At 36.5% G+C, this 72,089-nt stretch overlaps 3 protein-coding genes and 1 long non-coding RNA gene across 15 annotated transcripts; 2 read left to right on the forward strand and 2 right to left on the reverse strand.

Moving 5' to 3' along the window:
• Positions 1 to 8,180: 8,180 nt before the first annotated feature.
• LOC131619674 (uncharacterized) lies at positions 8,181 to 17,079 on the reverse strand. Its single transcript, XM_058890746.1, has 5 exons — positions 16,132 to 17,079; positions 14,925 to 16,080; positions 14,452 to 14,798; positions 14,062 to 14,220; positions 8,181 to 8,228 (listed from the first exon to the last, which is right to left on the reverse strand). Exons 1-5 carry the CDS (start codon positions 17,077 to 17,079, stop codon positions 8,181 to 8,183), a joined length of 2,658 nt encoding a protein of 885 aa, XP_058746729.1.
• Positions 17,080 to 17,409: 330 nt separating this feature from the next.
• LOC131615789 (uncharacterized) lies at positions 17,410 to 23,370 on the reverse strand. The gene is made up of 3 exons (XM_058886949.1): positions 22,954 to 23,370; positions 21,143 to 21,208; positions 17,410 to 19,140 (listed from the first exon to the last, which is right to left on the reverse strand). Exon 3 carries the CDS (start codon positions 19,109 to 19,111, stop codon positions 17,549 to 17,551), a length of 1,563 nt encoding a protein of 520 aa, XP_058742932.1. The 5' UTR covers positions 19,112 to 19,140; positions 21,143 to 21,208; positions 22,954 to 23,370; the 3' UTR covers positions 17,410 to 17,548.
• Positions 23,371 to 25,817: 2,447 nt separating this feature from the next.
• LOC131615790 (GDP-L-galactose phosphorylase 1-like) lies at positions 25,818 to 28,812 on the forward strand. The gene is made up of 7 exons (XM_058886950.1): positions 25,818 to 26,587; positions 26,688 to 26,809; positions 26,896 to 26,955; positions 27,172 to 27,414; positions 27,511 to 27,696; positions 27,850 to 28,098; positions 28,200 to 28,812. The coding sequence occupies exons 1-7, from the start codon at positions 26,464 to 26,466 to the stop codon at positions 28,536 to 28,538; spliced, it is 1,323 nt and encodes a 440-aa protein (XP_058742933.1). The 5' UTR covers positions 25,818 to 26,463; the 3' UTR covers positions 28,539 to 28,812.
• A 27,315-nt stretch (positions 28,813 to 56,127) lies between these two features.
• LOC131615791 (uncharacterized) lies at positions 56,128 to 60,420 on the forward strand. 12 transcript variants are annotated; one of them, XR_009287942.1, is made up of 8 exons: positions 56,128 to 56,224; positions 56,433 to 56,586; positions 56,820 to 56,909; positions 57,301 to 57,479; positions 57,593 to 57,686; positions 57,814 to 57,929; positions 58,457 to 60,112; positions 60,208 to 60,420. It is a non-coding gene; the product is annotated as an uncharacterized LOC131615791 (long non-coding RNA). The 12 variants fall into 12 exon arrangements; XR_009287945.1 differs by having other exon boundaries at positions 56,184 to 56,317; XR_009287941.1 differs by lacking the exon at positions 56,128 to 56,224 and adding an exon at positions 57,054 to 57,153 and having other exon boundaries at positions 56,231 to 56,586.
• Positions 60,421 to 72,089: the final 11,669 nt, after the last annotated feature.

The following is a 72,089-nucleotide window of genomic DNA, read 5'->3' on the forward strand; positions in this document are numbered from 1 at the left end:
ACATTCACGTCATAATCATAAACATACAAAATGCAACTCAATATGCGACTTGACTTTATGCACATGCATGCGGTACCGTTGGAGTAACACTCCCGTCTCAAACATTGCCACTTGGGCCATCGTCGTTGCCATTTTCAAGCTAATAGTCGTTGCCATCTTTCAGGCTAATAGTCGTTGCCATCTTTCAGGCTAAAAGACACTTATGCAATGGAGCGACTCAATGATGCACATCCACAAATACCACATCAACAATACGTCACAACATCGTCTAAATCACCATCGAACATTATCAATATAATGTCGAACTTCAACAACAACAAAATCATCATCATTCATAAGAATACATCACTTCACAATCACGTCGCTATGTCATATCATCATACAACATTTATTCACTTTACAATACATCACAATACAACTTATCAACATTAACCATAGTGTCTATAACAACAACGACAAATTCATCATGTTACAGCAACAACAACAACTCAACATATTGCAACAACAACAACAAACATCAACATGTTACAACAACAACAATTTTATCATGTTACAACAACAACAACAAATTTATCATGTTACAACAACAACAATTCAACATATTGCAGAAACAACAACAAACATTAACATGTTACAACAACAACAATTAAACATATTACAACAATTATCATATATTCATTCACACTCATTATGAATATCATGTCACATATCATGCCAACAATATCATTATCAATCAACACCAATTCACATATTACATAGGTACGATTCAAGTAGCATGTTATCACTCAAATATAGTCATACTCATAGTATTCACCAATTCAACATCTTATTATACATGTAGTAAACAATTGTCAATACATTTGTGCACATCCTCGTCAATTCATTACGGTATATAATATGAATAAATTACAACGTATCATATCAACACATGTTATTCACATTTCATCAAGCCATAACACATATTCTTATACATACATGTTATTAAAACAACCTCATCATAATTAAGTTATCAAGTAATCATTATCCACAAGAACATTCAAATAACACATGTTAACAACAAACATCACATTACACAATTCAAGTAACGACATAACACAGTTAATTCAACTTCTTAATGAAAGCATATTCATTGTTAATTCATTACAAAGAATCATTATTTCATCATAAGGAAAGTACATATCATCATCTCAATAGCATTGTATCGTTATAAGAAAAACATACATCAAGTTATACCATAATATGGTTATGTCAATTCATAGCAAAGAGCATACTTCATATGTTAACACAACATAGTTCATCACTTAATACTAATAAACATAATAGGAGACTATATCCTATAATTCATTTCATTGCATTATGGTATAGTTCATTGCGTTATCTTTACAACGCTTCGAACGGCGCATAAAACGGAGTTACGGATCAAAAGTTATGGTCTTCACAAAATCTGTCCAAAAAAAGGATCTTCAGGTCGACGCAAGGAATCTTCAAGTCGATGCATAAACGTTTCTGTCCCCCTCGGGTTTGCTCAGGTCGACCCTGCCTGCTGTATAGGTCGACCTATGCTGCATAAAAACCCAAAAATCACTATTTTCCTTCCCCAATCTCCCCATACAACAACCACTAACCCTCATACAATTTATACAGCAATTGAAAGCAATTTAGCACACATGTAAGGTTCCTAAACATGTTTCTAACCATGGGTTCATACACAAACATCAACAACATGATTAATGGCACAATTTCATGGATTCTATCATAAACCCTAACAATTTCAAACTCACACATCCATGGAGAATAACATACAATCTAACCCACCATAAACATCATCATGTCAACCCTTAGAGAGTAAGAACCCCACCCTTACCTTAGCAAAATCTTCACCTTTTTCATTGGAGTTCTTCCTCTTCATGCCATAGCTTTCCTCTTTCTTCTCTTCTTTCTCTTCTTTCCTCAAATGAGTTATGAGACTAAATCTCTAAAACCCTAACCTTTACTATCTCACTAATGGGCTTAACCCATAACCCATCCATTGTGTTATATTTCTTCCACTTAGGCCTAATTCATAACATTCCTCTATTAACTCAATTAAGCCAAATAACACACATAAATAAATAATCACATAACATAACGAATATTATTCCCAATAATATTCCACAACTACAATTGCTCCATAACTTAATTAATACCAACTCGCGATTTGTATTTCTCCGACTAATCCGACTAATTAATTCGACCATAAACTTAACTGCTCAAATCAACACATTAATCCAATTACGCCTTAGAATAATACCGATAAATCTCGACTTCTACTAATTCCAACGAATAAATCCTTGATTTAATTTAATTAAATAATTAATTAAATTCAGAGCGTTACAGTTCTTCTATTGAGAATAAAAGAAAAAAGAAAAACTAGAGGTGCCAAAATGATGGCTAAATTAACAAATATTTGTAACAAAAGTTTTAAGTTATCGATCGAGTTTTCCCATAAAGCTAGTACTTGTTATGGTAATAATGCTTCTCTATTTAGGAGTTATGTGGCAGATCATGATTGTAGCAGAGCGAGTATTTTAATAGATGATTGGGGCCAGATACTAGATGATTTGAAAGGAAGTATATGGAGATATCTTAATGTATTGATTTTAATTTACATGATTTGGTAATATCTTTTTTTGTTAAATACTAATACCTATTTGTTAATGTAACTATAGTTAATTTTTGAGTTTTAAGTAATTAGTAATAAGTTAAAGAATATGTGGAATTTTTTATGGTGGTGAGTGTCGCTACCGCGAAAATTAACAGAGTCGCCACTAACATATTTATCCTGAAAAGGAAGGGAATGCCAGCAAACCACAAAACAAAACAACGGTCTCACGACCAGAGAAAAAGGGTAAGGGAGTCGGTTACGCGAGGGGAAGGTGCTAGCACCCCTCGCGCCCATCGTACTCGATGGTATCCACGCCTGTGTCTAAATCTATGGGTGTGTAACAAATCTACGCTAATCTGGACTAAAATGAATGCAGAATGTAGGGAAAAGAAAGGATTATGCTCGCACGGGCCCTACCCCGCTGCCTACGTATCTGTTTTGCAGAATCAGAGCTACCGTAGCTCGGCTAACTAATTTCTGTTTGTTTTGTGTTTTTTAGGTGAACGAGTTACATTCACACTCCGCTGCTCGACCTTTGGAGACTTATGCTTGGGAATGGAGCGGAAATAACAAGCTCTTAAGAAAAGAAAATCAAAGAGTGTGGTTTGTGTTTTAAAGAATGCATGAGGAAGACCTAAGCTAAGGGGAAAGCTTGCTACCTAATGTTATCATACAAAGGGTACAAGTCTAAACTAAACTAAACAACCTACGGGGGAAAAGCGAATGCAAACAATATAGCACACAAACGAGCATCCGCTCGTAAAGCAAACAAAACCAACGGTACTGACCGAATGGTAGAAAGGCGGTCCCGCCATAGCCAAGGGGAGCAGCTCAACCCAAGTCAACCAAGCATCAGACCTCGCGAAAATGATCGGGCCATAGACAAGAAGGCGGACCCCTCTCAGCAACCAAGCCGTCACGGATCGTAAAGGAAAACGGTGCGTGCGTACACCGAGCATCAACGTCGAGCGACGCGAGCTATAAGAAAGGCGGGGGTCCGATTGCATGAACCCTTTACCTGACATACTCGATAACAAGATCTTTTGCACGTTCAAAAGCAAGCGACGCGAGGCGTGCGCATAATGAACAGACTCGATGAGACTAGGCGGGGGTTGATTACGAACCCTTGACCGCATGCCTTCCATGAGGACTTAACGGAGTGCCATATAGGACTTATTACACCGTGACTCCCTGCCGCAAAGCACAAATATAAACACACCAACAAAAACAGAGCCTCTTTCGAGGGCTTGGCCAGATGCATGTCTAAGTCCTACTTCTCATGTTAAAGGATGATGCGAGAAAGCGGTAAAGTGCGGGAAAAGTAAAATGAAACGGAATCAATACCAAACGGATGATGATCCGTAAACTAAGGAGAAACGAAGCGAAGAAACTAAGTATCCCGCGAGCGAGCTAGCAAAGCAAAAGCAAATAGTCAGCACACCGATTCAGCACACCGATTAGCCATAAAGCACACAAATGTCGACTCGTATGTCGAGCACAATCACAATACACCTGCAAGAGGAACAAGCAAACCAAACAAGCAGGTATAAAGTAATATGGGATCGTGTCTCCAGGATGAGAGCACGACACGAGTAAATGAGATAAAATTGTATTCCGCAAGCGAAGCGGAACGCTCAAGCAATGAGTATCAATCAGTGACCGTCCAAATGCCTTGCACACTAGCACACAGGTTAGAGATAACAAACATCGCAATCGGAATTGCGTTATTATCATAAAGCGAAAAGAGGCGGACAAAATGCGTAAATGTAAAATAAACGATCAACATGAAAAGGAAAAAAACAAACATGTAGAACTTAACAAACAATCAATATCAATCATCTCATGAGATAGCACGTTTCACAAGCTTTCCAACGATATAAAGAACGCACAAATCGGAGTAACGAGTGAAAAGATATGCAAGTTTGAAGTTAGAAAATAAAACACAAAAATTGCACTCAGGAACCGGTTCCTGCCTAGGGACAACCCGGTTCCTGGTACAAAAAACCAGAGAAGCAACAATTTTAGCAAGCTGGGAACCGGTTCCCACCTAGGGACAACCCGGTTCCCCATACAAAAATACAGAGAGCAAAAATTGCAGGAAGCCAGGAACCGGTTCCCACCTAGGGACAACCCGGTTCCCCATACAAAAACACAGAGAACACAAATTTCAGAAAGCTGGGAACCGGTTCCCACCTAGGGACAACCCGGTTCCTGGTACAAAAAACCAGAGAAGCAACAATTTTAGCAAGCTGGGAACCGGTTCCCGCCTGGGACAACCCGGTTCCCCATACAAAAATACAGAGAGCAAAAATTGCAGGAAGCCAGGAACCGGTTCCCACCTAGGGACAACCCGGTTCCCCATACAAAAACACAGAGAACACAAATTGCAGGAAGCCAGGAACCGGTTCCCACCTAGGGACAACCCGGTTCCCCATACAAAAACACAGAGAACACAAATTTCAGAAAGCTGGGAACCGGTTCCCACCTAGGGACAACCCGGTTCCTGGCACACAAACCAGGGGGTAAAAACAACGCAGGAACCGGTTCCCACCTAGGGACAACCCGGTTCCTGGTGCAAAAACACAGAAAATCAGCAATTTTGGATTGAGTGGGAACCGGTTCCCGCCTGGGACAACCCGGTTCCTGGCGTGTAAAAACAGAATTTTATGCATTTTAAAGGCCTTGGAGCCATTCGCACTCAATCCAAAACGTACCAATTAAGCACAAACAAACATCAACATCATAATATACATGCATCCACACATCAAATGATCCTCATGTTAACAATTATGCTAAGTGCGACTCGTCAAATAGAGCAAATATCAAGCAACATTGCATCACATGCATTTATACAAACACGTGGAGTACATCACAAGCAACACAAACTATCAACAACAATTATGCACACAAAGTCAACAACAAATCACGGATCCGAACACGAACAACACAATTCATCATCAACGGATATCAATCATATTCAATCAACATCAAATCCGATCACAATTTACATGAACACGATCAATTCGGACAAAAATACGCAAATTCACCGATCAATCATTATCAATCATCCATTAATCAAGAACAAAGAGTAGATCTAGATTTGAATTCACATATAATCAACAAATAAGCAATTAATTCAATGGTTCAAGGCTTACCGAATGAAGATCTAACCGAAGCACGAACGCGAACACACGAACACGACACGAACGCGATACGAACTCGAAAGCGAATCCGGAGGGAGAAGGAGAGGGGGGCGCGCAAGATCAAGGAGAGGAAGGAGGAGAATTCGAACTTCGGATTTTGATTTCTTCAATCCATGTTCTTGATCTTGATGAAATTTGATGAGAATTGATGAAAGTTTTATGTAATTTGTGGTTTTGATTCAAGAGAATTGAGAGAGAATTGAGAGAATGTGTTTGTGAAGAATTGGTGAGTTGAAATTATGAGAGTCTCCTCCTTTGATTTGTGAAGAGCAAGAGTTTATATATCGTCAACGCGAAATGTCCAAATTGCCCTCGGTTCGTCTCATTTTGGCTCGCTTTTAAGGAAACTCGGTTCGGCTCTGAATCTCGGAACGAAACCAACGTCCACTTGAAAATGACTAAAATTGTGACCCGCCGCCGCGAGAATCACCTCAATCCGATAAGCGAAGAAGAATGTACGCCGGTTTGAATGACGAGAAACGTCGATTCATCTGGCGCGACTATGCGAAATTTTGTGAGTACCGCTCAAAGAACTCGATAAAACCTTATCTTCGGCTCAAAATCTGAACAGGCATGTGTGACGAAGAAACGAAGCTAACGAAATTTCTGAGAGAATGCCGCCGGAATGGACTTCATACGATAAAAATCGAAGAAGTTATGAATTTTCGAACTCGGCGCGACATACTCGAAAACACACTTTTTACCGAAACAACACGACGATCCTTAAAATTCTGGGAATTTTCTATGCATAATCGGCCTTCGGTCCGAACATATGAAATCTTGGTAATGATGCCACGGAGCTCCAGTTAAATTTTCAAGCGAATCCGGCGAGCGGATTAGGAGATATGAATTTTCCGAGGCACAAAACCCTACATTCAGCACTATTTTTCACCATGAAACCTCAAGTAACTTGCCAATTTGAAGACCTTCCTTAAAGAATTGGCTCCCGAGCCGAACACGAAAGTTGTAGATCTTGTCGAAACAATGGGGACAACGCGGGAATTTAACTCATATCACCTTCCAGATAGTATTTATGAATTTTCTCGTACTTTCACCGTTTAAACCATTCTTTCACACTTTAACCTCTTAAACCCATGAAACTCTTTATTATTTTCCTTCCAATTTTGGATGACGAAATAAACGTCATTATTAACTTATAGCTCAAATAAAGAGGGCAAATTTTGGGGTGCAACAGCTGCCCCTATTCAAACTTCTTGAACCTGACGAGTGAGAAACGAAAGTTTCGAACCGTTGAGGTGGAAGGAGATTGAATACCAGGATGAACTCGAAAATTTGCGCTCTTGATCAATAGAAGATTCCATCTCGTAGTAAGAAGGAATGTACCACCTCGCAGGCGAGGAGAAAAAACTTCAATTGATCTGGATAATAAATATGCTCCAACTTGTGAAAAAGGAGGAACGGGCACCCACAGGTAGGGGAAACACTTCAAATGATCTGGGCATCAAGAGAAGGAACATCTCGACTGATCTGGGTATCAGACGTAGCAAATGTCTCCGAACTTGCATCGGGATAGATGTCTTAAGTCGATCTGGGAATCGAAGGAGATACGCCGGTTGATCTGGACATCAACGGGTAATAGTTATCTCTGATCTGGGAATCTGGGCAGACATCTCTTCTGATGCAATTAAATCATCAGGTAGATATTCCAACTAATCTGGGAATTAGCGGCTAGCTCCTTCGTAAGACCACGGGGATCCGGAGGCGGTTCCTTCAACTGAACGGGAAATCAGGATAGGAACAATATCTCTTCCGAACTGTGTACGCCGGGGAAAGAATGCCTTTAAACTGATCTAGACATGATGCTAGAAAATAAGTAGGACAATCTTCTTCTGAAAGACAAAGTCAATCAGGCAAACATCTCCATCTGATCTAATGATATCAGTGGCTTGCTCCTTCGTAAGACCTTGGGAGATCCGGAGGCGGTTCCTTCAACTAATCTGAAACTGGATATTAGGATAGGAACAGATGTTTCTTCCGAACTGTGTACGCCGGGTAAAGAAAACGTCCTCAACTGATAGTAAGGTATCAGGACTGGGCAAACGAGTTTCTTCTTCTGAACGAATTAAATCGTCAGGGAGTAGATATTTCCAACTGATCTGATGTATCAGAGGGCTTGCTCCTTCGGAAGATCTTGGGAAATCCGGAGGCGGTTCCTTCAACTGAGCTGGATATCAGGATAGGAACAAATATCTTCCACCGATCTAGGGGCATCGGGAATAGGAATGTCTTTGAACTGATCTGAGCTATGCCAGAAAATAAGTAGAACAATCCTCTTCTGCATGACAAAGCATCAGGATAAGCGCCTGTAACGACTAGGCGAATATTGCTCTCCGGGGAGCATTTGTATCTTCATAACTTTCCTGCAGAAAGAAACGGATATGATATGATTTATGCATGATGTATGTATGAATGTGTTATGGAGTAGCATTCCGAGAATGGAAATGCTACACGCCTAGAGAATGCAATGCGAATGATGCATGATTCAGACGCTGCTTGGGGAAACAACGGAGGAGCACTGAATTGCTGAAGAAGTCTTGGAGAGAGCATGGAACTCTGTGGGGAGAACAAGATGAGTGACCAGAAGTCACAAACTGCGAGCTGGCAAAGATGGATCAGAAATCTGCTGGAGACGATCAAATCTGGATGCGAGCTCTGCTTGGGGAATGAATCCTGCTTGAGGATAAGAGCATCCCACTGAACTTGGGGAATATTCTGGCGAACCTTGCTGGAGAAGCCAATCTTCAACACACTGGGGATGTGGAGATAAGAGCAAGCCATGAAGATAACTCTGGTGAGGAGTGACAGACTTGCTAGGGGATAAAGTATTCCGCTGGGGAAATCCTCGAAGGATGCAGATTCTGCTGAGGATGCATGCAAACCTCTGCTGAAGAGAGAACTCAGTGGGGAGACGAACACTTCTGCAACGCAAGCTGCTGAGGATATGAGAGATCCACTGGGAATAAGGAACTTGACATAAGAACCTCTGTTAAGACCATTCCACTGGGGAATAAGATGACTCTCTTGGGGAAAACAGGTCAATCTGTTGGGGAGAGACAAACCTCTATTGGGGAAAATGAGGCATTCAGGCAAGGAACTTCATTAAGAGCTTGTTGGGGAATCAGATACCATCCAATCATGATTCAACTGGGGAGAATACATTCCACCGGGAATACGGCTTCTGGAGCATAGAGAATGCGTTAAGCTGTGCTTTGCTGAGGATATAAGAATCTTGGCACAAAGAAAGTCTCTTCTGAATGTACTCCGTTGGGGAGTGAGAATCTCTCCTGGTTAGATCCTTCGACACGCGGATGCGAAGCGTTTGCAAGGACACACCTGCGAGACAAACACATGAAAACACCCCAGGATATAGCATAGCATCTTGGCCTGCCAACCTGGTTACACAAGACCTCGAAGTAGATCCGAAGGCTATATCATTTCTAATCATGTATTGTAAAAGCAATGCAGTTTTCAAATGCAAAGTTTAACACAAACTCAGGACGTTTTATGCAAACAAAACAGTAAAAGAAAACAGCTTTTGAGATGAAAAGAAGTTTATTAAACATGCCCGAAAGAGGGCGAATACATTTCTGAAGCAGTTCCTAGTAAGAGGTAACCACAATTTATTGAGTACAAGAGAAATGGCAATGTGAAACGGATATCCATTGGTTTCGATCCCGCTATCACTTTTATAACTCCGACGTTCTCATCTCCTTGCTTTGGAAGACCGTACTCATTAGGATTGATCACTGCCCGATTTACAACTGATTGGTGACGTTACTGAACTTGTGGACCCGACAGGGTTTGAGAGTGCCTTTAGGGATTTGAGCTGCTAGGTGCAAACTCAAGAACACGGAGTCTTGCTTATCCCTCGGTCGGGAGCCCTAAACAAAGTGATTGGATGTTGCGCATGCTTTAGGGATTTGAGTTGCCAGGTGCAAACTCAAGAACACGGAGTCTTGCTTATCCCTCGGTCGGGAGCCCTAAGCATGTATGAAGAGTGATTGCCACGGTGGCATGCGAGATGTAGTCGTTCGCTTTTGTCCCTTTTTGCCTAAGCCGCCCTTTCGGGTTTTCAACTTAGCGGGTATATTTGTTTCTTTTTCATTCTTTTGCCTGATTCATTTTCTTCTTTTTTTTTCTTTCTTCTTTTTTTTTTCTTTCTTTTTTTCTTTTTTTTTCTTTTTCTTCTTTTTTTTTTATCAGGTCTATGCGAAGTATTTTTTGACTACATCTGCGTTCACAGGGTGCGGAAAGTTCTCGCCATCCATTGTTGCAAGCATCATGGCACCGCCAGAGAACACTTTCTGCACAACAAAGGGGCCTTCATACGTCGGAGTCCACTTGCCTCGTGGATCACCTTGAGGGAGAATGATTCTTTTGAGTACCAGATCACCTGGTTTGTAGCTTTGGGGTCGCACTCGCTTGTCAAAAGCTTTTCTCATCTTCTTTTGGTACACTTGACCATGACCAATAGCCGCTAAACGCTTTTCATCAATGAGATTCAACTGATCCAAACGATTCTGTACCCATTCTGACTCGTCAAGCTCGACGTCTTTCATAATCCTCAGGGAAGGAATCTCAACTTCAACAGGCAATACCGCTTCCATACCATAAACAAGTGAGAAAGGAGTTGCCCCAGTCGATGTACGCACAGAGGTGCGATAACCATGCAAAGCGAAAGGGAGCATCTCATGCCAATCTCGGTAGGTCACTACCATCTTCTGCACAATCTTCTTAATGTTTTTATTGGCCGCTTCAACAGCGCCATTCATCTTTGGACGATACGGAGAAGAATTGTGATGCTTGATCTTGAAGGACTCACAAAGCTCCTTCATCAACTTGTTATTGAGATTTGATCCATTATCAGTAATGATCTTCTCAGGAATCCCATAACGGCATATTATGTTGTGCTTGATAAAACGAGTAATCACTTGCTTGGTGACATTCGCATAAGATGCGGCTTCAACCCACTTGGTGAAGTAATCGATGGCAACCAAAATGAAGCGATGTCCATTAGAAGCAGTAGGCTTAATCTCTCCAATCATATCAATGCCCCACATTGCAAAAGGCCACGGAGAAGTCAAAACATTCAAAGGCACAGGCGGCACGTGCACTTTGTCAGCATAAATCTGGCACTTGTGACAAATTCTGACATGGTTATGACAATCAGTTTCCATAGTGGACCAATAGTAACCAGCCCTCAAGATCTTCTTAGCCATTGTATGCCCACTTGAATGGGTACCAAACTCACCTTCGTGCATTTCCTCTATGATTTTCGAAGCTTCTTCCTTCACAACACATCGGAGCAACACACCGTCATGATGCCTCTTGTACAACACCCCACCGTTGAGGTAAAACTTAGCTGCAAACCTTCTCAGAAACTTTTTATCAGTCACCGATGCTTCGGGAGGATACTCTTGAGTTTCGAGGAACTTTTTTATATCATGATACCAGGGATTTCCATCCAGTTCAACATCAGCCTCAAAGCAGAATGCCGGCTCATCCAACCTATTGATGGTGATGTTAGGCGCTTCATTGGCCCATTTCACTTTGAACATGGAAGCCAAAGTAGCGAGAGCATCAGCAAGATTGTTCTCTTCTCTAGAAATATGCTCGAATGTGATCTCATCAAAATACGGAATGAGTCTCACCACATGCTCTCTGTATGGAATCAAATTCTGATGGCGAGTTTCCCAATCTCCATTGATCTGACTAATGACAAGATTGGAATCCCCATAAACCTTCAAGTACTTGATTCGCAAATCGATCGCAGCTTCGATGCCATAGATGCAAGCTTCATACTCAGCCATGTTATTAGTGCAATCAAAACAGATTCTGGCTGTAAACGGAATATGAAAACCTGATGGAGAAGTAATTACAGCTCCCACACCATTCCCGAGTGCATTAGAGGCACCATCGAACACGAGCGTCCATCGCGATCCTGGTTCGGGTCCTTCCTCCGGTCCGGGAATGTTACAATCTCTGATGTACAGAACATCCTCATCGGGGAATTCAAACTTCATTGGTTCATAATCTTCGACTGGCTGATGCGCAAGATAATCTGCCAACACACTACCTTTGATGGCTTTCTGAGTAGTATATTGGATGTCATATTCAGTCAAGATCATTTGCCACCTGGCTACTCTTCCGGAAAGAGCGGGCTTCTCAAAAACATACTTGATAGGATCCATCTTGGAAATCAACAAGGTGGTGTGAACCAACATATACTGCCTCAGCCGGCGAGCAGCCCACACCAAAGCACAGCAAGTTTTCTCGAGCAGTGAGTATCGGGATTCACAGTCGGTAAACTTTTTGCTAAGGTAGTATATTGCATGCTCTTTTCGGCCAGACTCGTCATGTTGACCCAGCACACATCCCATTGAATTTTCAAGAACTGTGAGGTACATAATCAAAGGCCTTCCTGGAACTGGAGGCATTAGTATCGGAGGTTCCTGCAGATACTCTTTCACTTTTTCAAATGCTCTTTGACAATCATTATTCCACCTGGCCGTCTGATCTTTTCTTAGTAACTTGAAAATTGGTTCACAAGTGGCCGTAAGATGAGAGATGAATCTAGCAATGTAGTTCAATCTCCCTAAGAAACCACGAACCTCTTTTTCTGTCTTCGGCTCAGGCATCTCTTGTATAGCTTTTATTTTTGCAGGGTCGACCTCAATACCTTTTCCGCTAACAACAAAACCCAACAACTTTCCGGATCGCACTCCGAAAGTGCATTTGTTTGGATTCAACCTCAGTCTGAATTCCCGAAGCCTTTCAAACAACTTCTGCAAATGGACCAAGTGCTCTTCTTCAGTGTGAGACTTTGCAATCATGTCGTCAACATACACTTCAATCTCTTTGTGAATCATGTCGTGAAAAAGAGTCACCATGGCGCGCTGATACGTTGCCCCTGCGTTTTTCAACCCAAAAGGCATAACTTTATAGCAGAAAGTTCCCCACGGTGTGATAAACGTTGTTTTCTCCATGTCTTCTGGTGCCATCTTGATCTGATTGTACCCAGAGAAGCCATCCATGAAGGAAAACACTTTGAAAGGAGCAGTGTTATCCACCAACACATCAATATGGGGAAGAGGGAAATCATCTTTCGGACTCGCCCTATTCAGATCTCTGTAATCAACACACATCCTGACCTTTCCGTCCTTCTTAGGTACAGGAACAATATTCGCAACCCACGGCGGGTAATTCACAACTTGCAGAAAGCCAGCATCAAACTGTTTCTCAACCTCTTTCTTAATTTTCTCAGACATATCTGGGCGAGTCCTTCGAAGCTTCTGCTTGACAGGAGGACTATCTTCCTTGAGAGGCAGGCGGTGTACCACAATATCTGTATCAAGACCAGGCATATCCTCATAGGACCAAGCAAAGATGTCCGCATACTCTTTCAACATAACAATAAGCCTCTGCTTCACACTATTCTCAAGCGCAGCCCCTATCTTGACTTCTCGGACCTGCTCTTTAGTGCCAACATTTACCATCTCAATTACCTCCTGATGCGGCTGAATCGCTTTCTTTTCCTGTTTCAATAATCTGGCCAACTCATCGGGAAGGTCACAATCTTCATAAGCTTCCTCCTCGGCTCGGTAGATCGGATTGTCGAAATCATAATGAGCAATAGCGGAATTGTTACCAATGAAATCCGTGGTAGTGGAACATCTGCATGATTGATGTTTTTATTTTAGTTTTATTTTTTATTAAGCTATGTGTAAGTGTGTGCGAAAACATTGCCATTTAAAAGGAAAAAAATTAAAAAGAAAGACAAAGAGCAAAACATTTGAATGCAAAAACGTCCTTATTTTATGATTAACTTTGAAAATGCGAACTGCATGGCCCTACAAATGATTCACTACGCCTTGGGCAGAGCGTAGGAATTATTGCATGATAAGAAAAGTAAAAACAAGGAATTTACTCCTGAGCTTGTGTAACTTGGATGACATCTTCAATTGTCCAGTTGCAAGGCATCTCTCCAGGAATACTTGGACGGATCCAGCTATCAAAGTCACAATCACTATCCACCTCTTCGCCATTGACAATGGCATTAACCTGACCGTTTTGAATGACACCCCCACTCACGAACTTGATCGGGCTGAGTACACCAGACTTGGGCGATGCGTTCTGCTTTCCAGGATTGAAACCGAGACCATTCTTGTCAAATTTGGGACGCACGTCAATTACTTGCCCCCAGCCTTCCACTCTCCCAGTCTCAACGACAACCTGAGCATCTTTCAAAGAGGACATAATCGTTTCTGGCTTCGTTATCTCATAAGGAGGAGTTCTCACAGCATTCACAGCCTCAAACGCTTGAAACGGAGTCTCATGTATTTCACCTTCGATCTCCACATATCGGAAAGAGGACAAGTGACTCACGATGTAATCCTCTTCACCACAAACCGTCACCACTTTACCGTCAACCGGATACTTCAACTTCTGATGAAGAGTGGATGTCACAGCGCCAGCCTTGTGAATCCACGGTCGTCCCAACAAACAACAGTAAGCAGGTTGAATATCCATCACATAAAAGGTTGTAGTAAAGATCTGAGGACCAATCTGGATTGGTAGATCTACCTCTCCGAACACAGACCTCCTCGAACCGTCAAAGGCGCGCACTATCAACTCACTTGGCCTCAACTCAACACCAGCATAGTCAATTCTCATAAGGGCCGATTTGGGAAGCACATTCAAGGAAGAACCAGTATCAACCAACACACGAGACAAAGTCGTCCCCTTACACTCCATTGAAATATGCAACGCCTTGTTGTGGTTTCTCCCCTCAGGAGGAAGATCACGATCCGTAAATCCCAAACCGTTCCCAGCGGAGATATTATTGGCTACCGCCTCTAACTGATTCACAGATATTTCTTGTGGCACGTAGGCACCATTCAAAATCCTCAAGAGAGCATCCCTATGACCTTCTGAACACATCAACAGTTGCAAGATGGAAATCTTTGACTGGGTCTGACCCAACTGCTCAACAACCTTGTAATCAGACCTCCTGATGATTCTCAATAATTCCTCCACATCCTTGGAAGACACAGCACTATCAGGTGCCCCACTTTGGGTCGGAGAATTCTGGACATCAGGCACTACTTGTTTTCCTTTGGCCTTAGCCAAAGCATCTGCATTGTTTTGAACAAGCTGAGGAGAGAACACCCTACCACTGCGAGTAATTCTACCAGTACCGGCAAAATTATCAGTGTTTGCAACTGAGGCCTCAACAAGCTTCTCTTTAGATGGCTCTCCTTCTTCCTTCGTGCCATAGTAATATACATCTGAACCATAATGCCAAGGGATGGCCTTCTCACTCTCATATGGAATAGGCCCTGGTACAGTAATCATCAACGCCGCTGGTTGTTCCTCATACGGGATACTGACAGGCATCTGAATAGGCACTTGGATACATATTGGAGCAACCGGCTCATAAGGAATTGAGATCACAGACACTTCACCATCCTTACTCTTCGCACCTCTCAACCTTCGATAGAACTGAAGAGGACCCTCATCAATCAGCTTTTGTACCATACCTTTCAAATCAGCGCAACCTTCGGGTTGACTTTTGCAATTCTCACAATCAACACCACAGCCCGGGAAAATACCGCTATTAATCAGATGTTGCTTCACAGATACAAGAGGAAAGGTCACACAGCCCACATCAGATATAACCCTTATCTCTTCACTCTCGATGGCGTTCACACCCGAACCTCCGTGAGCAGGCATCGGATTATTGACAATATTGGGTGTAGGAGTGAACTGAATTATCTTTTGATCCAACAAGTCCTGGACTTTGTTCTTCAATGCAATACACCTCTCTGTATCATGACCAGCGGCACCTGAGTGGAAAGCACATCGTGCGTTTGCATTGTAATTCGGAGATTGTGTGTCCGGAGCATTCGGAGCATCTCTCAAAGTAATCTTCTCAATCTTAAGCAAATGTTGCAGCACCTGAGCATAGGTCATAGGAATCGGATCAATCTTTCTGTGAGGCCTAGTCCTGGGAGGATAACGATCATTACCGGAACGTTGTCCATGCTGATGTTGTTGTTGTTGCTGCGGCACTGGGATCATGACAGCATTAACCTGTGAATTGCTTCTCCCCGAACCCCTCCTTCCATATATGGCATCCGCATTACCTTCCTTCCTTCTGGCATAACCCTCAGCTTGCTTCTTACCACTAGGAGAATTAGAAGAAGCTCCCAACTGAATTTTCCCCATCTTTAGACCCATCTCAACACGTTCGCCATATCTCACCATTTCAGAAAAGTTGGCTGAAGCACTACAGGCCAAGTAATAGTGTCCAGACAAAGTACTGGTGAACATGTCAATCATCTCACGCTCAGTCATCGGTGGCTGAACTCTTGCGGCTAACTCGCGCCATTTCTGCGCGTACTCTTTGAAAGATTCTTTAGATCCTTGAACCAAACTCTGCAACTGAGTTCGATTAGGCGCCATGTCAACATTGTACTGATAGTGCTTAATGAAGGCCTCCACAAGATCTCTCCAAGAATGAATATGAGTGCGTTCGAGTTGAACATACCACTCCAAGGAAGCCCCAGCCAAGCTATCCTGGAAGAAATGCATTAGAAAACCCTCATCCTCCGAATAAACTGACATCTTGCGATAGTATGCTTTGACATGAGTCATGGGACAAGTCGCTCCATTGTACTTGTCAAAAGATGGCACTTTGAATTTCGGTGGAATCCTCACACCAGGAACCAGTCCCAAGTCATTGATATCCAGGCCTAACACCCCTTTGCCTTCAACGGCTCTGAGACGTTCTTCAATCAGACGATACCTTTCAGCTTCTTCAAGTGCACCATCAGCACTATGCCTTGATACCTGATCAAAGTTTTCAACATTGAAATCCAAATTATCACGGTTATGATTATCTCTCCTTCCCAACAGACGAGACGGAGGTGGAGGTGGAAACCCATGATTCTGATTGAAAGGATTATAGTGCCCTCCCAAGCGGTCAAACTCATTCGGATCATGATGATCATCAATCCTGCCAGACACATCGTCAAACAGCCTCGAATGTCCTCCATTCTCAACCCTTCTGGAATTCTCGACGAGAACTCGCAAGTCATCCTGCCCCTTGGTCACATTAGTCAATGCTTCCATAAACTGCGCCATCTGCGCATTCATCTGCTCTGTCAATTGAGCTCTCATCTCAGCCATCTGTTCCTGAATCTGTTCCATCTGTCTTCTCTGATTGCTCCTAGTCGGATACGAGTGATTAGCCGTCTTAGAACTCCTTCTGATAACAAAACAGTGAGACATAAGATATAAGCCCTGCAAAAATCTGCAAATATATGACATGTATGATATATGAATGATATGCATGAAATGTTTGTCAACTTTCAGGTATCCAAGAGTTCATCCCACTTTCAGATAGGACATAGCAACCCTGATACCGAATATATTTGAACAGCAATCCATACACGAGGAATAATTCATCAATCTGAGCATACTTCATTCAAACATAACAGAGAATTTGAGTTCATACAAACATGGCACATAACCGTCACGAAGTGCTCATAAGGCATACAAAAGAAATCCAGAACATCAAAATGCGACCCCATCCAACAATCCTGGACATGGGCGACAAACATCAGGAATACACATCAAATCAAAACCCTAGATCAAACAAATCCAAACCACAGCAGTATTAGGATCGTCTGACAACAGAATGAGCTCCTCCATCTCCTCTCCGCTGGGACCGGAGGGTTGCAAGCTCTTCTTCAAGTCGAGCTGACTTGGCTTTCTCTTCCATCAATTGTTTTTCTGAGTCCTGCATCCTTCTCTTGCTATTGCTTTCGGACCTTCGCAACTTCGCACATTCCTGCTGTTTTCGGTACAAGCTTTCTTCCATCAAGTCATGAGATCGCCTTTGGGCACGCGTCATGCTTGAACCTTCACCTTGCGTATGCTTGAGCTTACGAGCCAATTCCGCCTTTTCGCGATCTTGAAAATACCTCTCCAAGCCAACCTCATTGTCCTTTGCTCTTAGTTTGATGTTGTCTGCTTCAGTTTGCATATAGAGTTCAGCCGCAACGGTATCAGATAAAACCACGGGAGGTTGCTCATACAATGGACATGACCTCGCAAATGGCAACAACAGATTTGCCACTCTTGCTTCAACCCACTTTCGGTAAGGACCCATGGCAATAGGAACTTTCTTGCTCAAAGTATTCTGATCTCTTTTGTGAACTTTGGTCCAAGCATACGCTATCTTCTCTAGCTCCAGGGGATCTTCACCATCAGCAAAGTACACTGATTCAAATGCTTCTACATCATCCTGAGCCCTTTCCATTGCATATCCCAATTGACGATAAGCGAGTGTGGGGTTGTAACTAATGCAACCTCTGGTTCCCATGAGAGGAACGTTGGGATATCGACCGCAACTAGTGATAATGTTCCAAATCTTCCCCACACAATAGTTCCACCTGATGTCATAAGATGTGAGGTTAACAATCCTATCTGACCACTTAAAAGAACTCTTCTTGAGCACAAAAGGTCCTCTCACCGGCAAATGCAACATGAACCACTGATACAACAACGGAAGACAAGAACCAACAACATATCCTCCCTTCTTACCTCTCGAATGGATCGAAAAATAAGCGTCCGCAAGCAACGTTGGCACGGGGTTTTTGTTCATAAAGACACAAATCGCCGCCAAACTCACAAAGTTTTCTCTTGAAGGGAATAAAACAATACCATAAATCATGATAGCAAGCAAACGACTAAAATCAACCCATTGCTCCTTCTTCGCCGCACCCTCAGCCCTACTGATCAAAAAGCAAAGGTAGAAACCAGAAACACCGCCCGATGACTTCCAATTTCTTTCCACCTCCTTTATACCCATGTGAAGAGCTTCAGCTATTTTTTCAAATCTCACAACCTCGGGAACTCGAATGAAAGGTACATCATCAGTGATTCGGATGTTGAGTATGTAAGAAAACTCCTCGAGTGTTGGCACCAGTTGATAGTCCTGAAACGTAAAACACCTCAACTGTGGATCATAGAACTGAAACAGGGTGATCAAAGCCATTGGATCGAAAGATATCTTGAGGATGGAGAGCAAATTGCCATAGTCATGATTGAAGTCACGAAGAACCTCCCCTTCCAACCGAGAACTCAAACCAATCAACCCCGAAACATCAATATCCGGAATCTTATAAGCTCTGGTGTGCCTTGTACGCTCTTTGACAGTATCAGTGGGAATGTCCATCTTCAACTTGGGTGAACTCCTGAATATCCCTGAAAATATGACATGCAAATGCTTATTATTATACATTTTTTTTGCGTTTCTTTTGGAAATAAATATGCTATGATGCAAAGTGGTGGAACTTGTTGCCGCCCACCAGGCATTCTGGACTGCTGGTAACACACATAATACAGAGCCAAAGGTTCGGCCCCCAAATGGTATACCATACGGTACATAGAATGTCAACCCACGGAACCAACATCCATAGAACATTGATCATCACTCGAACAAGAACCATAGTACCCCACGAACAGGAACCAATAGAACACTCGAACGAGAACAGCGGTAACCCTCGAACAAGAACAGCGGTAACCCACGAACAAGATCCAAAGTCACCATCAATGTACCTGTTAAGCAATGATTGATTCCCGCCCCACTCACGGGTAAATCTAGGCCAAGGTAGGTCGAAAAGCCAACAGAGGATCGAATGTAGGCGCTATCATACGATATTGCCTCATTCCACCAAGCTCTGCCCGTGGATACGTGATCAGATCAATCAGGCATACGCCCTCTGTCCGTCACGGCCACTCTAGTCCTAGTTCCTATGGTATCACTCATAGCCTGGGTATTGGGCCTTTTACCTCTTGAAACACCCACCCACAGATAGAAATCCAGACAGTCCAGAATATGATGCAGAAAAGTAAAAGCGCACATAGAATGCAATGCAAACAGATAAATATGCAAAGCGATAAAACACCCAATGATAAACACACAAGCGCTAGGATCGACTCGCTAGGTCCGGACCAGCAACAGGTCGAGACGTCCCCAGCAGAGTCGCCAGCTGTCGCTACCGCGAAAATTAACAGAGTCGCCACTAACATATTTATCCTGAAAAGGAAGGGAATGCCAGCAAACCACAAAACAAAACAACGGTCTCACGACCAGAGAAAAAGGGTAAGGGAGTCGGTTACGCGAGGGGAAGGTGCTAGCACCCCTCGCGCCCATCGTACTCGATGGTATCCACGCCTGTGTCTAAATCTATGGGTGTGTAACAAATCTACGCTAATCTGGACTAAAATGAATGCAGAATGTAGGGAAAAGAAAGGATTATGCTCGCACGGGCCCTACCCCGCTGCCTACGTATCTGTTTTGCAGAATCAGAGCTACCGTAGCTCGGCTAACTAATTTCTGTTTGTTTTGTGTTTTTTAGGTGAACGAGTTACATTCACACTCCGCTGCTCGACCTTTGGAGACTTATGCTTGGGAATGGAGCGGAAATAACAAGCTCTTAAGAAAAGAAAATCAAAGAGTGTGGTTTGTGTTTTAAAGAATGCATGAGGAAGACCTAAGCTAAGGGGAAAGCTTGCTACCTAATGTTATCATACAAAGGGTACAAGTCTAAACTAAACTAAACAACCTACGGGGGAAAAGCGAATGCAAACAATATAGCACACAAACGAGCATCCGCTCGTAAAGCAAACAAAACCAACGGTACTGACCGAATGGTAGAAAGGCGGTCCCGCCATAGCCAAGGGGAGCAGCTCAACCCAAGTCAACCAAGCATCAGACCTCGCGAAAATGATCGGGCCATAGACAAGAAGGCGGACCCCTCTCAGCAACCAAGCCGTCACGGATCGTAAAGGAAAACGGTGCGTGCGTACACCGAGCATCAACGTCGAGCGACGCGAGCTATAAGAAAGGCGGGGGTCCGATTGCATGAACCCTTTACCTGACATACTCGATAACAAGATCTTTTGCACGTTCAAAAGCAAGCGACGCGAGGCGTGCGCATAATGAACAGACTCGATGAGACTAGGCGGGGGTTGATTACGAACCCTTGACCGCATGCCTTCCATGAGGACTTAACGGAGTGCCATATAGGACTTATTACACCGTGACTCCCTGCCGCAAAGCACAAATATAAACACACCAACAAAAACAGAGCCTCTTTCGAGGGCTTGGCCAGATGCATGTCTAAGTCCTACTTCTCATGTTAAAGGATGATGCGAGAAAGCGGTAAAGTGCGGGAAAAGTAAAATGAAACGGAATCAATACCAAACGGATGATGATCCGTAAACTAAGGAGAAACGAAGCGAAGAAACTAAGTATCCCGCGAGCGAGCTAGCAAAGCAAAAGCAAATAGTCAGCACACCGATTCAGCACACCGATTAGCCATAAAGCACACAAATGTCGACTCGTATGTCGAGCACAATCACAATACACCTGCAAGAGGAACAAGCAAACCAAACAAGCAGGTATAAAGTAATATGGGATCGTGTCTCCAGGATGAGAGCACGACACGAGTAAATGAGATAAAATTGTATTCCGCAAGCGAAGCGGAACGCTCAAGCAATGAGTATCAATCAGTGACCGTCCAAATGCCTTGCACACTAGCACACAGGTTAGAGATAACAAACATCGCAATCGGAATTGCGTTATTATCATAAAGCGAAAAGAGGCGGACAAAATGCGTAAATGTAAAATAAACGATCAACATGAAAAGGAAAAAAACAAACATGTAGAACTTAACAAACAATCAATATCAATCATCTCATGAGATAGCACGTTTCACAAGCTTTCCAACGATATAAAGAACGCACAAATCGGAGTAACGAGTGAAAAGATATGCAAGTTTGAAGTTAGAAAATAAAACACAAAAATTGCACTCAGGAACCGGTTCCTGCCTAGGGACAACCCGGTTCCTGGTACAAAAAACCAGAGAAGCAACAATTTTAGCAAGCTGGGAACCGGTTCCCACCTAGGGACAACCCGGTTCCCCATACAAAAATACAGAGAGCAAAAATTGCAGGAAGCCAGGAACCGGTTCCCACCTAGGGACAACCCGGTTCCCCATACAAAAACACAGAGAACACAAATTTCAGAAAGCTGGGAACCGGTTCCCACCTAGGGACAACCCGGTTCCTGGTACAAAAAACCAGAGAAGCAACAATTTTAGCAAGCTGGGAACCGGTTCCCGCCTGGGACAACCCGGTTCCCCATACAAAAATACAGAGAGCAAAAATTGCAGGAAGCCAGGAACCGGTTCCCACCTAGGGACAACCCGGTTCCCCATACAAAAACACAGAGAACACAAATTGCAGGAAGCCAGGAACCGGTTCCCACCTAGGGACAACCCGGTTCCCCATACAAAAACACAGAGAACACAAATTTCAGAAAGCTGGGAACCGGTTCCCACCTAGGGACAACCCGGTTCCTGGCACACAAACCAGGGGGTAAAAACAACGCAGGAACCGGTTCCCACCTAGGGACAACCCGGTTCCTGGTGCAAAAACACAGAAAATCAGCAATTTTGGATTGAGTGGGAACCGGTTCCCGCCTGGGACAACCCGGTTCCTGGCGTGTAAAAACAGAATTTTATGCATTTTAAAGGCCTTGGAGCCATTCGCACTCAATCCAAAACGTACCAATTAAGCACAAACAAACATCAACATCATAATATACATGCATCCACACATCAAATGATCCTCATGTTAACAATTATGCTAAGTGCGACTCGTCAAATAGAGCAAATATCAAGCAACATTGCATCACATGCATTTATACAAACACGTGGAGTACATCACAAGCAACACAAACTATCAACAACAATTATGCACACAAAGTCAACAACAAATCACGGATCCGAACACGAACAACACAATTCATCATCAACGGATATCAATCATATTCAATCAACATCAAATCCGATCACAATTTACATGAACACGATCAATTCGGACAAAAATACGCAAATTCACCGATCAATCATTATCAATCATCCATTAATCAAGAACAAAGAGTAGATCTAGATTTGAATTCACATATAATCAACAAATAAGCAATTAATTCAATGGTTCAAGGCTTACCGAATGAAGATCTAACCGAAGCACGAACGCGAACACACGAACACGACACGAACGCGATACGAACTCGAAAGCGAATCCGGAGGGAGAAGGAGAGGGGGGCGCGCAAGATCAAGGAGAGGAAGGAGGAGAATTCGAACTTCGGATTTTGATTTCTTCAATCCATGTTCTTGATCTTGATGAAATTTGATGAGAATTGATGAAAGTTTTATGTAATTTGTGGTTTTGATTCAAGAGAATTGAGAGAGAATTGAGAGAATGTGTTTGTGAAGAATTGGTGAGTTGAAATTATGAGAGTCTCCTCCTTTGATTTGTGAAGAGCAAGAGTTTATATATCGTCAACGCGAAATGTCCAAATTGCCCTCGGTTCGTCTCATTTTGGCTCGCTTTTAAGGAAACTCGGTTCGGCTCTGAATCTCGGAACGAAACCAACGTCCACTTGAAAATGACTAAAATTGTGACCCGCCGCCGCGAGAATCACCTCAATCCGATAAGCGAAGAAGAATGTACGCCGGTTTGAATGACGAGAAACGTCGATTCATCTGGCGCGACTATGCGAAATTTTGTGAGTACCGCTCAAAGAACTCGATAAAACCTTATCTTCGGCTCAAAATCTGAACAGGCATGTGTGACGAAGAAACGAAGCTAACGAAATTTCTGAGAGAATGCCGCCGGAATGGACTTCATACGATAAAAATCGAAGAAGTTATGAATTTTCGAACTCGGCGCGACATACTCGAAAACACACTTTTTACCGAAACAACACGACGATCCTTAAAATTCTGGGAATTTTCTATGCATAATCGGCCTTCGGTCCGAACATATGAAATCTTGGTAATGATGCCACGGAGCTCCAGTTAAATTTTCAAGCGAATCCGGCGAGCGGATTAGGAGATATGAATTTTCCGAGGCACAAAACCCTACATTCAGCACTATTTTTCACCATGAAACCTCAAGTAACTTGCCAATTTGAAGACCTTCCTTAAAGAATTGGCTCCCGAGCCGAACACGAAAGTTGTAGATCTTGTCGAAACAATGGGGACAACGCGGGAATTTAACTCATATCACCTTCCAGATAGTATTTATGAATTTTCTCGTACTTTCACCGTTTAAACCATTCTTTCACACTTTAACCTCTTAAACCCATGAAACTCTTTATTATTTTCCTTCCAATTTTGGATGACGAAATAAACGTCATTATTAACTTATAGCTCAAATAAAGAGGGCAAATTTTGGGGTGCAACAGTGAGCATTGGAGGGCTTTAAGTCACAACTCACACATGATTACATTACAAAGCCCATGTCTGATCTTGAGCATCCAGCTGTAAAATACAATTTTATTGATAAGTACAATTGAGATAATTTTATCGAGTCTCGTAGTTTTACTACATTATTGGTTAGTAGTACTTTTATTTTGGGAAGAATAATCTTATTTTGTGTTATATTGATGATTTTTAGATACAACTTCCATTATGTTTATAATAGGCTAAAGGTCAAACAGGAAAGTAAAATAAGGCTAAAAATATATATCTCTATAGATTGTCTCATAGGGGATATAAAAAATTGGAGGAAAAAATTATTAATGAAAAAGACAACACCTGGGAGATATGGAAGAGGGCCCAACAAAGACTAGGTTAAAAGTTCACATCAAAGGCTACACATGTAGTTGCTAAGAAGATTGTAAGTAGATTCTTTTGTCAAGAATATTAATTGTAGGTTAATTCATTTTGCTAATGAAATTTTATTTGTGTTGTAGGATTTATTGGTTGAAATGGTAAGTGAAGGTTCCTTTGTTCCACAAGTATGATATGATATATTAGTAGAAACAATTAGAACTAAGGAGCATTGTTGGCGTGTAAGTGGTGTTGGACAGGCCATCGCCATAAAAATATATTCCATATCATCGAGAAAGAGTGAAGAATTATGCAATAAAAAGATGGACGAGCTCGTTGATAAGAAGTTGGAAAAAAAATTAGCGCATGAGTGAGAATCACACAAGAAATAGATGGACGAGCTCTACGATAAAAAGTTACAAGAAAAGTTAGCACATGAGCGGGAATTGTGCAAAGAAAAGTTAGATGTGCTCTATGCCCTATGTATAAGTTTTGTTTTATTGTTTGTCACCTTAAAATAATGTCTTATGTGTTGCATCTTTTTGTTGTCTTATAACATTATGTGTTTTGTAAATTTGCTTTTCGCAAAAATTATGATAGTGCTAAAAGACCGAAAAAACCCTTTCGAGAGTTGTGTTATAATTAATACTATGATTAAACTTTTTTATTAAAGAGTGTGATTCTCTCGTGAGTTGTATTTGTCAATCGCTATCAAGTCCTTCTTTTCAGGAATAGTTAGGAGCTAAGAGTAGCCCCAATTGTTGTGTCTCTATTTTTTTTTCCAGACATGATAATGCCAATATTTTTTTTATAAGGTTAAGGTGATGCTTCTCATTTGATCGAAAAAACAAATTCAACTCCCAAAGTTTACTAAATTCTTAGAATATTCACTGGATTTAAATAAAAAGTAATATTTTTCATTTTATTTATATATTGCACTAGTCAAACCTAACCACTAAAATATGGCCCATATAAGCTTTTCAATTACTTTTATATTAATAATATTTCATTATAGAAAAAAATACTGATTTATTAATTTAATTAGTCTTCATTCAAGTGAATTTAGACAGAAAAAATAATTTATTCTATTTCATTTCATTCTAGAAAAAGTACATTAGGAAAATTGATAAAGAGCAATAATATTAATAATCATCCACCAAAATTGTCCATCAATGAGAGAAGCAGCAGCCTCAAAGAAATAACAATAGAGTCAAATCTTCAAACAGAAAAGTAGAAGAAACAGACACACAAAACAACAACAACAACACAAACCTGTTTTTCCTTTCTCTTGTCTTTTTCTTTCTCTCCAATACTCACACTTCCTCGTGCTTCATTCTAGTACAAGTATACCCAAACTCAATCACAACCACATTTTCTTCATCTCTTCTTATCTATATAACCATTTACAATCTCCATCACTTTTTCATCATCATCATCATCGAAAAAAATCTTCAATCTTTCTTCCATTTCAGAACTTGGGTGGGTCATCAGTTTATTCATCAAAATTTGAATGTTTGGGTATTCACCCTGTGTTGACGCGTTGTAGACATCACGGCTTTTCTTAGAGTTTATCGCTCTCTTTCTCATGCCCGCACTTGTCGACGTAAGGGTTCTTCTTTAACTCCTACTAACCCTTCGCCGCACGGTGGTCGTGGTGCTCTGCCTTCTGAAGGTGGTAGCCCCTCCGATCTCCTCTTCCTTGCTGGTGGTGGTGCTTTCCTTGCTTCCATCTCTTCTCCCTCTTTCTTCTAATTTCTCTCTTTAGCTTTTAACTTTCTTTCTCTTAGATTCTTATTTGTAAGATTTCCTTGAAGGTACCTCTTTTTCCTCTCGTTGTTGTTGTTGTTGAATCTTAAAAGACAAAAAAAAAGTTTTTTTTTTTTGTGTTTGTTTGGTGAAAATGATGCTGAAAATCAAAAGGGTTCCTACGGTTGTTTCGAATTATCAAAAAGAGGAGGGTTCTGAGGCTCCTCGTACTGTCGGAGGTTGTGGTCGGAATTGCCTCAAAGCTTGTTGTATTCAAGGTATTTTGTTTTTTTTTGACAAGTGATATTGTGTGTTTTTTTTTTTTTTGTTATCACCATGCATGTAGTTTATTTTTTGAGGTTTTGGTTTTGTTGATAGATGCAAAGCTTCCTTTGTATGCTTTTAAGAAGATTAACAAAGTTGGTGGAAAGGATTTGGTGGTTGAGAAGTGCCAAGAGGAGCTTCCTTTGGCCTTTTTGGACTCACTTGTTCTTGGAGAGGTGATTGTTGAATTTTGATTATGGAGAATGAATGATTCTGAAGTTTTGAATTTTTGTTTTAATGGTCTTTTATTCTGTTATTTCAGTGGGAAGATCGCGTGCAAAGAGGACTTTTTCGTTATGATGTTACCGCCTGTGAAACCAAGGTTTGATACTTTGAATCTTTCATTGTTTTTGTGTGTATTGTATTGTGCTTTTTGGAGATTCATGAATATAGTTGATTCTTTGTTCTTTGTGTTGTGCTTTTTGGAGATGCATGAATATACTTTGATTCTTTGTTCTTTGTGCTGTGCTATTTGGGGATGAAAAGATTTGGTATATGAGCTTAGTTTTGATGTGTTTTTGTGGTAAATTTGGTATAGGTGATTCCGGGTGAGTGTGGTTTCATTGCTCAGCTCAACGAGGGTCGTCACCTCAAGAAGAGACCAACCGAGTTTAGAGTCGATAAGGTTCTTCAGCCTTTTGACGGAAACAAGTTCAACTTCACTAAAGTTGGACAAGAGGAGGTTCTGTTTCAATTTGAAGCTAGTGAAGACGGTGAAGTCCAGTTCCATCCAAATGCTCCGGTTGATGTTGAGAATTCTCCAAGTTTCGTTGCCATCAACGTAAGATTCTTAGCCTTTGTTCATATTTTATCCTTGTATATGATTCATTAACGCTAAAATAGATGTTTTATACGATGTTTGTTTTTATGATAACAGGTTAGTCCTATTGAGTATGGGCATGTTTTGCTGATTCCTCGCATTTTCGAGTGTTTGCCTCAAAGGATTGACCATGAAAGCTTACTGCTTGCGCTTCACATGGCAGCTGAAGCTGCTAATCCATATTTCCGTTTGGGTTACAACAGCCTCGGTGCGTTTGCAACTATTAACCATCTTCACTTCCAGGTACTGGACACTATAGCTAATTCTGTTGCGTTTCTGTCACGAATATCCCGAGATAACTACTTCCTTAATGCTCTTTGTTGATAATTCCGTCGCGTGTCATTGTTCTATGTCATTAATCAATTGGAAATCGGTTTTTTTGTTCGACATATGCAGGCTTATTATTTGGCTATGCCGTTTCCTATCGAAAAAGCTCCCACTAAGAAAATTGCAACTTTGAACGGCGGAGTGAAGATGTCTGAATTGCTGAAATATCCGGTTCGAGGTCTTGTCTTCGAGGGCGGCGACACACTTGAAGATTTATCAAAAGTTGTTTCAGATGCCTGTATCTCCCTACAAAACAACAACATACCTTACAATGTTCTGATTTCTGACTGCGGAACACAAGTGTTTCTCTTACCACAGGTAAAGCAAATCTCAAACTCAAACTAAGTTCCTACATGTAAGCACTTATCATATAAGTGCTTATTCATAAACACTATTTCTAACAAATAGTTGTGAAACAGTGTTATGCAGAGAAACAAGCTCTAGGAGAAGTGAATGCTGAGCTTCTCGACACACAAGTGAACCCTGCGGTATGGGAGATTAGCGGCCACATGGTTTTGAAGCGGAAAAAGGATTTCGACGAGGCGTCTGAAGCCAACGCTTGGAGGCTTCTTGCTGAGGTTTCACTCTCCGAAGCGAGGTTTCATGAAGTCAACGCTCTCATCTTTGAAGCAATTGCCTTAACTGAAGAATCAGATGACAACAACCTTCAGTGTCTCCCTAAAGACGACGCAGTCGACGACACAAGCACATACCCTACCGTGGTGGCTGGTTCAAAAGAATGTGTTGTTTTACAGTAACAACAACAATGTTCTAAGTGAATAAATTCAGCAATTGTGTGGTGAAAATTTGCTGAATTATGTCTAGTTGAAATAAGTACCTTCAATGGTAACACTTGTGATGTTCTTGAACTATGTTATGCCTAATGTTTGTGTTTTGTATAATAAGTTAATAACTATTGTACTTTATGTTATGGCTTTCATCTTTCACCTTGCTAGAAATAACAACTTCATGTAACTCCATTGCATCGTATTTCTAGATGCGTATTTGTAATAAATGAATATTTACTTATAATTCTGTTCAAATAGATATAAGTATTTACTTGTGATTCTGTTGGTGAAGTTTGACATGAAAGTGTGTTTCTTTCAAAATGACAAGTTTAAATTTGGTTAAATGCTAATAATGTTTGAATTTGGTTAAATACTAATAATTTTTATGTTGGATTAATCCATACAAATTTTACTTTAATTTTAAAAAGTTATCGCTAGTGGATAATTAGATTAGTCTCAAAAGATTCAAAAAATAAAAAAATAAAGAAAACTTTAATTACTGATTTTTTGTATAAAAACTTAGAAATTTACACCAGAAAAACGAATGCAAAATTATGGTATGGATTCAGGATATTATCTTGATTAAAGATTAAGTTTGTTAAGTGTCACAAAATGGCACTGGTCCATACAATCAGATACAATAATGAAAAAGAACCTACCAGTACCAGCATTTTAGGAAGGGGTTGTTTTACCAGCATTTTAGGAAGGGTTGTTTTTTCCACCGTTACGGGTCCATTTCACACCTTTGAAAATTCAAAAATGTTTTCTAAATATTTGGAAATGTATTCATGAATGCATTCAAAATACTCTATTCTTAGATTCACCCTATTTTGAAGAAAATATGGCTCGGAGATGCATCTCTGTATGTTATTTAGGGGTTTCGGAAGATGCATCTCCAAAAATTATCCTGAAGTCTCTTAAAAGTTATTGGAAGCGTGTAATTGCAAGGGGAAATTTTTCGGAGATGCATCTCCAAAAACCTCCTAGATCATTTCAGCAAAGCATATTGTCCCAACATTGTAATTTTTTGAGCTCAAACTTATGTTGAAGTAAAATCAAAATAAAATCAAAGTAATATCAAGTTTTAAAGTAAAAAGTCGTACATTAATTCAAAAAGTCAACACCATAAATATTTGTCTGAAAAATACAAAAAATTAATACATCCAAACATAAACTATTGGGTATGTCAAACCCATGCCTTCTCCTCCTCCGCCTATATTACACGACATTTCGTAACTCGACAACCATGTTCGCCACGAGGGCCAACTGGGGGCTGCCATCCTCAAAGAGTCTTCCCTCTATGGCTGCTATACCCATCTTTACAACACGTCGACAGACCGCTGTCACCTCCTGGTCTGGTCATCCAGACTAGGGATGGCAAAACGGACCGTGGCCCGTCGGGTCAGCCCGTGCACCCGTAAAAAATGGCGGGTTGGGTTGGAATTTTGTGTCCGCCGCCCGCCAAAGATCGTCCCACCAAAACCCGCCGCCCGCCAAAGTTCGTCGCGCCTATTCGTTTAACTCGTCCCACCTTAAACTCACATTTCTTAAAGTTAATTATAGTAATTCTAATTTTTATGGTTTTATTTTATACATTTATTTGTGAATATAGGTAATATTTTTTAAGTAAAATTTATTAATGATGATGGGTAAAAAAATTATAAAGTCCGGGCAAAAATTTAAAGACTACAAAATCGTAAAGTTCCAAACAAGAAAGAAGGATTTGGTTCAAAACAACAAAGAAATAGATTGTTCTGTCTACCAGTATTTCTAAGTCCCCCCTATTACATTGAAAAAGTATAGCTTTAGAAACAGAAAAAACAAACCAAAACCCAACTCCTCATAGCCACTACAACAATTTCAAATTAAAGTAACATCAAACAATCACAACATAGTTACAGAGTCTGCGGCAGTGAAGCTCTCGCGGTGAATATTTCGCCGCGTCAACAACAAAAACATAAAGGAACAACAAGTAAAACAGTAGTGGTTTCATCAAGTATTGGAGTTGTTGGAGTATTGATTCCTGCAGTTGTTGTTTTGGTTGTTAATCAAGTTCATAAAAAAAAGGTTTCGAAAACACCTTCGATGGCTACTTTGGAGCATGTTATTATTAGCCAAATACAAAATGAAGATAGAGTGAGAACTGCTTCAAGGTCTATAGTAGAGCACATCATCAGAAATGTTCCTGATAAAAATGTGATGAAAACACTAACAAGTTTCATAAAGGAACATATTGCGAGCTTACTTGGTAACAGACGCGACGAGATTGCATTGGATTATTCTAAACCATGGGATGAAAATCAATTCCCTTTCATTGATGTTGGAGAGATCAACATCAACAAAATCTTCCTATGGAAGAATCACAGAAGCTCGAGTTCAATCCATATCTCAAAAGCAATGAACTAGATGTAATTTCAGCTACTTTCAACACATAATAGAACATGTTTCATCAGTAAACACTGTAAAACTACCCATCGGTAAACATTTATCTCTATCACTTTCTTACTTTTTAATTTTTGCATTTTATACACATTTCAAAAAAATAAGTAACACCATGTTATGGTTCTAAATAACAACAACAATAAAATAGTGAAGGAATGGAAATCAAGCTCAATTTATTGATGATGATGATTACTCTAAAGAACAAGTATCATTAGAGAATAATTATTGATGATGATGATTACTCTAAAGAACAAGTATCATTATAGGGCAATTATTGATGATGATGATGATTACTCTAAAGAACAAGTATCATTAGAGAACATTATAGGATCCACTACCACCTACTCATGTGGAATAACCAACTTTGTCATTTTCTGAATTTTTATTTCTAGATGGTGCCATTTGTTATACTATTTTTCCCATTAAGTTAACCTTATCCTCAAAGTTAAGAGAAGAAGAATCTGCAGATAAATGTTTTGATTCTATTCTATCAAGTAAAAAACTAAGATAAAGGAAGAAGAATCTCGGTTCAGAACTTTTACCAAACACTTGGTGGGTATAGCAAGAAACGACAAATTCGGCATCAATTCTCCATCAATTCTTCAACCACAACCTGCAACAACAACACATAACAACACAACAACAATGTTGTATGTTAAGTGTCAAAATGTAGTTATTTTGTGTTTGTAAATAGTGGCACTTATCGATACTTTTTGTTAATACCGTTCGAATAATACCCCGTTTTGTGTATAAATACATATACTTTGTGAATAGATGTATTTTCATATACTTTTATACTTTTTGATAGTTTTCTATTCATTTTGTAGGTATTGAGGCGTATTTGGAGCATGAGCAATAACATGTCGAAGACACGACTTCAAACGCGCGTTTTTGAGCGACGAAACCAACTCGTCAACGAATAAAGCTCAAAATCAAAGAATTATAAATCACCAATTTGGTTGATATGTTGTCATTGTTAGATAGGAAATTGAATAAGCTTTCCAACGCTTCGAACCGGGCACAAATCGGAGTTACGGTTCTCAAGTTACGTCATTTTTACTAAAAGCTATTTTTTCAAGTCCGCGTGTTGGGCGCGATGCGCGCTGGACAGAACTCAAAATTGTATAAATAGGCGAAAATCAGATTTTTTAGGTTATGTTTTGGGTATTTTTGAACCCCAACTCATCCAAGGTCATTTTTGGGTAGATTTAGCTTGGAAACACCATTGGAGCTTGTAATCGGATGATCGGAGGTCGAATTTCTCATCGATTGGTGTTGACAAACCAAGAAATGTTTGGTTCCTCTTCTTCTCTTCTCTTTGTATTTCTCTTTTGGTGAGTTTGTATGTAAATACTCTAAACCCATGGATGTTTGTTGCTCTTTCTACTAGTTGTATAAAGTTTGCTTTACAAATCTTAATCGGTGTTTTTCTGATCTTTTTGCTTAAATGCTTTTGGATTTGTATTGTTGTAGAAATAGACATCACAAATCTTGATTAGGGGGATATCTATTAGCTTTTGATTCTAGACATAGGGTTGGGGTTAACATCCACATAATATCTAAGTTTAATGCCTCTGTGTTGTTCGATCGGTTGAGACATCGACGAAAGAGCAATATGGTTGAAATCTGTCGGTGTTACAGAAATGGACATTGATGTGAGGGATATGTGGTGATTCTGACGAGTATTGTAGATTAAGTACGGCGGAGTGATAAATCTAAGTTTGTGAAGAGTAGTTTAGATTCAAACCAGATAAGCTATTCTCTATCAAGAATGAATTCTTTTGTGTTCATAAGTTAAATTTCCGCATTTACCGTCTAAACCCATTTTAACCCAAACTCATAACTAAGAATCCGTCGAACGGCAATTCAGTAGCACTAATCTCTGTGGACACGATAATTTCCCCGATAAATACTTCCAAATCTTTTGTTGCTTGCCGCTTTACCGCTCCAACAAAATGGCGCCGTTGCCGGGGATTGGTGTTTTTTATTGAATTCACATTGCGATAGTTTCTTTGTTTTTGAGTTTTGTGAATATCGTATATTTGTGAATTTCCTTATACTTGTATACTTTTGTATAGTGGATTGTATAGTTACATGTTCTAATTTTGTTTGATGGACTTATTAAACAAGTTGAACTCGGATAGTTCTTTAATTTCAAATCTTCACTTTTCAACTTGTTTAGTTAATTTCACTAAACTTTTGTAAAAATTGTGTTTTTACTTATCGTTACGTGTTTGTTAATACGTGTTGTTTACGTATTGTTGTATATTCTCTTTTTTCGTAATGTTTGTTCGTGTGTGGTTAGGATACTTTCTTTAGGTTTGCGTTGGGTGAAAGCGTTCACGTGTCGTGGAGAAAGCTACTACCCGAGCACAATAAAGGCGTCAAGCTTACGACGTAAAACAAGCGCTTGTTGGGAGACACCCCAACGGTTTTGACTTTTATAAATTCTGTTAGTTGTGTAAAATGAGATGTGTAGGTGTTAAGTGGAGGTTGCTCGTGGTTTGCGTTTTGCTGCACTGGTTTTTCTTTTTCTGGTGTAGCGCGCTTAGCGCGCAAAAAGGGCGCGTCACGCGGCCTGGGAGCTGAAGAGCTTGGTTTGGCAGAAATTTGCGCGCGTCGCGCGGTCTTGAAGGCGCGTCGCGCACCCTATAACTTTTGGCCAGTGAATTCTTTTTAATGGTTCACTTGCCTAGCCTTTTTCTCACTTACACCAAGGCTTTATAGTATAGTATTTTATAGTTTTATTTTCAATTCTTTTGTTTGTGTTTAGATTTAAATTTTGGCCCGGTCGCTTGGAGTCTCATTTGGTAATTCTCCAATTATGATAGATTCAACGTGCCGGTTGTGCGGTAATGATTGTTCAAATTTGTACGTAGCAAGGTACTTCGTTTATCGCTTTCTATAGCATAACATGTTTATGAGACTTTTCATTTGTACAAATTTCATATTACTCATTCTTTTTGCATAACTTGCTCATGACTTGAATCACAATTAGTTTCCCATTTTTACCATAAATGTGAGGTGGCTTTCCATTGTATATATATATGCGAGAGACCGACAATTCTTGTTTTAACTGGATATTATTATGTTTAATCTTTCGTTTGTATTGTTTTTGTGAATGCACGAAAGTGATCAAGGCACTTGTTTGATTTTGAGCATAACTACCATAGCCAAATATTCAATTCACCTTGTGAGTTTGTGATCATTAGTATCCCTTTTGAGCCTTTTTGTCAATGTCCATGTTGTTTTTGCTAAATGCTTGTCTATGAGTGTTTGGTTCTCATTTTTGTATGGATGTTGATTCTTTGTTTTCTTGAACCCTCAACCATGATTTTTGGTTTGAATTTTTACCTTGCCTTAGAAAGTAGGGAGTATTCACACTTTGATAATATGGTTGAATTCAAGTTGGGGAGAGAATGTTTACTTACTTTTTGGTTGATTGATTATGAGGTTGTGAAAAGAAAAGGAAAAAAATGTGAAAAAGAAAGAAAAGAAAAAAAGAGAAAAAATTTGAAAAAGAAAATAACAAAAAGAGTTTGGAATAAGATTTGTGTTAATAAGTTTTTTGTTTGGTGTGAAACATGTGATGAAGAAGAAGTTTGATTGGAATTTTCATTGTTTGAAACTTTGTGGAAGTAATTACTCCCTTAGGTTTAGGCAAGTTTTTGTTTCGATTAGCTTTAGGACTTATCACTTGTTTGTTAAACGAGTCACATTACAACCTTGAAAGCCCTTTGTGATTCGTTTCGTTGCATTTTCAATACTATTTTTGGATGAATGCATAATTTTGTCTTTTGTTTGCAAGTTTGTCGGGTGTGTGTCAAAGTCCCCACCTTTCGGTGTTTTTCATCTACCGATGAATTTTTGCTAGGCGTGATTCGTGATTGAGCTTGTTAAGTTTTAGAATGTTTTGTATGATTTTTGTACTTAGGATTCGTTTCATTTTCATGTTCGTTGTAGGATTGTGGTAAGTGTTTACTTTGTTTGTGCGTTTTTGGTTTGAACTGTTGAAAGTATTTTTGGGTAAATATTTTCGGTAATATATCGTATCCACAGGGATTGGTTAATATCACTGCCGTTCTATAGTTGTTTATTTTGAGTTAGGAAATTTGGTTTGGTTTGTTTTATACTAATAATAATATCAAAAGCAAATAATAAAATAAAAGCAAGTAAAAGACTTTGTGTTAACAATTAAAGAAAGATGTTGAGTCTTTAGGGTTCATCAACCTAATCCTATACAATTATCAATTAATTCTCAATAGAACAATCCTTTGAATCATTATCTTCACTTATCCTCAAATAAGATTCCATGTCTGCAAATCAAATTAGATAACTTTTACCGGTATGAGATTCGATCTCTCCAAATCACAATAACGATAATAGTAATTAAGAACGATAATTATGAAAACCCAATTACAATTCCATCTCTGCAAATTGCAATTGAATCAATATAGTAACCTAGGGCAAAAGTTAAATCCTTTCTTTCGATCAAAGATTCAACAATGATGTAAATTAAAAGCAAGGTTTCTTATTGATAATAAATTCAAACAATTGTTCACAGGAATTAATCAATGGTAATGTATATTCATAGGTTAACTACTACCTTAGACTCAACAAGAGGGATTTAGCTCTCCATAGACATGAAGAACACACAAAGATTAATGGAAGAATTCATCTTCATCAAAGGAATGTCTTCGCTTGATAGAGAATGGGTCTTCAATTGATGATTGTGGCTGCACCTTTAGATTACTCTCCTAATTTCGCTCTTCACAAAAGTCCTTTTTCTCTTGGAAGCTAGGGCTTTTAAATAGAAGTTTTGGGCTTTTAACGCCGAGTCCGCGGCGCGGCAACGGGCTGGCGCGGCGCGCCCCTCAAACAGAAGTATTTTCGCGGCGCGCCTAGGAACTCTCGCGGCGCGCCCTTTGTACTTTCCATCTTTTTCTTCAGCCTTTGAGACTTCCAGCTTTCTTTCCTCCTCATGTTCTTCTTAAGTTCTTATTCAGCTCACAACCTGCAACAATAACACCCACAAGTGATTCGATTTGCTTTACGCACGAACTAAACTTATTCAGTTCAATTCTTAATAAAAACCTATGGATTCATCACATTTTTGCATTGGTCTAGAGAAGAAATCACTTATATTAACACATGAATTTACCATTAATTTACTCCTAACAAACTCTCCCCAACTTAGAGTTTTGTTTGTCCCTAAACAAAATTACTTACCTCCAGCAAAGTTTACCGACAATCAAGCAACGAGTTTTTCAAAAAGTTTTTCTCAAGTGGTTCAATCCAGTAACTAAGTCAAATACTCCTCTTCTACCTGCAAACTCAGACTATACACATGAAACAAACGTTGAAAGCAAATTACCTCCAGAAGTTCAAAACACTACACAATTGTAATTGAATCAGCACTAATCACTCTCATCAAAAAGTATGATGAATAAAAGAGGGGTTAAACACTCATCCAAACAATTAAATCAACAAAGATCCATATCATACGTTCACCAAATTGCTCGCATCAAGTCTTGTGGAATCTGAGAATCAGAAGGTCTTTCTATGGTTGTAATGTGGTTTAGATTCAAAGAAAAGAAGATAATCAAGGGTTGTTCCTAATATAGGGAAGCATCCAATTCATAACTTATTTCTTTTTCTCTAAAACTCTACTTCCTTTACCTGTCCATCTTTTTTCATTCGTAGCTTGGTTTTTCTTTTTCACTTTTTTTTTCAGCAACCGTTATATTCTAACGTTGTTACTTCTCTTTTTTTTTTTTCAAGCTACGACTTCTTTTATCTTTCACCGATTACCATAAGTACTTACTCTTCTTTTGAATGTGACTCTCCCCAACTTGGAGATCAACCTGTATTCAGATTATATGAATGCTCCCCTACTTTCTAAAAAGGTCAAAGAGAAAACACATCACCAAATTTTATGGTTGATGGTCCAAAACAAAACTTTTTATTGAGATCAAACTCACCAGGTATTTCCTTGGTGCATATTATGATACTTACCTTGACCTCAGGCTCAAAGAATGGTTAGCAAAGGATCACACTCTCACAGAAGAAGATAATTTTTACGGTGGAGTCGGCTCAAAGAACTCTCAAATTCAAACAATTGCCTAAATCACTTCCATAGATTTCCACAGACGATGCAACAACCGGTTTAGCATGATACGAACAAGTCAAAATAATTGATGGTCTCCTGCATATAGTAAACAATGGAAAGCTTTCCTCACAATGGTTAAGGCTAAGCCGATCCAACAAACAATGTACCATAAAGAACTTCTGACAGTATTTACTAACACCTTAAGTTTCATTGCACACATTAAGAGTTTGAGTTCAAAAATTCATACCTGCTTTGTTACTTATTGAAAAAGAAAGTGAAAGTGAAAAATTTTTTGAACATTCACTTCCTACCACTTTTCATATATGTTGCTTCCTTGTTGATACTTCGCTTGAGGTTCTCGCTTTGTTACGGGACTACTTACTCTAACTGGGAGTACATAACAGACATAAAAGCATAAAAAAAACAAAGAGTAAATCCACCCCCAAACCTGAACTAAACATTGACCTCAATGTTTCAGAACAAGCCCGGGATGGTTGACTCACAGAGGGTATTGCAATATCAATTACTTCTTCCTAGCTCTCACCAGAAAGGTTCCCTTATTATTTCCTGAAATAAAATAGATAAAAATAAAACATTAGAAGTGTGGGTTACCTCCCACAAAGTGCTTCGTTTAACGTCGCATGGCTCGACGGTCCATTACCCCTTGTTTTATGGAGGGTATTTCCTTTTCCAACACTCGCTACTTTGTACTTCCATACCCACAAACTCATGAAGATAAAAAGCCTGGATAGCTTTTCTCTTCACTTTATCTTCCCCATTCTTATCACTCTCCTTAGCCCTCTTAGGACTTTTGACATCATCAAAATTTGGTCTCATTGGAGAAGATATGTTAGAGACTTTTTCTTGGAGGTTTTTGAGCTTTTTGCTTTCTTGTGCATCTTCCGGTATACCAGTTGAATTTTTCTCATTTACCCCTGACCTATGTTTCTTGACTCCTAACATCTTCAAGGTTACTTCTTCATCAAATGATTTTAGCGTTAGCGTCCCCTTTTCAATGTCAAAATTACAGCGTCCTGTCGACAAAAAGGGTCTCCCTAGAAGGATCGGAGTTTCTTCATCTTCCGGAATGTCCATGATGTGGAAGTCAACAGGAAAAACAAACTTATCAACTTCTACTAGTACATCTTCCGCTATTCCATAAGATTTCTTAGTAGTGTGATCGGCGAACCGTAATTGCGACTTACTTTCACTAATCTTGTCTAATTCAAGCCTTTTGAAAATGGATAAAGGCATTAAACTCACACTAGAGCCAGAGTCGAGAAGTACCTTTTTAAATGATATATTCTTGATAGTGCATGGTATTGCCACCGCCCCAGGGTCTTTTCTCTTAATTGGGATCTTTCTTGCTGCAGCGACTATACTACACTTCTCGATTGCAATTTTTGGTTCTCTTTCTAGTGGTCTTTTTTCCGCCGACACCTCTTTCATAAATTTCTTATACACAGGCACGTGCTCCAGTGCTGCAAAGAAAGATAAATTCACTTCTAACTTTTTGAACAAGGACGTAAACTTCCGAATGTCTTTCTCTTTTGAATCCTTCTTTGTCAGTCGCAAAGGGAGGGGTGGTTTAATCACTTGTTCAACATCTTTCTTATTTTTTTCTTCAACTGGTTTCATTGGTAGTGTTACAACCTCTGGCTCTTTTAGGTTCTCTCTTATTTCCAGATCTACCTCCATCGCTATAGGGTCACCTAGCTCCTCTTTCTCTTTTTCCGATTCTAAACCCTTTTGACTCCTTGTTGTAACGGCATTAATTTTCTCTTGGTCTTGCGGTTTTTTCACGGTTGAGTTTGGCAAGGCTCCTTGTGTCTGTAGAGTAAGCTGATGTGTTATTTGCCCCACTTGAGTTTGCAGATTTTTAATTGCAGCTTCCTGGTTCTTCTGATTTATTACTGATGTTTGAATGAACTGATTCACTGTCTCCTCTAACTTGGATTGTCCTCCTTGCTGTTGTTGTGGTGGTTGAGTGTATGGCTGGAATGCTTGTTGTTGATACCCTTGATTCGGTGGCCTTTGTTGGTACCCTTGATTGTTATATCTTGGTGGATAACCTTGTTGGTATGGCTGGTTCTGATATTGATTCTGCCTTTGTCCTTGGTTATTGTTCATGTAGTTCACTTCTTCTTCTTGCACTGGTGGACAGAATCCTGTTTGATGATCTCCCTTGCACAATTCGCATTTAGCGACTTGATATGAATTAGATACCCAGTTCAGCTCCTTGATCTGTTGTGGTAATTTAGACATTTGTTGTGTCAAAAGTTCCACTTGTGAAGTTAGCAATTTGTTCTGAGCAAGTAGAGCATCACTGTTGTTCAACTCTAACATTCCGGGTTTCTTATCTCTTACCGTTCGATCATGATTGCCTTGACGATCATTTAGAGCCATTCGCTCTATTATCTGAGTAGCTTCTTCAGGTGTTTTGGACATGAGAGAACCACCAGCTGTGGCGTCCAAAAGTGTCTTGTTTGTAGCTGTGAGACCGTTACGGAACATATGGATTTGGTCAACGTCTGAAAAACCGTGTCCTTTGCACTTTCTCAACATAGCTTTATACCTTTCCCATGCTTCATTCAACGATTCATTACTACCTTGAGAAAATACTGCTATTGCTGTTTTTGCTTCGAAGAACCGGTTTTGAGAGTAAAACCTTTCCAGAAATTTTTCTTCCAATGTGTTCCAATTTGTCATCACTACCTCGGGTTGATCCAGATACCAATCCTTTGCCTTAGATAGCAAAGAGTGTGGGAACAACCTCTTAAATAATGCTTCCTCATCAGCTTGAGCGACACCCGTAGTACCCGCTAACTCATAGAATCGAGTAAGATGCGTGTACGGGTCTTCATGGTCCAATCCGGCGAAAGGACTTGCACAAATCAATTGTATGATACCGGTCTTCAGTTCTGTCGGTCGCCCGTTGGCGGCAGTTCTCGCGAACTGAGGATTGAGTCTTGGACTATTAGCACATGGACCATTAGCAGCCATGTTGCCAACAGTAGGTTGTATAAAAACTTCCGGTTCTTCCTCCGTGAATAGTTCGTGAAAGAAGAATCCTTCTTGCGACTCGTCAATGGTTTCAAGTTGTTGTTGTGACGATGTCGCGGTTGCGTTGTCTCTTGCTTTTGCTATGTTCGCTCTTTTTTGTGCTTTGCTATTTAACCTCCTAGCGGTCCTTTCGATCTCGGGATCAAAAAGAAGTTGATCGCTAGAAACTTTGCTGCGCATACACAATCTTCTGCAAAACTAGCAAACACGTGAAACAACCAAATAGAGAAAATAAAAATTAAAACTCAAAATAAGAACTATTGCAATGCATGCAATATTGACACCAATCCCCGGCAACGGCGCCAATTTGTTGAAAGTATTTTTGGGTAAATATTTTCGGTAATATATCGTATCCACAGGGATTGGTTAATATCACTGCCGTTCTATAGTTGTTTATTTTGAGTTAGGAAATTTGGTTTGGTTTGTTTTATACTAATAATAATATCAAAAGCAAATAATAAAATAAAAGCAAGTAAAAGACTTTGTGTTAACAATTAAAGAAAGATGTTGAGTCTTTAGGGTTCATCAACCTAATCCTATACAATTATCAATTAATTCTCAATAGAACAATCCTTTGAATCATTATCTTCACTTATCCTCAAATAAGATTCCATGTCTGCAAATCAAATTAGATAACTTTTACCGGTATGAGATTCGATCTCTCCAAATCACAATAACGATAATAGTAATTAAGAACGATAATTATGAAAACCCAATTACAATTCCATCTCTGCAAATTGCAATTGAATCAATATAGTAACCTAGGGCAAAAGTTAAATCCTTTCTTTCGATCAAAGATTCAACAATGATGTAAATTAAAAGCAAGGTTTCTTATTGATAATAAATTCAAACAATTGTTCACAGGAATTAATCAATGGTAATGTATATTCATAGGTTAACTACTACCTTAGACTCAACAAGAGGGATTTAGCTCTCCATAGACATGAAGAACACACAAAGATTAATGGAAGAATTCATCTTCATCAAAGGAATGTCTTCGCTTGATAGAGAATGGGTCTTCAATTGATGATTGTGGCTGCACCTTTAGATTACTCTCCTAATTTCGCTCTTCACAAAAGTCCTTTTTCTCTTGGAAGCTAGGGCTTTTAAATAGAAGTTTTGGGCTTTTAACGCCGAGTCCGCGGCGCGGCAACGGGCTGGCGCGGCGCGCCCCTCAAACAGAAGTATTTTCGCGGCGCGCCTAGGAACTCTCGCGGCGCGCCCTTTGTACTTTCCATCTTTTTCTTCAGCCTTTGAGACTTCCAGCTTTCTTTCCTCCTCATGTTCTTCTTAAGTTCTTATTCAGCTCACAACCTGCAACAATAACACCCACAAGTGATTCGATTTGCTTTACGCACGAACTAAACTTATTCAGTTCAATTCTTAATAAAAACCTATGGATTCATCACATTTTTGCATTGGTCTAGAGAAGAAATCACTTATATTAACACATGAATTTACCATTAATTTACTCCTAACAACTGTGCACTTGTTTCGTTTTCTAAACTGTGTTGATTCTTGATTCTTTGGATTTTTACTTTTGATTCTTTGAGTGTTTGGCCTTGTTTGAGGACAAACAAATTCAAGTTGGGGAGAGTTGTTAAGTGCCAAAATGTACTTATTTTGTGTTTGTAAATAGTGGCACTTATCGATACTTTTTGTTAAGCATGGAAGGCGGAGCCTGGGCAGCTGCCCTACCTGGCCGGGTGTTGGCTCCGCCACTGCACGAGGTGACATCCTGCGATGCTAGAAAACTTACCAAATCAAATTGAATGTATGAGTTATAAGATGATGAAAATAAGAAGTTATAGATCCAATGGTAGAAGTTTGCTACGGAAAGAAGGTTGAATGAGACAGAGAGCTCAAAATCATGAGAGGAGGAAGAAAACATTTTTTTGTGTGCAGAAAATGAACAAGAAGGAAGTGAGAAAGGTAGTTTGGCACGAGATATGAAAATAAAATGTTCGGAGATGTATCTCTGGACCATCCTCAACAGTTTGAATAAATGATATATTCGAAGATCCATTTTCGAACACACTTTCACATACAAAGATACATCTCCAAATTAATTTTTAACACAATAAAAATGCCTTTTCAATTTGGTCTGAAAATAGCTAAAATAAATATATTCAAAAATGCATATCGAATGCAGATACAATCAAGATTTTTTAGAGTGGTGTGAGATAACGGAAATAACATACCTTTTAAAAATATACTATGTTTAGTTTAATATTAACAAGAGCCGAAAGGTACATTGATCTCATCTCATGAATATTTTGGAATGCATAATTCTTTTATAGAAAATTTAGGGGTCAGTACAAAACTAAGTACGTAATTAATGCTTAAACTATCGTATCATATTTAATATAATCATTTTAATGTAAAAATATAACATAAACATCAAATTTAAGTTAGGAAGACTTAAAAAAAAGTAACGTTTATTTAAAAGTCTATTTAATTAAAGAGACAATAATAAGAGCCGAAAAAATATTTTTTAAATATACAATACTAAACTATTTAAGTAAATATTCACAATTTTTTTTAGTAAATTACATTCACTCGTTAAAATATATACACCTTCGTTTTAAATATATTAAAAAGTCACACTTCCCATCTAAGTAAAAATTTAAGAGCACCACCAAATCGTGAAATATATAGAGCTGGTGAATCCCCATTTATTTAAGAGTAGATAATTATGCTCTCCAAATGCATGAGGCATCTATCACCGTGTGATTAGATTCAACAACCACTCTTACAATCTGTCTTACCTCACGCAAATGATTTTAACTGCTCTTACTATATAAAGGAAAAAACCCTCCATTTTAGATATTCAAATTCATTCTCGCTCTCATATTACTTTTAATTCATTCATTGACTAAGAAAGTGGAGTGCTAATCTTGCAGGTCAATCATCTCTCCGTCGCATCGTAAGCTTGCTATGTCCATAACAGAAGAATAAAGTCGCAGCGTATGTAGGAATGACATATGATTCTCGCAAATTTCCGCATATAGGTTTCTTTTGTTCCAAGAATTTAGATATCTTTTTCTAAAAGGTTCAATCTCCATTTTTTGATCTTCTTTCTTGAAGTTTCAACTTCATTCTTTACTAGATCCATCCTCATATCTTTCAAGCATGACGACATCCATGGCCATCGTTCAAAAGCATGCTGCTGCAGAAGGCATTAAAGATGTTAAAGTTCCAACTCTTTCTCCTCCTTAAGTAGAATATAGTCCAACTCTAATGGAAACTCCTTATTACCCTATGCAACTACAAATTCACCAAATCGAACCATCACATGAACGTCTTTCACTACCCGTTGTACCTGGACAGGAAATGCTCTCATGCCTTTAACTATTACAGGCCAACCTTGGACTTCAAGGAGCCACCAACTTGCTGAACAATGTCTATAATATGGTGCACCAACATAGTTTAGAATTCATAGCAGAGAGTTTATTCAAAATTAAAGAGAGTCTACAACATGTTACAACAAGGAATAATAGTGAGCGAGAGGCACTATCCTAGGGCAATCGAGCCGTTGTACCTGAACTGGTCTCCATCAAGATAAATGTCTGCATTATGAAAAACAACATGGAGTGTTCAATCTGTTTTGGTGCATAAGGGACACATGTGAGACACGTTGTTCCAGCATGTGTGCAACATCTAGCCCTTGTTCAGCAGACCAATGTGGTTACATTTTTGGAGCGAAACTTTGGTTGAGATTCAATCAGATTTGTTGCTATACTTTAGCAATGCGTTTGTGAGATTTGTTTGACTGCTATTGAAGATCAAATCAATTTAAATGGAGATTCAAATTTGAATTAAAAATAAATCATGTCTTGTGTTGGAGACTTTTGTGGAGAAAATAAAATCTAATTGTATCAACTATAATTATGGAAGAAATCAAATCAAATATCCTTTGGAAAAAATCCCAAAAGAAGCATTGTTATTTAAGAAGACTCAAACCTCACGTTTGAGGGGTACATGTATTGAAGACTCTTTGTGTTAAGGTTTCTATTTTTGAGCCTTTTGTTTGAGTTATTGTTGTGTGCTACTCTAGTGATGTCGCATGGGCAATGTCGTGTTAGGCGAGGACCTTGGCGTCACCCCTGTTTGTGACTCTCACAAATATAACACTATATTGTCCCTCACACATGAGGGTTTGCAAAAGGCAAAGTGTTTTGAGGCTTATTTCGGGTTCATTTGCGCAGTCGAGGGAGAGCCTTTAATAATAGACAGGTCTAATATTTTAGGATGTAACCCCTTTAGATGGGATGCGAGTCCCTCATGTAACATTCCGATTTTTATTATTATTTAAATAATTATTTTATTATTAGTTTAATTATTTAATTATTAGGTGGTAAGATAATTATGTAATTGTGTGTTAGTATGTTAATTGGGTTATTTAAATTATTAGTAGAATAATGAATTAATAGCTATTTGGCCTAATTATTAGAAATAGAAGTAATGGGGGGTGTGTGTGATTAAGCCCATTTAATTAAGAAAGATAGTAAGAATGAGATTAGGTTAGTCTCATAACTTTCATTTGGGAGAAGAGAAGAGAAAGAACAAGAGGAGATGAGAAAGAGAGAGAAGAGAAAGAGGCAACCCTAGGATTGAAGATTCTACAAGAGGTAAGGGGGAGAATCCATGTTATTATGGGTGTGTATGCTTTGCTATGAGTAGATTGTATGTTAGTTATTCTTAATTTCACTATTTCATAACTTTCTATGTTAGGGTTTACGTAGAAATCCATGAATTTGTGTGAATAATCATGTTCTTGTTGATTGTATGGATGACCAATGATAGAACCATGATTAGGAACCCTTATATGTATGATTATTAGCTGTTTGGTTGGTTTTGTTTGGTCTAAAACGAGTTTTGGAGAGTGCTGTCAAATATGGTTTTTTTCCAAAAATCGTAGAGGGCGCATCGCGCCGAAACAGCACGCGTAGCGTGCAAGGTTCTGAGTGAGCGCACATAGCGCGGCCTGTTTCGGAAATTTGTGATTTTGATTCTTTGCTTTGGGATCCTGTATGCTTATGATTTAAGGGGGATTTCCATGTATTTTAATAATTTATTCAACGATGTTTGGATAGTTTTTTAAATCGAATTTGTATGTGTACATGATACTTGATTTTGGTATATGTATATGATGTTTTGGGTGATTGTTGAAGGTAACATCGATTGACTTACATGTTATATGTTATATGTGATTGATAAATGTTATGTGTATGCTTTATTAATGATGAATGTGTGTTGTGCAACGTTTTGGTGGATAATTTGAATTATGTGAATTATTGTGATATGCTTGGATAATTAAGGTTGTGTGATAATCTTAATTGCATATATTGCGAGTCTTGTTGCACATGCATTCATGGGGAGATAATACTCCGGTTTGGTAGCTTTGCTCGCAGAGAGACTAGTAGCCCCCAAAAGGCTTCATCATCAAGGTAAGGAAAAGTAAAGCCAAGGAACCAACTCCCAATTTGTCCAGTGTGAAGGTCCGAAGTTTGGAAGAGATCTCTTTTATGACTGGTGATATCGTTCCACTTCTGCCCATTTCAGGGAAGGCAAGCGTTTAGATGCCGCATGAAGGCGAGGTTCCACCACCTCTTCCTATTTTATGGAGTGATATCGACTTTGATTCCCTCCGATTCAAGACTTATCATCTGCCTTTCTCCAAGGAGTTTCCTAGTGATTACCAGGCCCTTCGATCTATGTAAACTCCTAAAACCGTAAGCATGAAGGATAACATTCAGTTGAATGCGTTGATGCTGGAGGATGTCGATCAGGAGAGGAGAGATCAGACCGAGAAGGAGATGGAGGCGAAGCTCAAGAAGTATATGGATATTGATACTAAGATCCAAATGTTGCTGAAGGCTCTGGAGGAAGATAAGGAGACCTGGGAGAAGAAGTTGGAAAATATGAATGCCAAGGTTGTAGAGATCTTTTCTAAGGAGAAATCCTTGTAGGAATCCTTAGATACCGCCCTTCTTTCCAAGAAGGAGTTGGAGGGAGAGGTGTCAAAGCTTACGGACGAGTTGGTGTCAACCTCTGACTTTTACTTTGACGGGAAAAAGAGTAGGTTTCCTTCTTCTATCTTAAGCTGGATCTGAGAAAATTGGATTTCGTCAAAGTTTTCCATGATGACCAACTTGTGGATGAAGAGGCGGTTGCCCCTATAGAGCCTAAAGATTCTATTCCCGCAAAGGATACCAAGGAAGAGGGTGGGGAAACAAAAGGAGGTGAATCTAGAGCCCCCAGTTAGAGGATATTGTCAGGGAAAAGGCGATTCATAAAGAGAGTTTATGGCTTAGGTTTTCTTTGTAGTGTTTCTTGGGCTCTGGTGTCCTCTTTTTATATTTCTTTGCCCCTTTAGGGGATTTTTGTAATTGTTAAGACAATAGCGCCCCTGGGGGTATTTGTTAATATCATACTTTTACGAGGCAGAGCTTATGCTTATCGCTTCCCTTGCAAGGGGGAATAATAAGGATCACTTATGAGAGTTCACTGATTTGATTGATTCTAAGGACTGCAAGGATTTCTCTTAGGGATCCTGCATTTTTATTGCCTTTGAGGGAGGAAAGGATCACTCTTAGGGAATCTAGCATTTTGGTCGCCTCATAGGGCGGCAAGGACCCGCCTTAGGGATCCAACATTTTGATCACCTCATAGACAAGTATCCCACTTAGGGACCTAGAGTTTTGATCGACTCATAGAGCCGCAGGGATCCCACTTAGGGATCCAGAGTTTTGATCTCCTTATAGGACGACAAGGATCCCAGTTAGGGATCTAGCATTTGGGTCACCTCATAGGGCGATCTTCTCTCGAGCTTTTAGGTTTCTTGCAAAAAGGGAATAGCTAGAAATCGATACAAGTTGCTAAACAGCTTACTATACCATACAAAGGCATATCCGGCTGTTATAGAATCCCCTGCTATTGAATATTAGTAACTATCTGATTCCATAATAGAAAGAGATGGGACTAGTTGGTTTTATTCCTTCACTTAAATTAAGGTTCTTAGATCTTGCCGCTGTGATCTTTTCTCTTGTTTCAGAAGTTGGGATTGGGACGACTTTCCTTTCTTAACCAGGCTCAAGGGAAGTTATAAGTCAAAGAAGCCTTGGTGCCTAGCAAAAGCGAGTTTTTCTTTCTTTTCTTGCTCGAAGGGTAAGCGGGTCTGAGTAAATTCGATCTTTTCGGCACTTTCGAATGATTGTGTTTAACACCCTAACGATTCTATGAAAGGGGATTCATATTACTGTTGAGCTGACTAAAATCAGTTGTCGGTTAGCGGGTGCAGGTCAAACGAGGAAAGAAAGAAGAGTTATGGTACAACCAGACGAAATATCACTGATCATCCAGGCATAGAAACTAAACCAACTGTAGATGCAATCTTAATGCATTCTGGGATGAAGGAATAACCGACCTTCCCCACCTCGATTCTCACTCAACCGGTGGAACAGCTCCCCGAAACAACGAGAGAAGCCAGAAAAGTGAAACTCGGGGAGCCCTCAAAACCTCAACTGGTTTCGTCAAAAGACAAAGGAAAAGCACCTATCCGAGAGGAAGAGGAGGCCGAGTAAGAAGAGAAGAGGAAGGTCAATCTATCTTCATTCACATGTTTTATTTTCTCTGTTTGACTCAGAAGGAGGAGAAGACGAAAAATAAGCTACAAAAGAAGAGGAAGCCGAAGATACAGAAAGAACCGTCTCCAGCGCCCCAATGGGAAACGGGGCCCCCGAAAGGATTCTGATCATAGTCGTTCAGCGCGTCAAGTTGACACTATAGCTACATGCAAGTGTTTAAGGTCGTGATTTATCATTCAATGGCCTCACAATTTTCATTCCCATGTACAATGCGACTTCGGGGATTTCACCCGCAGGCTATACTGTCAAGCAAGGAAGGTGACTGGCGGCTAATTCGCGTGACGAAAAGCTAGGCTAGGTTTTATTCCATCTCTACTTTCATCGGATCATTCATAGATGACATGCTTCTAAAGACTACTGCTCAACGGCGTATGGCTAACGACAACGCAAGGTCGTGCACCGAAAAGCTGCCACCCAGTATAATGTACCAACGCCTGCCTTAATTTGACGGACGCAACGACAATAGGTACGAAATGTGCCGAGCCTATGTCCTTCCCCATCTAAGGGACAGTGTAGAGCGAACTTACCAGATTCTTCGCGAATCTTTTCAGACAAGGAGGGAACAACATCTCGGTCCGATGTTGGTTTTCCAACCCGACAGGACAGTCTTCTCAAGCGCCTGACTCAACGAGAATATAGCCTCATAGCTGGCACGGCAAAGCGTATCGTCCTTTATCTTTATAGCACCCCGGACACCCAATTGATCGATATATAATAAATGTTTGTGAGATCTTTTTGATTTTTTAGTGCGAGTAAATTATAGAAATGGAGTACCCTCGAGTATGACATTTAATACAACTACATATATGTTGTAAATTGTTTTACCTATTATAGATTTATATATACTTTCTCAAATTGATATTTTTCCGCCTTAGAGAAATTGTTTATTTAGATAAAGCCAAATATGAGCATTGTAATGCGTAAATAAACCAACAACCGTGTTGTGTAAAAAACATTTTCTAGTTCATAATAACATGACATACAATTTTTTAAATAGTTACCATCTTAAAAGAAAGACATTGTAATTTTCATGTGAATTATTATTTATTCAAGATTTATAACCTATGTTGTAAGTTTCCTTATTTTGAGGTTTGATAATTACTTCAATATTAAGCTACTAAACAAATTCACCATGCAATAAATGTCTATGTTTGTGTGTATTTTAAGTTTTAACACAATAACCAAAAGTGCCAAGTCAGGTTTTATTCAAAAGTTCAAAATTCAATTTTGTATTCTAGTGTGTTCAAGATTTTGTTGTTTAATCATACGTTTACGAAAGTTATTTTCAAATACAGGCACAAATATTCTTAATTTCTTTTTGAGATTATAGTTTCGTCTTTGTGTAAACTTGTTCTAAAAATGATTTTGATTAACTTTAAAGAAAGCCATTTTTTAATACAAGAAATTTATTTTTAATAAAAAATAATAAAAAAAGATTTATAATGTTTATGTTTTTTCCAATAATATTATTGTCATTAATTTTTGTTAAGATCTTAATTTTTCCAATAATTTTTCTGTAAACTTTACAAAGCGCCAATTGCAGTTATTTTGAACTTGAAAGATTAATTTATACAATTATGCGATATAATGATATCTTATTCATATTAAAAATGTAAAAATTATATAATTTTTTTATTAGCATACGTATTTTTAGAATGTTTTATTAATCATATTTAATTTTTTAATTTTTTTAAAGAATAATCTTTATATTATCTATATCAAAGTAATTATTTTAAAAAATTTAAACAATCAAGTGATCTATTGATATTATAAAATTAATTAATTAAACATAATTTAAATATAAAATAATTTATATTTAAATATTTTAATGTAAAATTAAATTGAATAATTTCATTATAGATAAAAAAAACTCCAAACCAACAAACAACCGAGTTGCGTAAACAACATGGTTCTAGTTCATAGTAACTTGACATACAATTTCGTAGGATAGTTATCATCTTAAAAAAAGACATGACAATTTTTATGTGAATTAGTATTTATTCACGATTTACCATCTATGTTACACTAGTAAGTTACCCTATTTTAAGGTTTGATAATTACTTCAATATTAAGTATAAAAAACAACAAAAGGGACAAGTCAAATTTTATTTAAAAGCTCTAATTTCAGTTTTGTATTTTAGTGTGTTCAAAATATTGTGATTTAATCATATGTTTACAAAAGTTATTTTCAAATAAGGGCATAAAGCTTATTAATTTCTTTTTGAGGTTATAGTTATGTCTTTGTGTAAACTTGTTCTAAAAATAATTTTTTCCGAAAAAGATTTTGATTAACTTTAAAGAAAGTCATTTTTTATATAAAAAAAAGTCATTTTAAATAAAAAAATTGATTTATGATATTTATGTTTTTTTCAAGAATATCAATGTCATTAATTTCTGTTAAGATTCTAAATTAAAATTAAGTTTTGAAAATGCACTAATTTTGAATTTCATGAGAGAATTTTTCTTTTTTTAGACTAGAAAGTTTATACAATCATGCGATATAATATCGAATTCATATAAAAATATACGACTTATATAATTTTTTTGTTAACATATGTATTTTTGGAATTTTTTTAAATCATAGTTTATTTTTTATTTTTTTTAAAGAATAATCTTTATGTTATCTATTTCAAATTAATTATTTTAAAAATTTAAACAATCAAGTTCTATTGATATTATAAAATTAATTAATTTAAATATAAAATAATTTATATTTAAATATTTTAATGTAAAAATAAATTAGTTAATTTAAATGTAGACAAAAACTTCAAATTTTTACATTGAGTTAGAATTTAATTCCTCCAAAAATAAAATCATTCACCACCGACCATAGTAATTGAGCATGGTTGACATGTCATTCATGTTGTTCAAACTTGTTAGAAAAGTTATATATGTTACCTTATCTACCTATATATATAGGTCTCAAAATTCTAAGTTTCTCACAACTTTTCACAACTTTTCAAAATGAGTACTCTATCAATGCGATTTGCAACTCTTGTAACATTGCTTCTAGTGTTATTCATCAAAATAGAGGGGAATTCAAATTCTATTTCTATTCCAAATGGTGAAGTGAACAAGAACTCCATGACCAACATTGTTGTTAAAAAAGTTGGTGTGGATGCTCTAGAACCATTTGATTGTAGCACAAGACCATCAATATGTAATACTGGAGAATTTCCACCACGAAGTGTATGTTGTAGAAACCGATGTGTGGATCTTACTTCAGACTCATACAATTGTGGACTTTGTGGGCTTATCTGTCCATTTAATTTGCAATGTTGTAACCGTTTTTGTGTAAACACAAATTTTAGTCCTTTTAACTGTGGTGCGTGTGGAAGGGTATGTCCTATTGGAAGAATTTGTTTTCTTGGTGTGTGCGTTTTTCAAAAAACATCTCTAGCACCACTTGATCATCCAACAACTCTTAAAGAGTAATTTATATTCATAATTTTATGTTATGAGATTATTATTAAGGATGGTGAGATGTAGGTTGAATTATTGAAATAAATGTTTACTATGTTAGTAGAAGAGCATCATTTAATATTTATAATATGTTTAGATGAGTTGAGTTAAATCATTTATGTGGCATTTGTGGTTTATATCGACTTTAAAATAAAAATTTATTTGATATATAAAAAAATATATGTGGTTTGATTTTTTAAGTTTCATAATTTTGAATAATTCAAATCAAATTTAATGTGGTTTGATTTTTAATTTTGATCAAACTTTTTAAAGATCATAATTTTGAATATCCCAAATCAAATTTAATGTGGTTTTTGAATATCCAAATTTATAAATTACAACTTTTAAATTATAATAATATTAAAGAAACACAATATATTAATAAAAAATTTGATAGGATATATAAATATTCAAATTAAATATTAGGGAGTGAAATTGATCAATTATGTATGAATCACATAAAATAGCAAAAAATTAAATGAATTTAACAAATTGTGCTAAAAAAAAATAAAAACAACTAAGAATAGATTAAATTTAATCCATCTTATTAATATAAACATCAAAATATATATTGATATTTCGACTTGATTTTGAAGATTTAGTTTAAAAATCTTATTCCATCAGAACCGTTTAAACAAAATGATATCAAAATATTTAAAAATATTCATTTTTAATCAAAATTTAAAGATTTTTGAATTCTTTGAAAGTTTTTTTAGAATAGTCATATTCACCTCACTACTCTCCATTTCTTCATCTCCTCTTTATATGCAATTACCAATTTGGGTAGATGATTATAGTTATAATTGTCAATTTGTCATTATCATTGTTCTTACTTTTCTTTGATGACTTATTTGCGTTTGTATTTTTTTCTTTTAATGTTTTTTCTTTGATGACTTATTTACATATGTGATTTTTCTTTTCATGCTCTTCTTTTTCCATTGATTTTATGTCTATTCACACTCTATTTGATTACATTCAAATATATTTAACTCTAATTATAATAATAAAATTGTCTTTATTCATATAAATTGTTTAAAATTTATTTTTATTCTTTTATTTTAAATATTCTCTCACAAATATATAGTATCTGATGATCCAAGAAAAGAAGATAACATAGGAAAACAAATCTATGCAAATATATGATGCTTCTCTTTCATTTTCTCAATTATGGGAAATTATATTAATGTGGAAGACAATTTTCAAAAGTAGATATCCATAGATATTGCTAGAGTTATGATAAGAACCAATGTCTAAGTATGATGAATGAAGTTTTTAATGTTGACATTAATGTCCACATATACTCAAATCAAGATTGTGGAAGAACAATTTAGGTAGATGAGAGTTATCATTTGGGAAGATTGGGAAGATTAAATGTAAAATATAATTACAACATTGATGATAGAGTATTAATTTTGGAGGTTGTTATGATAATTTTTTTTTTTTTTATAGTAAACATAACCATTCATTAGATGAAAAGGAGAGAGTACAAACATAGTGAAAGACTATGTGTGAGGGCATTTCCCATCCATATTTTAAAACTAACTCTAATAAATAAGCCAATCAGGATTTGGACAACAAACAATTTTGAGAAGTTAAAAAACACTGGAGCATTACAAATCCAATTTCTTGATCCAAGCAACCCATCAAATAACTTCCACAAAAGATAAAGGAGTTTGGGAACCACAATCTTTAAATCTATCCAGTTACGGATCATTTCTTTGACTTTATCACGCACAGTTCGATTATACAGGTTCTCTGACTTGAAAAAACTCGCCATCTTTGAAAGAAGCATTTGTTGAGTGGAAGACAGAGTCTGGCTTGTAATGACCACACTTAGAGTTTTACTCAAAAATACATTGTCTCCATCCAAACCTCTTTGGGGCATTTCAACAAACATCTTGAATACATACTTAAAATAGACTAAACAACATAACATGCAACACTGAAACAGACAGAAAACCAAAATAACAATAAACAGAGAAACATTAATCAATACCCAAACACTATTTCTCGTCGATATCGAAGCTTCTTGTGGCGGCGGTTCTGGTGGAGGTCGTTTGCCGTGGTTGCTATTCCAAATCTTTGGCCCCATGGTTGGTGAAACTGGACTTGGATTTACGGCTGTGAACAGCTGATGGTTGTTGACGGAGAAGGCAGAAACCATGGTGGATCTTGAAGGGAGGATATGGCAAGAAACCATAAGTGAAGGATAGTTCAAAGGAAAGGAAGTGAGAGATGGAAAACCCACAAAGGGAGAGAAACCTCCACTAGGGAGGAGGGAGCCTCCATGATGGAGGAGAGAAGCTCCGAAATCGGAGAGGACACGGCGGCGGCGCTTTGGTACCACAAAGTAAAACCCTAGTTTTAGAGAGAGGGCAGAACTTCTCTCTCTAAAACTCATCTTACGCCCCTTAAGTCGAGGAAGTTATAATTACATAATGATAGGTTGTTATGATAATATTACGTAGAGTTTGATGGTGGAGACAAAAGGAGTTGATGTGCTGGAAAACAATAATGTTTCACTTTGTATTAATGAGGTTGTAGCGGCTGAAGAGGAGGCTAAGGCTACTAATAGGCCCTAAGGAAATTAAGTCATTAAGTCCAAGGATCAATTGGCTAAGAAGAGGATTATTCGAAGTGATGATGAGAAGGTTTGTATTATGTGCGCGGCAAAGGATGAAGATCTAGAGCACTTACTGTTTAAGTGCAGCTTTAGCCAAAAGGTGTGGGACAATATTCATGTGTGGTTGGACTTGTATCTGTTGGAATAAGCTGCATGTTTAAACCACTTATTTCTCTTCACTCAAGGCTTGAAAGGGAAGGTAAAAAGAAGAAGATTTGCCTCATTTGGTTGGCAACAATCTGGTCAATTTAGAATGTGAGAAATAAGGTGATATTTCATGATGAAGCACCTGTTTTAGATGATGTGATTCCGAACATTAAAATTATTGCTTGGATTTAGCATGCTATTGGTAATAGAAAGTCTAATTGCACCATTTTATACAATTGGTTGCACGCTCCTCTAGATTTTCTTTTCGTCGTGTAACTTTTCCCATAATTTGGGTTGTAATTGGGTTGAAGTACCCCTTGTACTCCTCTTTATTATTAATAAAATATTTCTTTTAAAAAAAGTCATTAATTCCAATGAACACAAAAAATTCCATTAACCAAACTCCCCCATGGGATGTAACAGAGCTAAATTAAAGTGGATTGAGCTTGTGTAGTGGGATCCAGTTAAACCTCATCTTCAATCACAAACAAATTTAAAGGAGTGCTCATTCCACCTTTAGTGTTCCCACCACACTCTCGGAAACCCCAAAATGTTCCTAACGTTGAGAGATACATTTCCGAGCGCATCTTTTTTTAAAACGTACATTGGTTTGTTCGGAGATGCATCTCTAAATGCTAGGGACATTTTTGAGATTTTGTGGTGGTGTGAAAAACACATAAGGGAGGAATGAGCATTCCCCCAAATTTATGGGGACCGATTGAGATTGAAGAGGGTGACATAACATTAGGTTTGGACCAAGAAAAGTCTCAGCCCAATACTCAGACAAATTGTGAGTCGATGGTGTATCTCCCTTGATTGAAGATAGGAACACATACAATTTCAAATAAAAACATGAAGACGATTCCCACATTGATTCCCAACCCTCATTATTTGATTCCGATCTCCCTTCAAAATTAAAATCAAAAGACCAAAAAAGATAGGGCAGAAGCTTTCATCGAGTTTTCGATATCTCAGAAAGTATTGAGGTCAATGGTTTCATTATCCTTAGTCGGGCAGAGATGTAATGTTTTACGAATAAATAAATGATACTAATATTAGCAATTGTAACATAATTTTTATTGGTAAGAAGAGATTTGGAACTAGTGTCAAAGTTGTGGGAGGGAATAGAGAGGAGGGAGGTTTTTAGCAAAGAACAAGATGACATGCGTACTTATGAAAAATACAATAATGTGAATCATGCTTGCGTAGGGGAGAGCGAGAGAGAATTTTTAGATTCTTAATATGTCAAAAATGAATAATCATCTTATCCATATGCCCAGATTATTTATAGACTCTAACCCTTGAGCCAAGTAGTTTATGTTGGCCGCGTGCCCCTTTGTTGAATTATGGGGATAGGAAGATAAAAATTTACCCCTTTATTGGTTTCCTTTATAGATTTTTTAGGATATACTTCATGAGAATTTTCAGTTGAGTTATTGGATGAATCTACAGATGATGATTCAGAAGTTTCTTCAACATATTCTTCACATGTCGCTATAAACTTCTCGTATGATGGAACAAACTCCTTATATGATTCTTCTTTTGATGATTCTTCAGAAGATCTTTAATATATTATTATAGTCTTTTCATATGATATTTCAGGCGATGATGTTTCAAATGTTTCTTCATGTAATTCTGATGAAGATTCTTCAAATGTATGTGAGGTTTCTTTTTAGATATTTTTTGCATCTTTAAGCAATTGGATCATTATACTTTCAGTCCTAAAAACCATCAACAATATTTTTTTACCTCTGTAGTCAAGTTGGATCAGATTTATGATACGTGCTATTGAATCTTAGATATTTATTAGAAACACTTAATTCCAAAAATTTTAATATTTGAGAACCATACTTGAAGATTATCCTCATTTTCACTTAGTGTCTCAATTTCTTAGAAAAATGTATTCATCATTTTCCTTTCCATCTTAGAATTTCATAAATCTATCATATAAGAAAATTATATGTTCTGGAAATTCCCAAAATGCCCTACTGCTTCTACAAAGCTCCACGTGGATGGCTTAAGCAGCTACCATTCCTTTTTCTTATAGTGTCACGCTTCAGGTTTGGAAACTTCAAAATACATCATCTTCTGCTGCTTCTACAAACCTTCCCTTCTTCTACTTTTCATTCCTCCCTGATTTTTAGGGTTTCAAATTTTAAATGTGAATGTTTAAACTTTTAGGATTTCAAATTTTGTGACTATTCATTCTCTCACCTATCAAACATCTCCAAATTATTTTCCTCTTTTTTCTCTTGTGAAACTTCTCTCAATTCTTCGTTCTTTCTCTTTTACTCATGTTTATTGTTCATTTTTATTATTGAGTTTCAGACAGATTCGGTTTTGTTTTTGATTTTGTGTTTTTTTTTCAGGTTTGGTGATGTTGGCTTACGCGGAAGGGGAAGATTTGCCGATGGTGCGACTTCTGATGGCTCCATGTGCAGCGCCTTTGTGACCTAAAAAGGAAGTCGGAAACGAATCGTAACCTTATGACAATACCATTTGATACTCGAAAAACTTAATCGGGTAGGAATTAATTTGCTGAAAAGAACTACTATGTAACCATTTATGTGCTTTGATCATTGTTTTTTATTCCAAGTCTTCTACAACCTTTCTCCGTTACTTGAAACCTGAATAGTATTTCGTTTAGCTTTCGATGTTGCAGTTTTGTGACTGAACCGGTATCAATTGACTAGAATGTAGCTTTGAAATTTACTTGTGAATAGTCTGATCATTCTATCAGTTGTGTGTGTATACAGGTTTTGAGATTTATCAGTTGGGGACTAGAACGGGAACATCGGTTTTGGAGATGGTTATATCTTTTGACTTTTGAGCAGGCTTTTGGAAGGGTATACTTTTTTAACATCTTGAAACAAATCATTTATATTTTTGAGCTTTGTACTATTGTTATTTTTAGTTACAGGTAGTTAAGTACTGGAAATTACAGATTGTTTCCAGTATTTTCATAATGGTTATTGATGTCATTTTCACAGTTTATGTGAGTTTATGCAGGAAATTACAGCTTCTGTACCAACAGATAATTCAAATTACAGCTTTTGACAAACTTATGTTAGATGCAATTTCTTAATTTGGGTTATTATTTGCTTCACACAGCTCTGTTTCAATACTTAGTTTTTATAATAATCATGTTATTCTATATCAACGCAAAATTATAAAACAAGCTTAAATAAGTTGTGGCAGTGGATAGAAAATGAACTTACATAGATGGCTTCTTTACAGGTTACGACATACCGCATTATTGGAATCAGGACTTCACTACGAGAGAACTTGCTTACATGCTTAACTGCATATCCTAGAAAAATAATGTTCTGCCATCTTTGGAGCTGTGTAACATGATCATGCTAGCCTTTACTAAGAAGCTGCCAAAATAACCGAACCGTGCTAAAGGCCAGTTCAAGGTTCAGCAGTTTAAACTGTTCAGTTCAGTTATTTGTTCTAGCTACTGACTGATAGTTGATTACATGTCATGACATTAATTCTTCACTTGGTCTCAAATTTTCCTCTGCACCAGGGAACTTCTTAGAGGACCACTGTATTATGCTGCAGCTATTACTTTCACATGCATAATGTATTGGAGAACTTTGCCAGTTTTGATTGCTGCAGTCGTAAGTTAAATCTTCCAAAATCTTTGGCTACTGGATTAAAATGCATAAACGGTTGAGCGCAAAAGCCTTATCTTGTGATTCCCAAGACCGACATGATTTAATGGTTGTTGTTAATTTAATATTTCAGGTATGGCTGACGTTGTCGGAAGGAGATTTGGTAGTACAAAAAATACCTTACAACAAAAACAAGTCCAAAGCTAGATCAATTGCAATGGCATCTCCTGGATTCTTAGCTTATATTGGGTAAATACTTGTGGACCTGTATTACTTTCTTTTAAATTTCCCTTCCACGTGATAGCCTACTATGTGTATATTTGGTTATGAATCGGTGAAAATCGATTTTGAGTAAATTGATTTTGATTAAAACTGATTTGTGTTGGAACATATTCACTTAAAAGTCTGTCAAACTGATTCTGGAAGTTTTCTTGTCAAACGATAACTCCTTGAACTTCAATGAACTATACCTACAAGTTCAGCCATGCAATATAAATAGGGGCACAGGGCCACAGCAGTAACCACCCTCTATATTAGGCTATTTTATAATGACAATGTTTCAATTCCAGCCAAACCATCTATTAAATAACTAGGGATTGTAAAAAGCAGTTTGTAATTTACCTCTATCGGTCTTAAATCAACAACTCAGGCAAAATAAATTTTGAATCATGTAAATTTACAAGGGAAATGTGCCAAAACATTAAAAATTGGACATAGGAACTAAAGCTAATTTTAAATGAACACAGAATTATTGAAACACATGTTCCTTTTAGCAGAGATTACTTGTGCAAGACCAGAAATAATAATCTTCTTGCCGGACAGAGATGCCGAGTGGCCGTTTCCCTGATTTGAATTTGCAGCCAGGTTCTTCTTATTGACAATGTTAAATATTTTGTCAAAATAGTCATAAAGGATGTCTCAACATTAATTGCTTCCTGTGCAGAGGTCTCTAAGAAAAATAAACCTTTTTTCTCAGCAAACTCTTTTGCATCCTCTGTCGGTACCACATGCTGGTCCTCAAGATCACTTTTGTTTCCTATAAGAATGATGTCTATGTTCTTGTCAGCATGATTATGTTGTTCTTCTAACCATAGGTATGTGATCAAAGCTCGGACGTTTGGTAATGTCATAAACCAACATTGCCTCAACAGCACCCCTGTAGTATGCAATTGTAACTGCTCTATATCTATAGAAAATTCCATTTAAATATATATCAGGAAAATTGCAATCAATATTCAATGTACTTGTAATGATATGAGGTTATAGATGTCAATTTCTTCTTGATTTTGAGCAACACGTCAAGCATGGGTTAGTCGGTGTTACGCCAGATAAGCATCCTTTAGGTGGTCAAGATGTAGATGTTTCATCTCTGGGATGGGCGATATCGGCATTCTCATCTAGAGATAGAAGTTTGTCTCATTTTCTTTTTAGTTGTTAGCTTATGGTTGTTATTCATTCATTTTCTAGAAAAAGAAAATAGATAGAAACAAGATATGACACGACCAAAGGCATTTTGCATGAAGCATTTTAAAGCCCAAGTTCTTCCTTTTTTTTCATCGATTATCTTAAGGTAGCACTGTAAATTTAGTTCTTCATTATCTAAAAGTATCATTTTGTTAAGAGTTATTAGTTCTTGAAACTTTACCATCACTATTATTAGTTTATTATGACCCTTATATTTTGTCAACAGTTTAAATTAAATTCAGAGATTATAGCAGCATGTATCCATGTCCTATTGACATTGGCCATTGTTGTTCATACTTACTCTTACAGTCTTATCGATGTGCGTCTTTATTGTCCTTTTCTGCAAAATATTGCATGAATCATTTATCAGTTTTGCATGTAATTCTAATTTTGAGAGCTGGTCTTGCTCTTGCTGAACATTCATCATCAATCTTGCCTGCTACATAAACATATCATTTAGGTTTGTCTCAAAATGAAGAATGGAACTTTGAACTATTTCAAAGGAATAATGCTCATTCTTTGATATTTTATAGTTTTTGCATTAGGTGCAGGCTATCAAGGCATGCTACTAAGTATCAGGATGTTTTGGAGCTATTAGATCTCTCTCCAAGTCATAGGGAATGGTTCAAGATATGTGTTACTTCAACAAAGAGTTTCTGGGCCATAGTAACGCAAGGGCTCTTTCTTAGTTTAACATGTATCTTGATAATAATAGGGATATAATTTTCTTGCTCTCAAAACCTTTACTAAATTGATGATTAATAAAGTGGATTTCCTTGCTATCAGAATTCGTATTAGTTTTCTTAAGCTTGAACACACAAATTAGGCTTTAGTAATAATATTTATACCGAATGATGCTGCAACAAGTTTTGAATTATGTTTTTCACTTACTGCCGGACACAGTTCATGTTGTGGAGTCTAAGCCTGCCAAAAGATATGGAGATTACTTCCTGCGTCAGGTGGTTAAGGTATGCTTGCCCCTCCGACACTGTCCATATTTTTTAGGTTTCTTGAGAGTTACCATTATTTCTTTTATAACCATTTTCTTATGTGTTATTTAAAGCTTGAAGGAGTGATCAATGAGATGGACAATATAAAGGTAGAGTGAGTTGATACATTTCACACCCTTGCTGGTTGCTCTTTCCAATATGCTTTGCCGCCAAAATTTTGTTCATTTCCCTTTGAAATGGAAGGATGTAGTTAGCTTCCTACATGTGATACTAAATACTAATTATTAAAGTTTATTTTATTTAGAGAACTAATTTATGTTTTCAAATGAGGCATATAGATTCAATGTTTCTTTTATTTTTGCTGGTGAAATTCCATGTTTCTGTTTCTGGTCTAAACTGAGTCTGCAGTTTGCTATTCCTCAGAATCAATGGAAAATAACAAGGCTCTTAAAAATTGACAATTGAAAAAGTTAATCAGCTTCTTAATTTTGTGTAATCATACCATCTGAAAACCTATATAATTTTTACGGTTAACATGTGAATGTGATTAATTTCATAATAGCAGAAGAATTGACATAATTTGTTACTGTATCAACCATCATAATTGGCAATATTTGGTTGAGTAATTGTCTTCAATTTTGTAGCCTTTTTTTCTAAAAATATTCTTTGATTTAATGATAAGAGTTTTATGCTCTTCTGATACCATGTAAATTTTTACGCATTGAAAGGCATGACATTACTTCTAAATCATATGAATATAGTTAGGCAATATAAAAATCTTTTAATAAAATAAAACCATTTTTGAAAAATATATTTATTTATATATAAATATTGACATAAGAAATTATAGAAAAGAAAACAATTTTTAAAATTTGTTAAGTATATAAAAATAATTAGTTGCCATATTAAAAGGGAATGTAGTGTCATTAAAAAGGAAAATGAACATATTAGAAAAAATAGTAGGAAAACAAAATTTCAAAAATAAAACATTAAAAGTACTCAGGAATAATGTTGAAAAAAATAGAATAAAAATATGAGTGACTTATGAAGTTAATACAATTAAAATCCGTCTCATTTATTGAAATTTATACAATAATTGAATAAATTTGTCTCATTAATTTAATTATGGGAAAAAATATATTACTATCCAAATACACAAAAAATTATGCTATTTATTGAAATTTATTTATACTATTAAAATAATTATTGAATAAATATTTGTTTTTTATTTAATGATTTTATCTTATATTATCAATTTTTAATATTTTAATTCATTAAATGAAATCTTTCATTACTCTTTCAAAATATTGAATTTTTTTTATGGGTACATGAAGTTATTGATCAAAATATTGATTATTAACATGACACATGAAGTTACTGATCAATTTTTTTTAATTAATTATACGTTCATTATTATTTTTTCACGGGTAACCAAATATTTTTCTATTAACAAATATACATCTGAAACAAATGCGCGTCCCGTACCAGAACCCGTGCATTAATTATTCATTTAATTATTATTTTTTTCACGGGTACCAGACATTTTTCTATTTATATATATATATATATATATATATATATATATATATATATATATATATATATATATATATATATATATATATATATATATATATATATATATATATATATATATGTGAAACAAATGTGCATCCCATACTGCATCAAAATATTTTTTTTATTAATAATATATTCAATTATTATTTTTTCACGAGTATCAAACATTTTCCTATTAAAAAATATATATCTGAAATAAATGCGCGTCCCATTCCAGAACCCGTGCGGACGCACGGGTTTGTTACTAGTTTCTTTAAGGGTGTCTCACACTTCTTTTGAAATACTACATGAAAAAACATAATAGCACTCTCTAGTATAATGGAATTTTCCATATATCTACCATTGATCTTAAGCTTTTTTCTAACCAAACAGGCCTTTAATTGCTTAACTCTAGTCTATATCAAAACAATAATATCAGGTTTTAACTTTAGGAGACAAGAGCTAATCTTCCAAAGTTTACCCGCTTTATTCAGCCGCCTTACATTCTAAGAGTGTGTTTGGATGGAGCATTTTAACGAGGGAAAGTAATGTTTTGAGGGAATTTAAAATGATTTGACCAAAATCCATTGTTTGGATACAAAAATGAAGAATTGTTAAAATGATGGAAATTTATGGAGTATTTCATCTAAGTTAAATTTAATCATTTTGAAATGACACCAAAAACCAAAGAATTTGAAATTCCTCTCATGTTCCATAGAATGTATTTGTTATTATTATTTCTTCAACTTTTACAAATTGGTCCTCATATTTTCCAAAATTATAAAATTGACCCCAAAAATTTTTAAAAAATTGCAAATTGGTCCTTGATAATTTTTAAAATTTACAATTTGGTCCTTCAAATTTTTAAAAATTGCAATTTGGTCCCTACTTTTCAATTTTTTAATTTGGTCCAAAAATTTTATATTTTATAAAAAATGACCCAAAAAATCTAACAATGAATTACCTTAATACTTCATCCAAACAAAATAATTTAAAATAAATGGATTTCAATTGAATCATTTGAATTGCTTTGAATTTTAAATTCCCTTAAAATTTCTAATTACCTCATCCAAACACACTCTAAGAGACTAATATGATTCCCTATCAAAGGCCCATTTGTGGATCATGCAAAATCCCTAAGGCCTCAAATCCATTTTCACAATTAACAATAGATGACGATCCAACAAAAACTTGTTTCTTACCTTTGTCTCTAAAAGATTTACTCACCATTGCCTAGTCTTCACCATGATCACTATTTTGCTGCTTTGGAGTCTCCTCAATTGGAGTTGCTTCTTGGTTAATATAGCGTATGGTCCTTTCATCATAACAACAATATTATTAAACTACACATTATTAACACTTAACAGAGCATACACCTCTAATGCACATATTATTAAACTTCTAATGCACATAAAAAAACAAGAATAAATTGCATACAGTGTGTTAATTAGTTTGCATGCAGTGTGTATGTGCAATTTATTCTTGTTTTTTTATGTGCATTAGAAGTTTAATAATATGTGCATGACTGTGTTATTAATATTTCGCTGCTACTACACATTATTAACACTTAACAGAGCATACACCATTTTTTTTATGTTAACATATCACATTAAAACAACAATGATAATACAATACACATGTCAAATATAAATACCGTAACTACACACTACATATGACCATACTCAATATATAATAACGCATTCATGCACATATTATTAAACTTCTAATGCACATAAAAACAAGAATAAATTGCATACAAAACATAAAGAATAATACATGTGTCAACCACAAAATACAATATACAAACAACACATTAATAAATAAAACAAAGATAATACATAATGCAACAACACATAATAACACAATGGATGATATAAGACATCCCAACAATCATCATGCATAGATCATGGAGTTTAATATCTTAGTTCCCGATTTCATAAATTTATCTCTCAAGCTAACTCTAACTAGGAACTCACCTTTTAGAGAAGAAGATGATGAAGAAGTTCATGATGACTCAAGCCTCGATCCTTATTCCTTCCAAGTTTTTCCTCATCTTCCTTCTTTTTTCTTTTCTTTCTTTTCTTTCTCTTCTTTATGTTTCTCTCTTTGTCTTGATTTTTACTACTCCCTCCGTCTCATAATAAGTGTCCCATTTGAAGTTTTTCATTGTCTCAAATTAATTGTCCATTTACAATTCCAATGCATCAATCATTATTATTTTTCCACTATTATACCCCTATTTATTAACTTTCACGTTATTCAACTACTATTAATAGGGGTATTCTAGTAAATGATATTAACTTTTTTACTAAAACCAACACATCCAATCATTTTCTTAAAAACCGTGCATTACTCAAATGGGACACTTATTATGAGACAGAGGGAGTAATAGATAGAAAGGCAAGTGTGGTTGGTAGCACGTGGAAGAAAAATGAATGGTTGGAAAAGAGAAAAGAATGAGTGGATAGGAAAAAGGAGATAGACTAGGATGAGTGATGGAAAATAAAGATACTAAAGAAATATTTTAAGGGATACTTCATCTACTAGAGCAATTGACCAATTATTAATATTACTAAAATGTTCCTTCTTATACTAATTAATAAAGGTTAGTCTATCTCAACTGACAACAAATAGAGTAGGAGTTCAACCTGACTCAATTGACAACAAATAGAGAAAAAAAGAGCTCAATCTATCCTAATTGACAACAATTAGAATATTTAAGAGGATGAGATATCACATGCAAGTCCAAAGAATCAATTTTTTAAAATATTTATCTATCATTTTTCTTCCCCATAATTTATTATCAATCATATTTATCTATATCATGTTCCTTCCCCATTCTTTTCCTTTAAAAATAAGCTTTTTATATAATCGTTTGGTCGAGTCTTATTAACAGTTGAGATTTAATGTAAGTATTTTAGATTTAGACCTGATATCAATCAAAAATCATTTGATATGTTAAAGAGAATTATAAAAATTAACGGTTTTCATTAAGTTTTGTAAGACGTTAGTTTTTATGCATCTCGTTGACATGTCAAACGATTTCCGATTGATGTTAAATTTTATAAATATAATCTATATGATAATAGATTTTAATCCAACAATGATTTTTGTTATACAAATATGCAGTAACGAATTATCTGAGGTGTCAAGTTACTAAGTTTGACACCTTTGTGTCATTTGATCCTGACTTATATATATATATATATATATATATATATATATATATATATATATATATATATATATATATATATATATATATATATATATATATATGCACTTTGGTCCCTCTAAGTTAGTGAATTTTTAATTTTCGTCACTGTAAGTTTTTTTTGTTGGTTTGAGTCTCTATATCTTATTTTTTGCTTGCGGTTTAGTCCCTAAAGTCAAAATCCGCAGGAAAATCTGCAGCTTTCCTTCAGATTTTCCTGCGAATTTTCCTGCGGATTTTGATTTTAGGGACTAAAACGAATGCGAATGTGAAATATAGAGACTCAGACCCAAAAAAACTTACAGGAACGAAAATCAAAAACTCGCTAACTTACAAGGACCAAAAGTGCATTTTTTTCCCATGAATCTTCTTCTCCCTTGAATCGAAAGCCGCAATTGAACCCAACCCCAATTTTTCAATCTTATTTTCATGAATTTTCTTCTCGAACTTTAAAATTCACTCATCTTGAAGGCACTGATAATTCATTTTCACCATCAATAAATGCTCAAACCGCTCTGAAGCTATAATGTAGTTGTTGTAACGAGGAGAAAAACGAATTCGACAACGCATCACTGTTATTTCCTCAACATCAAGAAGATTTCAACAGATCAACTACAATTTTGCACCTCCTTTGCTTCGACCTCAATTTCAATATTTTATTTTAAAGTTATTTTTTATCAATTGTAGAGTTATTTTGTATTGGTAGATCTGCACTTGCAGATGTGTTGTTGCTGCATATTTACTTGTAAAAAAATATGAATATTAGACGGACTAGAGAGAAACAAAATATTATAAAATTCAATGTTTTATTTAAATTATAAATTATTTATATAAATATTAATTTTTAATTTTTTAAAAATATTTTTTATTTAATTATAAAAAAAATTAGGCCTTCTAAAATTTGAAGTCCGGTGTTGTAGCGCACCCTACACTTGTGCAGGGTCGAGCCTGCTAGATCATAGTAACATGACATACAATTTACTAGGAATCTAGGATACCTTTTTTTTTTACTAGGATACTTATCATCTTAAAAGAAAGACATTATAATTTTCATGTAAATTAGTATTTATTCAAGATTTACATTTAGTAAGTTACCTTAATTTGAGGTTTGATAATTACTTCAATATTAAGCAACTAAATAAATTCACCATGCAAGAATATTTATGTGTCTGTGTTTTAAGTTTCAACACGATAAATTAAAGTGCCAAGTCAGGTTTTATTCAAAAGCTCTAATTTCAATTTTGTAATTTAGTATGGTCAAGATTTTGTGATTTAATCATAAATTTACAAAAAATATTTTTAAATAAGGAAATAATTATTCCTAATTTCTTTTTGTGTAAACTTGTTCTAAAAAGATTGTGCTTAACTTTAAAGACAGTTATTTTTAATTAAAAAAATTAAAAAAATAATCTATGATATTTATGTTTTTTTTCAATAATATTAATGTCATTAATTTTTGTTAAGATCTTAAATTTAAATTCTATTTTGAAAATGTACTAATTTTGAATTTCATGAGACAATTTTTCTACGAATTTTATAGTGCGCCAATTGCAGTCATTTTGAACTTGAAAGATTAGTTTATATAATTATAGGATATAATATCGGTTTGATATAAAAAATATACAAATTATATAAATGTTTTATTAACATACGTATAATGTTTTTTAATCATAGTTTTTTTTTTTTGAAATTTTGTATAGAATAATCTTTATATTATCTATATCAAAGTAATTATTTAAAAAAAATGTAAACAATCAAGTTCTATTAATATTATAAAATTAATTTAATTAAACATAACTTAAGTATAAAATAATTTATATTTTAATGTAAAAAATAAATTAAATAATTTAAATATAGATACAAAAACTCCAAACCAACAAATGTGTTGCGTAAACAAAATGCTTTTAGTTCATAATAACTTGACATACAAGTTTTTAAGATAGTTATCATCTTAAATAAGAGATTGCAATTTTCATGTAAATTACAACCTATATTACGCTAGTAAGTTACCTTATTTTAAGGTTTGATAATTACTTCAATATTAAGCTACTAAAAGTATTCACCATGCAACCTATAAAACAACAAAAGTGACAAGTCAGGTTTTATTCAAGCTCTAATTTCAATTTTGTATTTTAGTGTGTTCAAGATTTTTTTTTTATTTACAAAAGTTATTTTCAAATAAGGGAATAAATATTTTTAACTTTAAATAATTTAAATGTAGATACAAACACTCTAAATTCTTACATTGAGTTAGAATTTAATTCCTCTTAAAATAAAACCATTAACCACCGCCCATAGTAATAGGATATATATGGTTGACATGTCATACATGTTTTTCAAGCTTGTTAAAAAAGTTATATATATGTTAACATAATCAATTAAACACACATATATATAGGTCTCAAAATTCTAAAACTTTCACAACTTTTCAAAATGAGTACTCTAGCAATGCGATTTGCAACTCTTGTGACATTGCTTCTTGTGTTATTAATCAAAATAGAGGGAGATTCTAATTCTGTTTCAATTCAAAATGGTGAAGTGAACAAGAACTCCATGATCAACATTGTTGCTACTGGAAAAGTTGGTGTCGATGATCTAGAACCATTTGATTGTAGCACAAGACCATCAATATGTAACACTGGAGAATTTCCACCACGAAGTGTATGTTGCAGAAACCGATGTGTGGATCTTACTTCAGACTCATACAATTGTGGGCTTTGTGGGCTTATCTGTCCATTTAATTTACAATGTTGTAACCGTTTCTGTGTAAACACAAATTTCAGTCCCTTTAATTGTGGTGCGTGTGGAAGGGTATGTCCTATTGGAAGGCTTTGTATTCTTGGTGTGTGCACTTTTCAAAAAACATCTATGGCACCACTTCATCATCCAACAACTCCAAAAGAGTAATTTATATTTATAATTTTATATTATGAGATTATTATTAAGGAAGTTGTGATGTATGTTGGATTAATGAAATAAATGTTTTCTATCTTAGTAGAAGAGCATCATTTCTTATTTAAACTAGACGAGTTGTGTTAAATATTTATTTGTGGATTATATGGGTTTTAAAGTAAAATTATTTGATTTAAAAATATTAAAATATGTTTGGTTTGATTTTTAGAATTAAATATTACAAAATGAAATTCATCAATTATGTTTGAATCACATAAAATAATAAAAAAATTAAATGAAATTAACAAATTGTACTAAAAAAAATTAAAACAACTAATAATAACTTAAATGTAATCCATCAAAACATTTTAAACAAAATGACATCAAAATATTTAGAAAATTTCATTTTTTTATTCAAATTTTGATTTTTTTGAATTGATTTTCAATTTTAATTTTGGACCGTTCCAGATTTGAACCCTTCTATTAGGTTAAACAAAATATTTTTATCTTTTATCTAGGGATAGAGAGTTAAAATTTATTTGAATTTTCTATCTTTTATTTAGGATGAATGAAGAATAATTAATTATTATAATATTTTTTATTTTATTTAAGAAGGAGAGGCGACTTTGTTTTTTTTGGAAGGAGAACCAACAATTATTTGAATTTATGTTTCTCTTTAAATGTTTCTTTTTTTTTTTTATCACCACCGGTAATCGTAAGGATTGAACCATGGTTCTCCCTACCAAGTTCAGGTCCAATCACCACTGAACCAACTAACAGTAAATGTTTTTTTAGAATAGTCAAAATCACCTTACAACTCTCCATTTCTTCAATCTCCTCGTTATATGCTACCAATTTGGGCATATGATTATAGTTATAATTGTCAATTTATCATTATCATTGTTCTTACTTTTCTTTGATGACTTATTGATGTTTGTATTTTTTTTTCCTTTTTATGCTTTTCTTTCATGGCTTATTTACGTTTAAGATTTTTCTTTTATGCTCTTCTTTTTGTTGGTGCGTAAAGGTTGAAGATGAAGATTGAAGAAGAGAGATAAGAGAAAAAATGTAATAAACTTTCAATGGTGAAAAATTTAATTATAAAAATTGCTACTAAAATCAGTTACATCAAGGTGTTTAAATACGCCAATGAAACATGCCACGTAGGTAAAGTTAAAATATAATAAAGCTAATTGCTACGTAAGCGTAACAAACTATTACTACGACCCATAAGCTAACACTGCTTCTAGAACAACCATCTCAGAAGCTTCTGCTTCTGAGTTAACAAAACACTTCTGAATATGAATTACTTCTAACACCATCCCTTAATTCATATTCAGCTAACTAAACTCTACAACACCAAACTTAACCCTCAAATGGATAAAGTGTTCAGTCTTGACAGCTTTAGTCAGCACATGTGTAAGTTTCTTCTGAGTGATACAATGCACAATTTCTAGCACTACATTCTAAACTTGATTCCTTAGAAATGATACTTAGTGTCAAAGTGCTTGCTCCTTCCATGCAGCACTGGATTCTTGGGAAGGCTTATAGTTTATTTGTTGTAAATCATCAACATCACAAGCTTTCTCACCTTAATCTTTAGATCTTGAAATAAATTCATAAGAAAAATAGTTTGACGCGCAGACAAAGCACCTACAATGTACTCAGCTTCACAAGGTAACAAGGCACCCTTAAGTTGCTTCTTGGAGCACTAAAAAATGGGACTTCCCAAATACTTGAAAAAATATCTAGACGTACTTCTTCTGTCATCTCTGTCTCCACACCAATCAGCATCTCAATAGCACATTAGCTCTGAGTCAGATTTAACAACAAAAGGGAACAACACTCCATACCTCAGAGTCTCTTTAATGTATCTCAGTATCCTAACAACAGCTTAATAATGTGAGCACTTTGGTTTGTTCATAAACCTACTCACTATTCCAACTACATAACAAATGTCAGGTCTAATGTTACAGAGATATCTCAATGAGCAAACCAATTGTTTAAAAGTTGTAACATCTACATCCTTACCCTCAACATTAAAATCCAGCTTGTAATTCGTCTCAGCAAGTGTGATTGCAGTTTTGCAATTTGTTAGCTCAAATATCTTCAGAAGTTCAAATTCTTACTTCAACTGATGCCAGATTATACCCCTCTCAGAGTACAAAATCTCCATACTAGAAAATATACCATGTTTTCCAGATCAGCCATCTTAAACTCATCCATCAGCACCTTCTTGAACTTGACTATCTCATCTGAACATATGCTTCTTAGCTATATGTCATCAATATAGAGACACACCAGAATCATATTGCTTTCAAAGGTAAGTTGAACAATAACACCATATTCCATCTCACACTTTCTGAATCCTTGAAACTTGAAAAATGAATCAATTTACATATTTCAAGCTCTAGGAGCTTGTTTCAGCCCATACAACGCTTTTATGTAGCCTGTACACCATCCCTTCCTTGTTTCTTTCACAAATCCAGAAGGTTGTGACACATATACCTCTTCTTGTAATGGACCATTCATAGATGTTGATTTCACATTCAGGTGCAATTGAGGCCAATTCTTCTGAAATATATATATTTAATGTTCGAGTATATCAATTTCTCGTTCTTTTTTTTGTCTTTGTGTTGTTGTGATTATCGTTGTATTGCTACTAACTAGGTATAGGTAGATGCAAGTTAGCTCTACTATTTCAGAGCTTCAAGGTGAAGCTATGAGTGGTGTGAATAAGAGTTTTAGTGTGGGTTTGGATAATTTTCAATAGAGTGAAATTAAGGAGATGAGCGTGTGAATAAATTAAATAGTGTGATTGCAGTTTTGCAATTTGTTAGCTCAAATATCTTCAGAAGTTCAAATTCTTACTTCAACTGATGCCGGATTATACCCCTCTCAGAGTACAAAATCTCCATACTAGAAAATATACCATGTTTTCCAGATCAGCCATCTTAAACTCATTCATCAGCACCTTCTTGAACTTGACTATCTCATCTGAACATATGCTTGTTAGCTATATGTCATCAATATAGAGACACACCAGAATCATATTGCTTTCAAAGGTAAGTTGAACAATAACACCATATTCCATCTCACACTTTCTGAATCCTTGAAGCTTGAAAAATGAATCAATTTACATATTTCAAGCTCTAGGAGCTTGTTTCAGCCCATACAACGCTTTTATGTAACCTGTACACCATCCCTTCCTTGTTTCTTTCACAAATCCAGGAGGTTGTGACACATATACCTCTTCTTGTAATGGACCATTCATTAATGTTGATTTCACATTCAGGTGCAATTGAGGCCAATTCTTCTGAAATATATATATTTAATGTTCGAGTATATCAATTTCTCGTTCTTTTTTTTTTTGTCTTTGTGTTGTTGTGATTATCGTTGTGTTGCTACTGACTAGGTATAGGTAGATGCAAGTTAGCTCTACTATTTCAGAGCTTCAAGGTGAAGCTATGAGTGGTGTGAATAAGAATTTTAGTGTGGGTTTGGATGATTTTCAATAGAGTGAAATTAAGGAGATGGGCGTGTGAATAAATTAAATAGTAGTGTTGTTAGATAGAGAGGTTTATATGTATGAAATTGTTCAAGTGTGTGTATGATTCTGTTAGAAGAGAGAGAATTTGGAGCATGGATGTGGTGAGGTTGAATTTGATGGCTTAGATAGTGTCCTAGTCATTAATTCATGTGAGAACAAAGAAAATGGAGGGTTGAGATTAAAATGAGGGTTGAGGAAATTATGGAATTGTGGTTGTTTGTGTAAAATTGGTGAGCAAGTTTTTGTGAATTGTAAGTGTACGTGTGAAAAGTTTTCCAAAGTTTGTTAGAAATGTGTTCATCATTCCTTTTTTAAATATTTTTCTGATCATTCTCTGTTTTGTCTTATGTGTGAGGTGGTATATGGCTCCTTGGCTTGGTTGGGTCATGGAAATGTGGCTCCTTAAAGAAAAACCTGGAAGTTGGCTTGGTTTTAAGGTGGAAACCTAGATTGCAATAAATTCACGTGGACCCACTTCACCAAACCCACCAGTTGAATGTATCCTTTTAGGATCATTTGACTCAACTTGTCATCAAGTTTTCTTCTCAGCTAATCAGGTACATGTCTATGTGCTATAGATATAAATACTTTCAGATGACTTATACTAGGCTTGACACCAGACCAACATTCTTCTGGCGTGATTTCTTCTAACTTCTTCATCGAACATCTGTTCAAAATGTATGTTGAAGTTGACACGGCTTCTCCCCATAATTTTGGGTTAATGCTTGCCTTTCAACATGCTTCTCACAATATTCATGACAGTTTTATTCTTCCTTTCAGCA

This window comes from Vicia villosa, linkage group LG7 (genome assembly GCF_029867415.1).
Source record: "Vicia villosa cultivar HV-30 ecotype Madison, WI linkage group LG7, Vvil1.0, whole genome shotgun sequence".
NCBI classification, from domain to species: Eukaryota; Viridiplantae; Streptophyta; class Magnoliopsida; order Fabales; family Fabaceae; genus Vicia; species Vicia villosa.

Bases quoted from the DNA above. Each gene is read 5' to 3' on its own strand.
- LOC131619674 (XM_058890746.1), bottom strand. From the start codon at position 17,079: ATGGAACAGATTCAGGAACAGATGGCTGAGATGAGAGCTCAATTGACA. The intron at 14,799-14,924 runs GTGCTGTGTCTT...TGATGTGTTCAG, and splicing joins CCAAAGTGGGGCACCTGATA to AAGGTCATAGGGATGCTCTC. The intron at 14,221-14,451 runs GTAGATCTACCA...CGATATGTGGAG, and splicing joins GGAGGTCTGTGTTCGGAGAG to ATCGAAGGTGAAATACATGA.
- LOC131615789 (XM_058886949.1), bottom strand. From the start codon at position 19,111: ATGGACATTCCCACTGATACTGTCAAAGAGCGTACAAGGCACACCAGA.
- LOC131615790 (XM_058886950.1), top strand. From the start codon at position 26,464: ATGATGCTGAAAATCAAAAGGGTTCCTACGGTTGTTTCGAATTATCAA. The intron at 27,697-27,849 runs GTACTGGACACT...CGACATATGCAG, and splicing joins TTAACCATCTTCACTTCCAG to GCTTATTATTTGGCTATGCC. The intron at 28,099-28,199 runs GTAAAGCAAATC...GTTGTGAAACAG, and splicing joins AAGTGTTTCTCTTACCACAG to TGTTATGCAGAGAAACAAGC.